Genomic DNA, 72,089 nt, shown 5'->3' with positions numbered 1-72,089 from the left:
TCTGCAAACTTTCTCATAAATGGTAAAGCTAGTCGTATAAAGTTACTGTGTTTGTAAATATACAGGGAAATGGATGGTTTTGCGGATTGAAAACGAGGATTTAGAGTTAGATGGTAAAAAGGAGGGACAGGAGGGAACTGAAAAGAGGGAGAGAGAGAGAGGCTGTCCACGTCATGGAGAGACAGCCACCTGTACTTATTTGTAACCATACTCTGTAGTTAACTTAACCACATAAGTTGGTTACTTGTTAACCCCAGAGGCTAAAGGCCGAAACCCTGGCTTCACCGTTCAAACTCTCCCAATCCCCTAATGGTCCCCTACCCCTTCTTTCATTTCAACACAACAACAATGTCAATCACCCACCTTGACCTTCCCTCCCCTCCGCTGCTACTCTCTCCTTTGAAGGCTCCCTTATATAATTCTCTTTCTCTTCCCCTCTCTCTCTCTCTCTCTCTCTGTCTCTCTGTCTCTCNTCTTCTTCTTCCCTCCTCTCTCTCTCTCTCTCTCTGTCTCTCTGTCTCTCTCCCCCTAGGCCCTATATATATATATTCCTCTAAAGTTACATCTCTTGTAAATTATACTCTTTTTTTCTCTGTGCTCTCATTTTCTCTCTCTCTCTTTCCCAATATCCTCACTTTCATCAGCCATACATATTTATCAAAAAATTGCAGTATATCAACTAGTATATCAGCAGCAGCAGCAGCAGCAGCAGCACTTGTCATAGAAACACAGAGATTTTATCCTCTTTTAAGTTAGTTAAATAACGGTTATTTACTCTCCCCATTTTGCCCTCTCTAAAACATCTCCCTTTCAATGCTCTTTCTTCTGCTTCCGACACAAGCTTAAACTCCAGAACTAGATCTTCCCACCCTTAACACTCTTTCCAGCTTTACATAAAACTAAGATCTCTTTCCAGAAAAAGAAAAAGATGATCACCTGGAAGGATCTTTACAGCGTTTTAACAGCGGTGATCCCACTGTACGTGGCTATGATCTTAGCTTACGGCTCTGTCCGTTGGTGGAAAATTTTCTCCCCTGACCAGTGCTCTGGTATCAACCGCTTTGTCGCCATATTTGCCGTTCCCCTCTTGTCTTTCCATTTCATTTCCACCAACGACCCTTACGCCATGAACTTCAGGTTCATCGCGGCCGACACCCTTCAGAAAATCATCATGCTATTTGTTCTTGGGTTGTGGACTAATTTCACTAGAAACGGAAGCCTGGAATGGATGATCACCATTTTCTCTCTATCCACTCTACCCAACACTCTAGTCATGGGCATTCCTCTATTAATCGCTATGTACGGTCCTTACTCAGGAATGCTAATGGTTCAGGTCGTGGTTCTCCAGTGTATTATTTGGTACACTCTTCTTCTTTTCCTTTTCGAGTACCGCGGTGCCAAAATACTCATCATGGAGCAGTTCCCGGAAACTGCAGCTTCCATAGTTTCCTTCAAAGTTGATTCCGATGTGGTGTCACTTGATGGCCGTGATTTTCTTGAAACCGACGCTGAAATTGGCGAAGACGGAAAGCTTCACGTTACTGTGAGGAAATCCAATGCTTCCAGGAGGTCCTTGGGGCCTTGCTCGCTTCCTGCATTGACTCCGAGGCCTTCGAACCTTACTGGAGCTGAGATATACAGCTTGAGCTCTTCTCGGAATCCGACTCCAAGAGGTTCGAATTTTAACAACTCAGACTTTTATTCCATGATGGGAATTCAAGGTTTTCCTGGAAGGCAGTCTAATTTCGGTCCATCCGATTTGTACTCTGTTCAATCCTCCAGAGGACCAACTCCAAGACCATCAAATTTTGAGGAAAATTGTACGGTCATGTCTCCAAGATTTGGATTTTATCCAGCACAGACAGTTCCGACATCTTACCCTGCTCCAAATCCTGAATTCTCATCCGTAACAAAGAACACTAAAACTAACCAGCCGCAGCAGCAGCAACAACAACAAGTTCAACCACAGCAACAGCAGCAGCAGCAGCAGAAGGAGAATAATAAAGTGAATCACGATGCAAAGGAATTGCACATGTTTGTGTGGAGTTCCAGTGCTTCGCCGGTATCAGAAGGCGGTGGACTTCACGTCTTTGGTGGGACAGATTTTGGGGCATCCGAGCAATCTGGACGATCTGATCAGGGAGCTAAAGAGATCAGGATGTTGGTTGCTGATCACCCTCAAAACGGGGAAAACAAAGGTATAATAATCTAATTAATAAATTCATCTAATCAGTTAACAATTACTTAAGTTGATACTTAGTAAAATGTTTTGAATTTCTCAAAATTGTTTAATACTACGGAGTATATAATAGAATTGTTGCTTTTGGTGTGAAGCTGCGCCGGCCAGTGGTGACTTTAATGGAGAGAACTTTAGCTTTGCTGGGAGAGATGGGGAGGAGGAAAGAGAGAAAGAAGGGCCCGCTGGACTCAATAAGTTGGGGTCAAGTTCGACGGCTGAGCTGCACCCTAAAGCTGCCGAAGCAACGGAGTCCGGCGTTGGCAAACAAATGCCTCCGGCTAGTGTGATGACCCGCCTGATCTTGATAATGGTCTGGCGCAAGCTTATTCGAAACCCCAACACATACTCCAGCCTCATTGGACTTGTTTGGTCTCTAATTGCTTTCAGGTCAGCAGTAATTAATTAATCAAGGCTCAAACTTGGTTGGACAAACCCCCCCTTTTTTGGCATTTAGATGTCGTAAGTAAATTTACTGGTTTGGGGTTTTCATTGCAGGTGGCATGTGCGTATGCCGAAAATAATAGAGAAGTCTATCTCCATCCTGTCGGATGCTGGACTAGGAATGGCCATGTTTAGCTTAGGTGAGCATTTCGGGCTATTTGCTTTATCTTCAAGTAATATTATTAGTATTACTTTCTCTTTTCTTCTCTTTCCTTTTTTTACAAAAAAAAAAACAGTAATGTGAATAAGTCCAAGGGCTTGAAGTGCACTTGACCTAAATAAATCTAGTAATCATTCGAAACCAATTCTATAAGGTAACAGGCATACACCCTTACTGACCTAGTTGAACTATTTCTGATATTTTGGCCGGATTCAGGCAATTATGTACTAATTAAGGTGACTGGAATTATTAGAAGATGAAAAAAAAAACATCATGTATTACAGGAACTGTGACAATTGCTAGACCACACCAAGGTGTGGTAGGGCATATAGTTTGGTAGTGATGTATACGCTGTCTAAGCAATGGCATGGTTGCACAGCTCACAGCCATGCACCTTTTTGTTTTATTATTTTTTAATTTTTTTGTTATCGCAAGAAATTGGAGGTTAATCTTTGGACTGAAAATGGGATTGACCTCCCGACATGTGGGGTCGACTTGCGACGTTGGCTAGCGGTCCAGGGTCGGTGGGCATTGGTTGTAATAGATGCCATTTTGGCCCCATGTTAGTGAAGGTAGTTGAATTGAAAGATTAGGGTTTAAATGCCACTTACCGTTTTCTAGGTGGAGTCCTAATTTTGGTTGTTATATGGTGAAAGGTCTGTTTATGGCTCTGCAACCCAAGATCATCGCTTGTGGGAATTCTGTGGCCGCCTTTGCCATGGCCGTTAGGTTCTTGACCGGTCCGGCTGTCATGGCTGCAGCTTCAATTGCAGTAGGGTTGCGTGGCACGCTACTCCGTGTTGCCATTGTTCAGGTAAAATTTAATTATCTTCCTCAATAACTATATATGCAGGTTGGTGTATGTATTCTTTGAATGTTACAAGTATTTGCTAATCAAGTGTTGTCTAATTTTGCTGTCTACATAGGCTGCTCTGCCACAGGGAATTGTACCATTTGTGTTTGCCAAAGAATACAATGTTCACCCAGCAATTCTTAGCACAGCGTAAGTGAAACCTGAATTAATCGCTAGAATTCAATTCAATTCCATTTTGTAATCAAAACTGTAGCTGATGCCTGAATTTGTAAATATTTGCAGGGTCATCTTTGGGATGTTGATAGCATTACCGATAACGCTTGTGTACTACGTCCTTCTAGGATTATGAAGATCATTTGGTTTTTTTTCCCATAGCAAGGCAGAATACGAGGGGAGTTTTCGTGTGGTGATTGCGTGTCATACGTTTTGGGAGTACCGATCACAGCCTGATTATGTTGTTAATTATAACATGAGGATTTTCCGGTAAAGAAGAAGTTAGTACAAAAGAATTTGCCAAAGGTTCCAAAATTTTTGGAGCTAGCTTAGCTAAGATATTTGACTTAGTGAAGGTACCCTGATATAAGGATCATGCCCCCATTAAAAGCCATGTTTATCCAATTTCCTAGAGTTTTGAGAAGAAAAAAGAAAAGAAGGCCACTGCAGCACAAGGGAGACATTGAAGAGGAAAACGAGGGGGAAAAAAACAGGCGGTAACTTGATAATCTTATTAATTCTCTTCATCTCCCTTATGCTTTGTAAAGTTTAATTTCAAAGTTAATGTCTATAATATTGCAAAGCGACAAGGGATATGATTAATGAAATGAAGAAGAAAGGGTTTTCCTTTTTCTTTTTATTTTTGTATTTTTCTATTAGTATTTCTTTTGTTCCTCGTGTTGGGTTTCGGATTGTCCGTAGAACCGGCAATTATTTGCGTTTGTCGTCTTTCATTTTGGTTTGCCAAGGACTTCATTGATCATTGCTCACTCACCTTTAATTGCTAATTACAAAGACTGATGATGGATTTTTGACTTAGACAAAGACGTTCCTCTAATGAACTTTCACGCAAAGAAAAAGGAAAAAGGCGAAATTATGGAAGAAAGATAATGAGAGTGAGGGGTCCTTTAGGTGGAGGGTTTTTAACCTTTTTGCTTAGAGACCTTTTGTGTTTTTTGTTCAAGGTGAAAGGAGAGAAGAAAAGGAGGGAAAGCTCAAGTCAAAAGCAGCTAGCTAGGCTTAGCTTTTGCTTTTAGCTTTCGATGCGCCATCAACCCCTCAACCCTCAAGCTATGCTTTTAGCTAAGTCGTCATTCTAGTTAGGGTGTGGTGGCTTTGGTCAAACATTTCAACTTCTTTCTTTGGGGGGTGTTGGGGGAATACTGGCTGCTGCCACGTTGATTTATGCAAAAATTAACATCGAAATTGATTCAATTTCAACTAGAAATCATTTTCATGATCCAATTGGGATTGAGATGATATGAAAGATGCTTGTGTTTAAGGTGACTGGGACCTCCACACTCTCTTTGGGTGTCCATCTCAACTTTTTTATTAATCTGATGGAAATGCCAACTCTAGGTATTGGTAATTTAAACCTTTTTAAGTTTCCTAATGGAATTTAGAGATTAGAAAAAACAAATTGAAAATAATTAATGATGAGAATATATTATTTTTATATATTTCAATGAAGTCAAAAAAAAATGTTTCAGTGATTGGTGAAAATGTTGACTTCTCCCTTAAATGCATACAAAAGAGACTGCTCTCACATTTTAATAGTTCGTAGTTATATTTCATTAATATAGTTTCTGTTTATGTCAAAAATACTTAGATAATTATACTTGAAAAAAATAAAGACTCCTCGACGTTAAGAAGGGTGCTTTAAATATTTAAATCTTAGTAAGTTAAATTCAAATATATGTTAAGTTTGTTGATTCTTTGTATATATGATTGTAATTTCTATTTATACATGTAATTCAAAATCTAACTAATCAAAATCATGAAATTAATATATTAGAATTAGAAATTTGAATTATATATCAAAATATTTTAAATTTTTAATTTCGCTTCAATCAAGTATTTAATTAAACAGTAACAGATACATGTACTCTCTTTTTTTTTAAATAAAAAAGAAGAGTGAGATTCACGTTATCTCCTTTCCTCAAATAAAACAAAAACTTTGAGTTTCCCTCTTGCAAGTGAAGAAAAGAAATGTGAAAATCATAAAGAAATTGATCCAACCAACAAGAGATGGCACCTTTCACAACATTCTCTTCAATCAAACGACACGCCATTTAGTGAGTAGAAAGCAAGTGAGAGGCCCAAGGTTTCAATTTGGCTGCAGCCTGTAGTACTGGAAGGGAACATACGCACCTCCAGTCCACACCCCTTAATTTGCTTCGAAACCTCAACCTCTCCACCGTAATCACTCCTCAAACGATTCACTTGATCAGCAATCCCATAAAGTCCATCTTATTGAAGTAAGCTTCCTTCCTTCTTTCTTTCTCAATCAAATCTATCTATCTTTGGCATTTAATGCTAGGCTTTGCAGAGCAATTTATCAGGGAAATGAGAAGTCTATTGGCAGTATTAATTTCATCGAGACCAACATGCCCCGCCAGATAACGATGGGTCTGTGTGCGTGGAGACACTGAATCACCGTGGTTAGTACGGACTCACATGGTTTTGTTAGCAGATTGCAACAAAAAAAGGCTCAGACTCCCACGTGTGCGCTTCCTCCTTCAACCTCATTTTCTGCTCTATTTAACTGCGCCCAAAATCCATCCCTATCCTCACCTTTGGACCACACCTTAAGGAGAAAAAAGAATGTGGTGAATTAAGATCTATACATTGGATTAGAACAAGTAGACAAGGATATTGGCAATTTGATCACCCAAGCATCTCGCTATTTGGTGAGTTGTTTTTTATTAAATTATATTTGTATAATAAGATAATTTGATATAATTTTCAAGCTAACTCATATATCTTTATTAGTACCATGAATTTGGTATAATAATTGCATGGCAAATGTCACCTTATGTGTATTAAATAAATATAGTTTGAGTGGAAAATGATGTTTTAACCTTGAGCATTTGTTAGATGAATACAGTGACCTGAAAAGATTGTTGCTATCACACTAATTTCAGGAATGATATTCTCAAAAATGAAAAGATGCATGATCATGAGAATATACAATTAATGGTACAATTAGAAACGTTAACAATGGAGAATAGACCATTAGTTATCAGCAAGTGGTCACCCTCCTAATTCCAAATGGTTGGGTTTTGGAATTAGGCCTGTGGTCCAATCTGGTCAACTAGCAGTAGAGAGATATAGGCTCTTAGCCCATCAATAATCAAACTGATCTTCAAGGATGCCAGGCCCGCATCATATGAATGGCGTTTTCTTTGATCTTGGTGGTGATTTGATCAGTTCTACCGCCTTGTTTTTGTGGCCATGAGAGAAAGCAAAAGAAAGAAAAAAAATGGAGAGAGAAGAATTGAAGTTGGAAATTGCCAATCTATTTCAATTGATTATTAGGCTTTTTCTTTCGTTTTCCCTTCATTTATGAATAGCATATTCTTTCAACCCCAAAAGTAAAACAACCCTTTCTCCATCGTTTTCTTTAATATCTTGCATGCATTTTGTCTCTATTCAAACAGAATGTTAATGTCTCGTTCCAATTTTGATATATCATCATACATAACAACAATTATTATTCTCCATCAAATTTCTTTTATATATATATATATATAGTTACTATATATATATATATAATTTTTTTAAGAATATAATTGGTACTTAGTTTATCATAATAGAAAAATTATGATATATATAATAATCAGCTTGTCCAAACGTTGCAGCACAGCAACAAAAGCTAGCTAGGACCAAAAACTGACCAAATTGTATGTATTTATTAATCAAACCCCAAATCGTTGGTAAAGTAATAGTATGAATTGATATAGTATTAACATTGAGAGGATCATCTATTTTCAAAAACAAACAAGGCTAACACAAACAAGTCGATCAGAATAATGGGGCAACTTGTACAACTATCCATGTCTCTCAGACAAAGATTTGGAGAAGCACATTAGGTTTCCGAGCCATTTTCTTTTGTACGTAAAAAGAGGGTATAACTTTTCCATTTTCTTTCATATCATTCAAAGTATTGATGTCTCCATCTCCCTGTTTGCTTCCAATAGCCAAACTCCTTGATGTTGTTCCAACCTTAGGCATATGATCTCTAGATATGCCTGTTTTGGACTGTATAATTTGTTGCGTCCCTCTCACAGTCCCCATCACTGTTGTCATTCTCATTTATTTGTTGGTATTCCCATTTCTCAACTTGGTAAAATTCAATAAAAACAGAGGACCCTCATATTTTGACACACTAAATTTGGTATTTCCCCTGTGTTTTCGTTCCGAATCTGTTAAATGCCAAATGGGAAAAGCATAGAATAAGAATACAAAAACTATGGCTATTGGCTAGGGGTTCTATACTTTCATAAATACAGCAATGGCTGAAATGTCAAAAGAGCATCCAAACAGAAAAGGACAAGGACCACACGATAATGATCGGACGGACCATGTGACGCGAGGGTCAACCAATACAGTACGGACAAACAGAGGCGCATGGACCGAAATCCACCATGACATGGACAGCTAGGCACATGCATGGTTAAAAACCATCATCCATCATCGATCATAGTACTCTGCATGAACACGTGGCTAAAAAGTCGTCGGTGGGTCCAATTTCCATGTGTATGCCCATGCTGCAATCATGTGGTGTTAGGGGTGCAACAGTGATTGAAGCCAAATAAAAAATGGGAAAGAAAGAACCAAAAGAGTGAATTATTGCAAGTGGAAGAGGTGCGGGAGGAATTGAATGAAAGGAAGGTTGCAGAGGATAGGAATTCCAACTAAGGTAGGGACAGGTGGTTTGAGGATGAAGTTTGGCAACAAACTCTAAGTCTCTGCACTTCTTTTCTGCTTTGAAAATACAAAGATATGGACCCATCTTCTTTCTTGGGCTTGTGCCTTTCCCCAGAGTCTCTTACCTAGCAAGAATTTTGCGTGGATGATAGAGTTTGAAGGGGTGGGAGATCAGTTTGTCCCCATATTGCTTGGAAATTGAATGGCAAAATTTTGTTATGCATGTTAAAATAGGTTACTACTTAATGAAATTTTAATAATTAACATTACTATATGTTAAAAGCACAAATTCCTGTACTTGATAGCCAATAAAAAGGGGTAGAAGGGAAAGAGAAGATAGGATTTCTACACCTGTACTTGATGAAAGATGGCAAGGCTTTTCCTTCTTTTTTCGCTTTCTTGTAAAGTTGGCAAGTTGCCTTCGCTTTCCCATGTGATCTTTGAGCAAAAACTACAAGCATCTCACGCTCCATTACCCTCCTCTCAAAAAAACAGAACAAAGTGACTGAGAGTGACTCAATTTAGGGGTATGTTACAGCTAAAAGGCTATCACAATCTTACTTTATTAATGCATTGACCAATGAAAAGATAAGTGTATCCTGATACTTGATTCTATGATTAGAATTGCAGGAAAATCTTTTACCAAATAATATGCATGTTTAAGGAGAATTAATTTGTTATGTTGGGATCAAGTTTTTCCATCTTATTTAAATGCTGTATGTCTATATTTTATGAAGAAATATTGTCATGTCTTTGCCTAATTAGATCGTATGGGTATTTCCCTTAACTTGCTGACTTTGGTTATAGACAATGTTATCTTAAAAATACAAATAAAAGAAACAAAGAACGAAACAGTGTTAATTTAGCCCTGAAATTAAGTAAAATTAAGTTGTCATAACCGACAACAAAGAAAAGATTTCTAATCTTTTTTTTTTTTTTTTGCTTTTCTCTTGATATAAAATGATTTGGTGAGCTTACTTTAATCTCTTTTGTGGTATAACTAAACTTGCTTTAAAGAAATTCAACAATTCAACAATCTTTAACTTGGAATTAGCAATCTGATCTTGACCCTTGTCTCCAACTGTTGCTCAATATTTAAGAGTTATATACATAGAGGAAAATGACATCATTTAATCATCAATGCAATGAGCAAATTACAACTTGCATTTTTTTTTTTTTTAAATTTAGGTAATTGAGTATCTATTGTTTGTATATCTTACTTAAAGAATCTATAAAAACAATAGGCAGCAGTATCAAGTTTTAGATCTTCCCAGGCATTCCTTTTCACATGCATCCCTTACTCTTTTAAAAAAAGAAGAGGAAAAGGAAAAATCATACTCGTGGCCTAAATTTTAATCCAGCTTTAGTTTGTCTAGCTAGCTGCATAATCTGCTACATCATGAGATCAAAAGTCTTAATCTCTTCATTTTAGGATAGATCATGCAAATATTTCCATGTGAAGATAAAAATCTCCAAAGCTGATCAGACATGTGATTAAATTTATAATGATGATGTTATGGATTATTAGGTTATTAGATTAGATTAGACTAGTCTAAGCAAACTTTGACAAACTAAAACTATTATCATTATAGTTTAGACTTTTTTTAAGCTTCAAGTCATCAAATATTGTACTAGAATTTTTTTTTTCATATGTTTACACAGCACATGCACGTGAATACAATGAAATGGACAGCCCCCAAGCCAAGTAAACATTATCATATAATTATAAAATTAAATAGGTATATAACTAAAAAATCAAAATAATTGCATTATTAGGTGGGCATGAAACTTATGGTGCTGTCCTCGTGTGCGTGGCTTCATTCTCCAGCATACATTGGGGCCATCGGCCACGTAACGATTCTAGTGGCTCAAAATTTAATTTCAAGCAAGCAAAAAAGAAAAAAAAAACCCCAAAAAAGACAGCCCCTCCCTTTAATAATTCCCCTAAAATTTATTCAGGTGAAATATTTGGTATGATTATGGAAATACCCAGATCAGGTATGGGATAAGAATATAAGATAAGATATACTACTATATAGCAACTTCTTGCTGTAGTAGTAGTTGGTGTTGTGAACTTTTAACTTTGTGTGTTTGTCATTGATGAATTAAATTTGTTGAGCAAGTGGGGGCTTGGACCAGCAGGGGGCAATTAATTAATCCGTGGCTCGAAGGGGAATAAATGCATGCCAGCAAAAACTAATCAAGACATTTGAGAGGGAGAGATAGGGCGGGTCATCGTCGATGTCGGGTGAACCACGGACATGAGTCGGGAGAGATGGACCAGAGACAAAGCGCAGGGGACCATTTGGGTGATGGGGGGATTAGACTTTTGAGAGAGACCGTGCCAAAGGTGAAGATTGCTTTTACAACCCAAGCCATGACATTTCACATTTTCAATATCAAATTCAAAACTTTAGGATGCGTCTTCTCAATTAACCCACGTCCCTTTTTTTCCTTTCTTTCTTTCTGTTTGAGCCACCCTTTTTCTTTCTCTCCCTGTTGCATTTTAAAATTCATTTCACCCCTTTTTCCTGAAAAGAGCCTTTCTCTCAAAGAATTTTGCTCAACTTGGTCCCAACACAAAGGTATCGGTGAGTTGTGATGAACTGATGATGCCGAATATGGGTCTTTTTTGGGCTTGTAACTGATAGCTGGACCATTTCTTGGTTCTTAAAACGTTGACCCTTTACCCTTTTTAGAATGGATTAGAGATGTACGCCAGCAATTGTCAGTGTATCCATGTGCTTGGGCCTTGGTAAGTTCTTTTGCATAATTAGCCCAACACAAAATCATGTGGAAAGTGGGGAGGAACACGAGAAAAGATTGTGCTATTTGCTTGCCACTCTTTTGCTCCCACCCATTGACACCATTCATTCAAAACTGTATGGTCATATGTTAAAAATAATAGGAAAGTTTGCATAAAGTAGTTTATGAACTACTGACCATCAAAAACAATATATTAGCCTCTAATATGACAAAAGCCCAAAATCCCAACTATGAGGCTGCAAAAATAGGTACACTATTGGTCCCTGGATTGGTCTAAGGGGCTATTGCAATCCCTTCTCCCCATTCCCACAAAAATTCCTTCTTACAAGCCTCAAAAATACTCATCCGTTATTCCTCAAGTTCTTGTTTGATCCCTTTATCCATAACTACAACAATTTTTTCAAATATAAAGTTTTATGAAACTAAATTAAAATATAAGGCGTCCATATCAAATCATCATCGATATTGAAATTAATGTTAGATTTTTTTTTTGTCAATTCAAAGTGTGAATTTACACTATTATTTATTTTTATATTTTATCAAAATCAGACTAAGTTAATTTAGTTTATAATCCATAATATGATTTAAAAAAGTAATAGACTCAAATATTATATGTGGACTTAAGAGGGTAAGGCTATGTAAGAAACCTTAACGCTTATAATAGATAAGATTAAAGATTCACTATTTAAAAGTAAGGCTAGATCTTTTTTATTGTTTTGCACAAAAACATTAAGATTCTTATCCAATTTAATAGATTAAGGATGAGAAAAATCTTACTGCACTAAATCTCAATAGTTAATCTGTTTAGTATTATTTTTTCTATTAAATTATATATCGAGAATCAAGTAAGTTTTTATATTCTAAATTTCTATTCTGATAGATTTTAAATTAATATAAATTAATTATACATAAAATTTAACAAACAAAACTACTTACCATGTACTTTATTAATAATTTGAAACTGTAAAGACTTGGAGAAAAAATGATTGTGAGTATTATTTGGAAGTTGACATAATATTATAATCTGAAAATTAAAAAAAAAATGTATTCACCACAAAAATAAAATTAATTGTGCATGGGTTGGAACACAATTTAAGGCTTGAACGGGAAAAATAAGGCCAGTCCAAGTGCATACCAACGTTTGGCAGGTTCCAGTAGAATAGAGAGAATTCAAAAAGGCCCAATGAAAAATTGTCAAAAAATGAGGCCCAATTTAAAGTTAAGGTATCCATGAAAAAACAAATGGTCAATACCAGAGTTGTGGTGGGGCAAATAATGGATGAGACCGAAGCAAAACTTGGACTAAGAAAGCGTGGCTATGCTCTTTTTTCATTAACGAAATAAATACTAATTCCACATATGCATATAAATATTAAGAGGTATAAACCCAAGGACCAAGTCAGGAATTTTTTCTTTCAAAGGGAACCAATGTTCTTCAGTTCAAATTGAATTTTATATTATTTAATTATGTTCAATATTTTTTCAAAATAAATTATCCGATAGTTTTACTAATCCGTTTTTATTAAATGCTTTGATATAAATGTTAATACATATAAATACGAATCTGTGTTATCTTCTACTAGGCTGTGTTTATGTGTTTGTGTTCTTTTTCTTTCTTTTCACTGAGATTGTTTTGTTTGAGGGATATTGAATTATAGTTGTGAGCCGCTTAAAGGTGCTATTGTTACATTGCATTGAGTAGGATGTGTATTTTGGAATCTAATCTTTTAGGTATTTGTTTTTATTTTTTTATTTTTGAATTGAGGGAAAGAAATTCGAATGTTACTCTTTAAATGAAGAGATTATATACCAATCATACCCTTGAAAAAAATAAAAATCGACAATTCAATATTCAAATCCCTTTTGTTTTTTTTCTTTTTTGTCTTATAGAGTCCATAGGATTGGGATTAAAGCTTTTTTTACACCATTTTTATTTTAATGAATACCAATGCCTTTCAAAAAAAAAATCCCCTTCGTCCAACTTTATTGTATAAAAGTCAAAATATGAATTTAATTCGTATACTTTATTAAAATGCTAAATTTAGTCTATTTATTGTAATTCGTAAAAATCGAGTTATTGTGCTTTCAAAATTTATTAATGTCAATCTAATGGTTAACATTATCAAGCTTCCTTTGTTAAAGTCATCGACATGACGTTGATTAGTGCTAACATTGATTGATCAGTGTTGAAGTGAAATTTTTGAGGATTTTAAATGATCAAATGATAAATTTAGTCATTGTACTTTATAAAAATATTAGATTCAATTCTTATACTCTACTAAAATATTTGAATTTAGTCTTTTTATTATAATTCATAATCGAGTTCTTATATTTCAAAATTTCTTAATGCTAATTCAATTGTTAACACTGTAAAACTTCCTCCGTTAAAGTGACATGGTATTGATCGATACTAATGTAAAATTACCAAGACTACAAACAACAATAAGACCACAAAACAACAACAACCAAATAAAAATCCAAAACAGTTAAAGACCAATTTATCGGATTAATGTGTGCCAGTCTCTTGAAATTTTACTTTGGATTACACTTTACATAAGCGTCTTTCAATTCTCTCTTAAATCACATAACTTTTAATTCTTTTCCATCTCTTTCAGATTCCCTCTCAAACATAATCAGAATTTTTTTTTAACCTTTCTTTAGATTATTTCTCTCAATTCTTTTTCTAGATCACACAACCTTGATTGTTTCATATCTCTATCGCAATCGAGATTATGAAAGGTTTAGTGCAAATAACCAAAATCACCCATTTGATATTTCAAGTTATATTTTTTAAGTTGCAATTTTTTAGATTAAAAACTGCATTTATAGTTGATGGAGTTAAATATAACTGTAAATATTTGTACTATTTTATTTTGTGTTTACAAATTTTATGTAGATCCAAATTAATAATTTAAATTTAAATTTAGCAAAAATTGATTGTGATATTTGAACTTAAATAAAATCGTTTTATAAGAAACTTTGAATAAATTTAAATAAAAAGTAAATTGGGTAAAGATTGAATAATTCCAACAAGCTGTAACTAAATCAACCTATTTTATTGATTTAAGTTCAACTCAAGTTAAAAATTAACTCAAATAAATTTCAAAATTTTATACTATTATAAATAGAAGAAAAAAATTTATTTAATCTTTTTATATTATTTTATTTCAACATAATGCAAGTTATTCATCTAAATTTGACTTTAGGTATAAAATTTTTTTATAAAAGGAGAATTTAAACTTAATTTTTACAAAAAAAGATAAATTAATTTACAAATTTTAAAATCATATAATCAAGCAGAAAATATTTATATATTTTTTAACACATAAATCTTTTACACTTAAATATTTGACTTATTACTAAGTATATCTAACATCTAATTAAAGATTTGTATTTTCAAATATTGTTTTCAATTTAGTTTCTCAACATCTCAATTTTGCTCAATTTAGTCCTTATACTATATATTTTTGTTCAATTTTGTCCCTATGACGTGACACACATTTTTTTAAAATTTTTTTGAATGCCACGTGGCATTGACACGTCAACGTGTCAGTGCCATGTTATCATATTAGTGCCACACGACACTATCATATCATCACATTGATGCCATATGGCATGCCATGTCAGTGCTGACATTATCTCTTTTAACTGTAAAATTAAATGTTGTTAGAGAGAGGAACTAAATTGAATCAATTTTCAAAATCAAGAAACTAAATTATTTCGATTTTGAGTATATGGACTACATTGAACAAAATGCATGAATACGAGACTTTGTGGGTATTTTGACTATAGTTGCCATGTAACATTCTTATACCTATTACTACTACATTTTGTTTGCAAAGCATGGTTTATGCAAAGCGTAAATCATATTGTTTCCATTCATCTATCCATACATCAAGATATGTCAGTCAAAGATTATATATATATTAAATTTTTTTTAATGGGAACAAAACTCAAGATTTTTATTTTGAATTATTTAATCAAAGTATGAAAGATGAGGTTTCTTAGGTGAAGTTCATCAAATTCCCTAGTAAAATCTAACAACCAATAAATAATATTAAATACTAACAATAACAAAAGAAAGTGTCTAATAATAACTATTAATCATTTTCATGTCCGTTTAACTCCAAGATTGCTAATTACTAAATTTTTATGATCAAAATGTCCTTCAATTGCTTTAAGTCATCACACTTTGGCTGAGGAATGTATTATAGTTGAAATAATTTTGGTTTTTTTTTAATTTTTTTGAGAAGAGAAAAAATTACAAAAATAAGATTTAAAAAAAATCAAGAAACTGCAAATAAGTTAACACAATTAAGTGGTGAATCAAAGACAACAAAATTTGGTTGTTATTTTAGAATTGTCGTATACCATATAGGCAATCAATTCGATACAAATATACACTATTATTATGTTTTACATTGCAATTAATTTTTTTTTGAAAGGCAACATTACAATTTTTTTTAATAAAGGAAAGGAGGATTCAACCCTTACTCTTTAGACAAGAGAATCTTGTATTAACTAATGAACCACATACTCGAATGCAAAAAACATTATAATTAATTAATGATCTCTTTATCTATAAGTTTATACGTAATTGTTGTTATTTACTTATAAACATAAAGCCTAAGATATAAACATGCATGCTTTGCAAAAAGAATTATAAAATGTTATAATTATAAGATTCTTATTGCAATGCGTTATTTTAAATTGTTCCTAATCGATACTTTATTGAGATGGAACATAGATAAAGTTAAGAGAACATGTAGGTGCTTGTTGATGGACAAGTTCACTAAATATGACTTATTATGGATTTTATTTGATATCTCATTCAAGTGTCTGTGAAACACAAATTTTCAAGTGACAATTGTGTAATTAATCTTTAGACTTGAGGTCATTAAGTTATCATGTGTTTGGAGTGTTATACTTTAATATTGTCTTATGTAGTCCTAGTCAATGATGTACAATGAGATAAATATTGAGTATAGCATAAATAGATGAATGATCAACAAAAGAATTCATTGTCTTAAGTGATTCTAAGGGAATATCACATTGCTTTTTAACATGTTTTAACTCAAGAAATTCTTGGTTAAGCTAGAACTAGGATTCCAAAAGGTGTTTTCAAATTTCATTAAAAGACTTAATGATAGCTAGAGCTAACATGGTTAAGACATATATAGATGAATGATCAACATGGTTCAATAATTAACTCATTATTTTAACATTTGGGATATTAGTTCTATCGGTGTATTAGTTGCTGAAATGATTGAATTACATGGTAAGAAAGTGCGCTAAAAGGTAAGTCAAACTACATTGATTTTTTTTTTTTTTAACATTTGAATGGTTATGAAACATTGTTACATGCCAATCTTGATTTGTAAATATGATAAAATTAATTTAAAATAAATGATAAATGGAAAGGAATTTGATTTATCTAATTCTATTCGACTTACGATTATCATTTATATTTATTGTCAATATATTAAGAATCTAAAAAGTCACACATTAAGAGTGACAATGTGATCATAAATTAAGTTGGACTTGATTTCAAAAAAGTTTAGAATATAAAAAATTTAATTCAAAGGATTTAATAAAAATGGGATGATTTTATAAGTAGTTTAAAAGTTATGCACATCCTACTATAGTAAAGATAAATGAAATTGCCTATATTTATGAGAGCTTAGGCCACACAAAATACAACATAACCTATATGGCAATCTTAAGAGCACTAGATATAGTGCTAGACTTCACCCTCTCCTTAGAGATTTTTTCACCTATTATTCGTGTCAATCGTCAATTAAGACTAAACACTTGGATAACTTGTACTTTGCGAAAATTTTACTATTAGTGCTTCATGGCTTTAGCAATAAAGCTCTAAACCTTGTGAATTTCAATACCCAAGGTTTGAAGGTGTATCATGTTCTTACTTGTAGTTAGAGTTATCTAATAAGCGAAACAAAGAATGATTTTGCATTAGGGAAAATTTTCAATTGCGTTTATGTCAATTTGATTACATGATTTCCTAACACTGGTATTATAAAACCTCCTTGAGGTTGTTTGATGAAAACTTTATGTTTAATTGATATTGATTTCAAGTATGCTTGATTATATGTTAATTTGGTGCAAAGTTTATTTGAGAATTTTTTAAAAAAACTTTTTTGAATAGTTTTGTTAGTGCAATAAACTCAATGTGAACAATTCCAAGAAGAGTGAATTCAAATCTTCTGAAAAAACCCTTTTAATATAAATTCCAAGAGATTTGAAAAAACCCTTTCAATATAAAGATTTTAAAATTTTCTTGACTAAGATCTTCTTTGAATTAAATTAAGACAATAAAATTTTGCAAAGAGAGATGAATTAACACAAAATCAATTTGAAAGAAATTAAAAAGATTGAAGAGATTGAACAACACAAAAATTTTATACAAGTATGACCTCATTGCCTATGTCCTCTCCCTTTTAACTTCACCACTAAAGACAGCTCTAGGCTTGGCTGGGCTGGCAATATACCAAGTCTGTTAAATAGAAACAAGCCCAACTTTGATTTGGCTGAAAATAGATCAAACAAATTAAACCAGATTAAATAGTAATCAAAGATTAAGTATCTAATGAAATACGGAGTGTTCCAGAAACAGGAAGAACAAATAAATAAATAAATAGAAAAGTTAGCTAGCAAAATTGAATTCGTACACAGAAAAAACAAACTCAGCCAGGGAAGGATTGATCACACCAGATGCGATTTTTTCGCATCAGGCGTTGGCCGCCTAGGTGGCTGCATCCCCAGCATTCGGGGGCAGATAAGAAAACCCTCCTGCAAAAAAAAAAAAAGCAAGAAAAATACCTTAAAAAATATCTAGGAGCCAGAAAACACAATACATATAGATATATAAAAACAAAGAGAGGGGAAAGGTCTCGACTTTTGGAGAGATTTAGAGGTTTTTGGGGGGGCCATTTGCAGATCACCGACGAAAGGGTAAGGTAAAGTTGTAGCAGTTTGGGAAGATTTAGAGTTTGTTTAGGATGCGATCTTCAGTGGGTCGGCAAAGAGGAAGGACTTACAGTTCGCTGGGGAGAGGGTGAGAAAAAAGTTGCGGCTTTTGGGGAGATTTAGAGGTGGTTTGGGGGGCAATCTTTGGTGGTTCGGCAAAAGGACATGATTTGCCGATCGTTTGCGAGGGGGGAGTGAAAGAAAAGAGAGGAAAAGTTTAGAGAGAAGTAAGGGAATCGGCAGTTAGAGAGAGAAATAGAAGAGGGAAAATGCGAAGAGAAGAGAGAAAAGAATGATTTTATATGTAGGATTAGAGTGAAACGGCGTCGTTTTGGAGAAAAAGGGGCTGTAATCGAAACGGCGTAGTTTTATGAAGTGGAAAGGCTGTGGCTTGTGCACCAAAACGGTGCACTTTGGGTAAAAGATTTACCGGCTGTGGAGTAGCCGATTGGTTGAAGTGGGCCATTTGTTTAGGTCAGCCTAGCCCAGAAAGGTAAACCATGTATCATTTTCCTTGGATCTTTTGTGGTTTGGGCTGATTCATCTTTATTGTCCTTAGGATTATTGTTTAATCATGTAGGATTAGTTTTAGATTATTTTAGCATAATGATCTAAAAATTCTTAGATATTATTTTTAGGTATAAGAAAATAATACAAATAGAGGAATACAAATATATATATAAATATATAAATATACAAATAAAAATATATATTTAAGTAAGAAAAGAATTTAAATGTAGGAGAATATTTATTAAAGGTATTTAAACTTAGGTAAGTGAAGCATATATGCAAAACAGAAAATAAATTGCTAAATGAAATATGTTTATAGTGATGGAGCTAGAGAGATAAATAAAATATAAAAATATGAATGAATGAAATAGATGATAGGTTAAAATATATATAGATTAAATTAAGTAAAAATTAGAAATTATTGGGCTATTGATGGGGTATTCTTGAGTAAAAATATATAAAAGAGCATGTAAAATATGTATATACATTAGATTATAAAATATTTTTAGTGAATGAACATACCAAGAAAAATTTTATGTTAAGTATTAAAAAATAGTAGAGTTAGACAAATAACTATAATAAGATAGGTATGAGAATCAACCTTAGAAAATTGAATTTTAAAATACTGTAATATTAACTATAGGAATGATATAGAAATAATACAGATGATGGGATGTTCATTCGGAATGCGAGGAGTTGCAATTTCGGATGAATTTTCTCTAGACTCGGGATCCAAATTAAGACTCTACTAGTACGATGGGAGGGTCTCAATTTTAAGATTCTGAGATTTTTAATTTTAAATAAACAAAAAATTATTATATGATAAATTAATCAAAATATAAATACAAATATAATAAACATAAAAGAATAAATGGCATATGCTTATTTAAGTTGTCAAAAGATAAATACAAAATTGTAAAATAATACTCATAACAATAATTAAATAAATATATAAGTGAAATATTCAAAGGTGGAAATTCATAATAATGAATATATTAGGTTATATAAAATATACACAATAAATTTATAGGTGTTATAAAAAGGGAGTAGGATAAATAATAAAAAGAGGAAACATTGGATAACAGGTATACACCTAAATAATATAGAAGCATATATAATTCATAATATACACATTTATAAAGAAAACAATAAAGAGGAAAACCTTAAAGAAATAACAAAAAATATAGAAAGATTTGGATATAAAATAATGAACTTCATAAGCATAGCATGCATCATTATTGCATCGTACATGTCATGGCATATAAATATTTATGCATACGAGTATAAGTCTCGATGATGGGATTTTTTGAAAAATCTTGCGAATGCGAGCTTTCTTCGAAAAGTTTCCTATGTGAAAGAATATCCCTGAGTCTCACCAGTACGATGGGAGGGCTCGAGGAATATCTTTAATAAAAAAGCTTTTGCTCGTAATAAGTTTACATTCACGAAAATATAATTTTTTCTAAAACGTGTACGATAACCCCGAAGATGAGATTTATTCATCAAATTTGTGAAGGTAAGTTTCCCAGATAATTCTCTAGGTGAAAAAATATCCCCGGATCCCACCAGTATGATAGGGGCAGATCCGGAAAACATCCTCAATAAAAGGTTATTTTTTCGACATTATTTGAATTTTATACCATGCATTTCACGAATGCATCATGTTCACATCATACCCGTAAAGTCAAATAAAATATTTTAATAAAATAGAGGATAAAATAAATGAATAATAACTAAGAAAACATAATAAATTTAAGAATTAAGGCTCCAATAAGATAATCTAAAATCAAATGGTACTGTTCACAGAACGGACGTCACGAGGGTGTTAATCCTTCTCCGGGCATAACTGTACTCTCGAACCCAATCTTCAGAATCGTAGATTAGTTTAAAATTCTCTCGACAGACTTAAAATCAATTTAAGACCTCGTCCATTAGAATCAAGTCAATAGGTGGCCAATCACACCTAGAAAAAAAGATTGGTGGAGACTCCTAAGTGTTTCCCTATGTCTAGCGATCGAGTTGTCGGACCCGCACGTTACAACAAATACTACATTTTTCAATCGGTTAAGGTATAACCACTCAAGGGAATACAAAAAAAAAAAAGATAAGTGCAATTGGGATGCCTCTTAAAGGCTGAGTAGTAAATTAAGTACAATGTTTGGTGAGAAAGAAAATAAGTAATAAAAACTCAATAAATGGTACAATAGAAGATTTAAATGCCAAAAAAGGAGAACAAAGAGTATTGAATAATTTGAGTTGAATTCTTCTCTCGAAATTGTGTTTCAAAGTCTTCCAACCTTGATAAATGTGGTGGGAGCTTGTATTTATAGTTGTTGAAGCTTCAGAGGTAGTTAGAGATGCATTAAATGTGAAAATAGTTATATTTCTTTTTATTCTAGACTTCAACGGTCATATTATATCGATACATGTGTGGATGTATTGATATATTATTGCTTTTATTTTTAAATTCCCACGAAAATCTATCGATACGTTTTATATATTATTGAAGTCTTAATTAATCAAATCGGATTACAACCCCACAAGAGGAGCTAACAAATAGCAAACTCCATATATAATTAGTAGGTCTTGAATCATGATCAATGATCATGAAAATATAAATATTGATGCAATTGTCGGCTTGCGAAATAAACTCGACCGAAAAAACAAATGAACTTACAAACGATGGTAATCATACAGTAGTACTAGTATCATACATCTGAAAGCACACAAAGGTTACTTTTCCACGTGCAAAGCCCTATTTGACTACAAAAGGAATAGCCACAAAATTAACACCCCAACTTCAGTTACGATTACATGCATCTACATTTCCGACATACCCTCTCTCTCTCTATCGTTCTCATGTGTTTGATTAAGTTTGAGAAGGTATGCATAGATAGACCAAAACACATGGAGTCACATGAATTATGCATTGTCAGAGTTATCCACATGCATGCCTGCCTAGCCTGCTTCCCCCAATTTCATGCTTCCTAAATCAATGCATGAAATGCATGGCCGCTGTTCAAATGTGACACTCTTTAACATGTTTATATATCTCTCATCCAATTAAGCCTATCAAGAATAAATCTAGTCCTCTTCGATCCAATTTTCTACAAAAAAAATCAATGATATAAAGTATAAATCAACCAGCTAGCTAGCCACGGACTTCCCTATTTGATGTGGATCTCTCACCCAATGTTCTTGCAAGTTAGATGGTTAGATGCATGGGTCCATTGACCATGGTTCTGATTTCACATGGGTGTGGGGTCTATTTCAGATTTATTTGCCTTTTTTCATTTTCGTTCTAAATGCTTTCTTTAGTTTTGGAGTAATCACATGTATGCACGAAGAAAAAGATACAAATATATATACTACTAGTCTAGTTGATATTAATTTGGTAGCATTTTGAGTTTGACTGTTTTTTTTTTTTAACAAATGAATTTAAGCTACACAACAAAAGATAATTTTTTCTCTTGTCTGCAATAGCAGAGTTTTAAAGGCATTTGTTTTCACTTATCAAAAAACAAAAAAAAAAGAGGCATTATTTTGACCAATATCTGCTCCCTCCATGGCCATAATCATGTGGATCCGGTGTGTGACGTGTAGGGTGTAGAATCGTCAAACATGAAGGAGATGATGACATCTGTACCGGAACTCAGGCGACCCGGTACCATCGATGTAGGTCGGCATTGCAAATGACATGGACGGCCCCTACACGTGCAAGGCCTGATTTCGCGTTTGTACCTATTAATGGCTTATTGAGCCCCACTTGAGTCTAATCATGATCCTCCCTCCCTAATCTAACGGCCCCAATCATTGCAGCAATACAAAAACCTTTACCATCAGCTCTGCAAAAGTTTTAGGGCCCCACCTTGAAGATCAGATCCACATCATATGCATTCTTTGGCTCTTGTTAATTATCCAATCATGAATTTAAAAAGTGCTCAACAGTTTCCATTCTCGTTTTATTTATTTATTTCTTTCTAAAACATGAGAAAGCAAAAGCCTTGAGCTATTATGAAAAAGCTAAAATTTAAATAAGATACTTAAACAAAGATTTGAGCTTTGTTCCACACTATAGTGATGCTGTAACAGTGAGATCGAAAATAGTGTTGGTAATGAAATTAGTGTTAACTAATAATTGTATATTAAATAAATTAATGAAAAAAATAATAAAATAAAAATTCAATGAAATGATTACTGTTTTCCTATATATTGAAATAAAATGATATATTAGTCAATAATATATTTCACATATTTATAAGTAACAAATTATCTTATTTAAAAAAAATTAAAATGTTATTTATATACTTGATTATGAATGTATTAATTTTTTTTCTTTAATTAATTATGAATATATTATTTTTATTTATTTCCTAATTTATTTGATCATCTAGTTACATATTTATTTATATTTACTTACTATTTTATTTGATTATGTAATTACATGGTTGTTTATTCATTGAACCATATAGTTATTTATTTTTATGTTTTCATTTAAATTTTTTTATTAATTAATTAATTTATTTATTAATTATGTATATTGTTTGTACTTTTTTCTTCAAATATTAATTTGTACATTTTTTTAAAAAATTTCGGATGCAAATATGTAATAAACTGGAATTAATATTGTTAGGTACATATCATATTCATATATAGTAAGTTAAAATTTAGCAATTCTTTTTAGCATGGTTAAAACAATTTTTTATTTGCGACAATAGAAGAATCGGACCTATTTTTTTAAAACAAGAAATATATGTACATAATATTGAGTGAAATATTATGTATAATATTAAAATTATAATAAATAAATAAAATAATATATAGGGACAAGAAATAGGACTGCATATTAATGTAGTCAAGCCCTTGGCCCTACAAAAGATAGTAAATATTTGCTTGCAACGACTATTAATACTAATGTCACATTCAATATCAAGAGCCTCCAATTTCTTTCATTAATTAATAGTTAATTAAGATTACATTATAGTTTGGGTGCTGCTATTTAGGCAGAAATAGTTTATATTTATTTGGTAGCTGTTTGGTAAAACGTCAAAACAGATTCTTTTTGTCTTTAAATACATCTTTTTAACATTTCTCATTTGGGAAGTTTTCAAACGGGTCCTACAATTAGATCCACTTACAGAAAATTGTATAGTGGAAACAATGCTGGGAAAGTCAACAGATTAATGAAGTGACACGTGGGACATCCCTACTAGTTCAATCCCTGTTACGCTGCCGTTTTAAACTGACCACGATTCATATCAGAATCCTCTCCCTCTGATCTGAAATCAGAGCCGTTTGATTCTTAATGAGGTGATCTGATGAGTACAAGACAAAAAAGACAACCAACCCCGCATGATAATATATAATTTTTTTTTAAAATGTTTTATTATAATGAATATGTTTTGATCGTCTAAACTTTTTAAGTTCCTCGCAAACTTTTTACACTTAACACTGAACACAACAAACTCACAAAAGCAATTAAAAAAGAAAAAAAAGGGATAGGGCAGAAAGATCAGAAAGAAAAGCAAAAGAAAAGAAGAGAAAAGAAAATCTTGGAGCTCTGGTTTTGGTATTTCATTCTTAGTGTGTTACTCGCAAAGCACGTTTAGTTAAGATTCGTTTATTACTGTTGACGTTTTCAAGAAATGTGTTTTGCATTTGGTTGATTTGATCCGTTGATGAGTTAAGGATGTCGGCTGCTGAGTGTTGATTTTTGAGGTAACTGATGCTTGGAGCTTGATTTTGGTTGCAAATGGCGGGAGAGATTGAAGAGCCTTTCAGCATTAGTTTTCAGGCAAATCTTTTTTTTTTCTTCTTTTAAAGTGTTTGGATTTATAAGCTGGAATTATTTTTTTGTCAATTGTGTAGTTATTGTAGTGCTTACTGAATATGTGAGATCGTTTGACGTTAAGAAATGATAAATTGTCTCATTCATTCTTGAATCTTGGCTTTAACTAATGAAATGATAAGCTGATGGATGAAGTTTTTTTTTTAATTTGTTTTATTTTGGACTAAAACAAAGAGCCAAAAAAGAAAATACTGGTTGGTTCACTTGATTTGCAAAGTGAACGTGCATCTTTTCTATATTTTGGTCTTAATTTTTGACAATGATCTCTCTCTCTCTCTCATTTTTTAAACTCTTTATCTGTTTTCCCCCTTGGATGATTGAAGTTTAAGCTTCGTCAATCTGTTTACTTATTATCGATATTTCAGTTTCTGATAATCAACCGGTTGATTTGTTATCGGTCGATAATGATCATTGTTCCTTATGTCATCATATAGAGAAGGCCAAAAGATTTACTTAACCTCTTCCTATGTTCTCTGGATCCTTTCATTATCTGCTTCCGTTAATAATTTTCTAGTTTTTTTTTCCTTGTGGGGGAGGTTGGGGTGGGGGGGCGGAAAGACTAAATTTATGGTAACAGTGATACAATTAGAAAGTTATCATGTACACTGGTAAGTTGCTGTCAATGCTTTCTATATAGCATAATTATCTGCTTTTGCACCAGAGGTATTATCCTTATGGGGGATTACAACTCATAATCAAGGTTCACAATTGTGGGTCCCAGAAATTAATTTGGACGCCACACACATAAACCTAATGATGGTGTCTTGGAAAAGTAATCTAGAGGAGCTGAACCGAAAAATTAGGGCCAGGATGTGCAGAAGATGAATGCCTGCTTTAGACAAAGAACTGCATCTTATCCTTATGTTGACACTAATAGATAAAATTGTAGTATTATATATGTTCTTGTTCTTTTTTAGATTTCAAATTGGCTATGGCAACAGATTTGTTAATTAGAAAGTTCTACTATATTATTCTGAAACATTGAAAGTCTATGGAAGATTGTCACTAACTATAATGGCTCGCAGTATCCCAAGTGCCTCCAGAAGCATTTTTGCTGATGAAATTGGACCAAAAAGAAAAACCTTATAATTGCCAACTTCTTTTATGTGTTTCTGATAGTAAATTGTCTCAGAAAATACAATTTACTTCATTGTAGCAAATAATTTGTCCACCTATTTCATTTATTTTAACTTCTAATTTTTTTGAACTGGGCAGGCAGAATCTTTGCATTCTGGTTCTGTATCATTTGGAAGATTTGAAAACGAACCCCTAGCTTGGGAAAGAAGGTCCTCCTTCTCACACAATAGATATCTTGAAGAGGTTGAGAAATGCTCAAAACCAGGTTCAGTTATTGAGAAGAAAGCTTATTTTGAAGCTCACTTCAGAAAGAAGGCACTTCTTCTTCAGGGTTCATCTGAGGGCCAAAATGGGGGAGAAGATCAAACCTGTGAAAGTGATTTTGTGGAGAACGAGGGTTACAGAGAATATCAAACTGGCAAGGATGATGCTGCAGGGAATAAGGGTTGTGGAGATGAATATCAAACTGGCAAGGATGATGCTGCAGAGAAAAAGGGTTGTGGAGATGAATATCATACTGGCAAGGATGATGCTGCAGAGAACAAGGGTTATGGAGATGAATCTGATCATATAAGTAAAGGTAACCACTGCCATCATTTTGATGAGAATGGCTTAAATGATGCAGATTATGAGGAAGATTTTTGTTGCAAAAATGAAGGGAGCCCATTTGATCATGAAAACAAAGGGAACTGGTTTGATCATGCATATGAAGGTAGCCATTCTGCTCACTTTGACAAGAGTCCTGAAGGTTCAAAATACCTTGGTGAGGGTGCGTTGATGGAATGTGGAAGAGAATATTCTGGTGTTTTATCTGCTCATGAAACTCATGTTTTGGTGGACACTGTCCCTGGAGATGTTAAGGCTGAGGAAACCCATCAAAGTGAAGTTGGATGTGATAAGCCACTTATAAGCAATGATAAACCAGAGGAAGAAGTAAAAGAAAACCATGATGATGATGCAGGTAATATTGATAAATCATTTAAGCCCAGGGATGCATCCCCTAACACTGGAACCACTTGGGAAGTTGATACTACTAATTTAGAAAATGGGCAGAATCATCCTCCAAAGGTATGGGTTTATATTTATATTGGTTCTTGAAATTCTGAAAAACAACTGTCATGTTGATTCAGGTTTATGTTTATATGGGAAGAGTCTTTCACATGGTTTTCTAATTTGATGTGTATATTTCTCTTTATCTCTTATGCATGCTCTCGTAAGTAGACTCAATTTTGTCTTGTTTACCTCCTTGTGGCTTCTACTCATTAATTTTTTCATTCTAGTCGAAGACTGCTATTGAAAGTAAAGCTTCCAAAACAAGGTTGAGGTCTCCAGTGAGTCCTGATCATTCCCAGAAAAACATTTCTCGTGATTCAAAAGTAGCTGCAAAGATTCAGGTGAGAAGGGAAAAAGAAATTTCAGGGAGAATGAAAGCAGAAAAGCTGCCATTACAAACTGCCACTCCAACTCGGCGTTCAATGCACAGATCTCCCAAAAAAGAGGTGAGAATTTTGACTTTGACCTGAAGTTAGAAAAAAAAAATCTTGAAAAAGGCAACATCTGTATTTTACCCTAGTATCCATTCTCTATTAAGCATTTTTATTTTGACTTGTTGCAATTTGAATTTCCTTTTCATTGGTCTTTCTTGCCCAGGATTCTGAAAGATCCAATGCAAAATTAAGCGCTGAGAGTAAAAGGTATGTATTATCTCTTGCATTTCAAGAATATGTATGTTTCATTTGAGGGGATATTTCAAACGCTTATTTCATTCTTGTGGCAGTATAAATGGACCAATGACAAAGAAAGTAATTGAAGCTCAACCTTCTTCATCAAAGAAGATTGAACCTATTGCTTGGCAGACACCAAATAGGTGTGTAGCAACATTATGGGGATTGCTTTATGGCATCAAAATGTTGACTTTTAAACCTTAATGTAGTGTAACTTTAACATAGGCTGAAGCAGACTGTCAATTCATCTAAGGCAGATGTAAAGTCTAGTGCTGGAGTATTCCAATTCAAAAGTGATGAACGGGCAGAAAGGAGAAAAGAGGCAAGCAAGCTTGCTGTCATTCTGAAATTTTTTTTCATTCTTTAGATTAAGGTATACAGTAATGTTTTCCTCTGTTCTTTTTGTCATACAATGGTTTCAGTTCTACATGAAATTAGAAGAGAAAATGCATGCCAAAGAGGCTGAGATGAATCAGATTCAAGCAAGAACACAGGTATGGGAAGCATATGATGTTTAGAATTTACTATTTTAAGTGAAGATGAATTGGTTTTTCTCTATGTGCTTCCTTATTAGTATTTGAAAAGATGGGCCGCTCTAACATTTCTGGACTAATGGGTTGCTAAAATTTGCAAATAAATTGAATGCTTCATTTGCTGTTATTGCAGGAAAAGACAGAGGCTGAGATTAAGCAATTGCGGAAAAGCCTTAATTTCAAAGCAAAACCCATGCCTTCTTTCTATCATGTTGCCGCAACACCCGGATCTACTGGAAACAAGGTACATTAGAAGCTCAATGCACCTGTCATATGTCTTCAGATGTGGTTATTTACACAGAAAAGCACATACGCATGAGTGCATGTGTAACTTGGAACACTTATGTTGACTCCTATGTAATCATACTCTAGCATAATAGCTTTAGGTTACTCTTGTTCATTTCTTATGTAATATCTTGAGAACCTTGATATTTTTGACATTGCATGTGGGATAATCTAATTAGTTATCTGAAGCAATAGCTTTAGGAGATAGGGCAATATTTAAAGCTTGTTCTTTTCACAATTATTAGAGGTTTTTGCATCTTCTTTGCAAACCTATTCTTCACGTTTCTACTGAATGTTTCATACTGGTTTAAGGAAACTTCCTTGTCCTTAGACCTTTCTTTTATGGTATGTGAGAATCTGAAATGAAGTAGATTATCTACAGTAAACAATCAAAGAAGGGAAAAAGAGATACACTTTGGTAGTTGACTGGAGAAGCACAAGGTTGAGTGGGCACTTGTACCTTAATCCTTGTCCTTAATCTCTCACAAGAACAGAGGGTGCGTCAATTTGATCTTCCCAAGTTTCCTTCTTGCCATGGAAATTGGAGTGTTATTTAATGCTATGAGAGCTTTGGATTGCTCTGAGAGTAACAGAACATAGGTGATACATATTTTGAGTATCATAATTTAAATGATTTTAATCTCTAACTTTCTTATCAAGATGGAAACACTGAAATACATTCTATATGGTTTAACATTTATTTGGGTTGTCCTTTCAAGCTGATCATTTATTTTGACTGTCACCTTCAGTATATGATATAAGATTGATAATTTGCTTTTTCTTCTTTCATAGGAAGTTGCACTTATATATCTTTAGATTGGACCTGTATATATTGCTACCTTTTCTTGTGATTAATTGTCCTATGGTAATCCGACTCCTACATTTTGTATTTTTATTCCATTTGTTACTAGATTTAACACTGGCTTTCTTCTATTTCTATCTCAGCCTGCATCATCTACCATGAAATCAGCTAAAGTACGACAGAAGTCAGCAAGTTCAGGGATAGGAGTAACTCCAAGACCGTCATCACTCTCCAAGGAAGCAAATAAACAAGTCCTTTCTGCTAGTGGACCTGTAGTAGAGTTGAATTCTCCTACAGTTGAATCATCACAAGCTGGCACCATATCTTCAACTCCACCAACTGATGGCCACAGCTCTTCTGAATCCGTGACACGACAAAATGTGGTTCTTTTGAAGAAAGAGCGAGAGAAAGAGGGCAGCAATTTGCCAAAGCATCGAATATCAGAGAGTAGTAGTAAGGTTGTAAAAGATCATAAGATTGGTGGCAGGCCAAAAGCGGGAGCCCAGAGAAATAGTGGTGAGATGGTGAGGAAGAACATGAAAAGTGCTGGAATTGGCAGTGGTTCTGGGATGGGCCGTTTGGCAGTTGTGGCTTCCTGAAATGATCTGTCATGGTGTTCCGTCTTCACCCATTCTCCTTTCTCATTAAGCCTAGGCAGCCAGTACAGGTATCCTCGATTCTAATCAATGCACATTGAATTTAAAATGTACCAGGCAGCAGAGAAATGGCAAGACCAAAAGTAGGTTGTTGATATTAGAGTATCCCTACATTGTAGTTATTTTGGTTACTCCAAACAACTTAAATTATGCTGCGTGTAATGCAACATTTAGCTGGATTAGTGAATTAATAATGATGGGTTCGGTTTGAAACTTGAAAGTCTTTTGCACCCCCCACCAACCTCAGTGACAACTATACACATGCATAAAAAATCAATTTGTCAAGGGCTTTCTCGCCATTGGAAAAGTTTAACGATAGATGCACTCTTCTCGAAAAATAAAAGGATCTAAACTTGAGCCCCACGACAGACAGACTTGTTTTATGGGATCTACAGTAAAGAGACCCTGGATGTATAATTTACATGTACTAGAATCACAAATCTTTTTCCTTCTCGTTTTATCCGAATAGTAATTGGTTGGTGACATCATAAAGGGAGGGTATCTACTTTTTGAATAGTCTAAAACTCGGAAACTTCCGATATGACTTACTTGAAGGAAAATTATTAAAAAAAAAGGGCAATATTGCAGCAATTTGATTTTGAACCCGTCCTTCCCTCCCCCCCCCCCCCCAACCCTTTCCTTTGGGCAAGAATGGCTATCAAATATCAACGACCCTCAACCTAATCAAACCAAATCATCAATGATATTGACAGATACCTATCAATTTGTTTCTTTGTCAGGACATCTTCTCTGAAATAGAGAATGGTTCCTTAGGCAAACAATGTTGGCAAGGATAATATTTCTGTTATTAAAGGACATCATTCTCGTTGGAAGGGGTTGTACCCAGAACCAATATAGACCTCTGCAAATTGCTTATATAAAGAGAAATCTAGTTATAGTGCCAACAGGGAAAAATAAGAGTAAAATTAGGCCAGGATAAAATGGACCTTTTTTTTCTTTTTTTGTTTTTTGTTTTGAGTTCTAGCAAAGAATTCTTTCAGTCAGGAAAGTTCCCCTTGACGTATTGTTTAAAACTCCCAGTACCGTCCATTTTGAACTCATCCAAATTAGGTGATGCAGTCGAATGGTTGGCAGAAATTCTAATCAGAACAATTAACACAAAACAGGGAAATTAGAAGATGAAACAAAAATAAACATACTGGTCATCTCTTCATTAGCAAACAAAAGAGTAATGGCCTGGGGCCACCACCTCTTCGATTCCCCTTGTCTTTCACCACATCACCAATTCTACACCTTTTTTCAGCAACTAAGAACGCATCCCAACCTCTTTTTCTTCTCTCATTAAACACTAAAAAGTCCCTACATTCAAACCCTCATCTCATTGAAAACATGGCTTAAAGACAAATACTTTACACAAAAAATTTTCAGCTAGTACCCTAAACTAGAAACAACTAGGAAAACAAATACAATAAAATTTGTGGTTGCAATCGTGAGCAATGATTTTCCAGGATTACTTGTTGCTGATGACTCATCATCTGTTTTGTGAGGAGGTTTTCTGTAGTAGTAAGGGAAATAAGGCAAGATGGGGTCAGGAGGGGGCTGACCGTATAAAGAATTACCATAAGGTGGTGGAGGGTAGTATGGTAAAGTCCCTGTTGGTGTAGGGTAGGACGTCCCTTGTGGAGGAGGTGGTGAATAACTAGCCGGAGGTGTTTGAGGGACAGTGCCGCCGATTTGGGTGCCACCGCCGGTGCCTGTTGGTGGAGGGTAACATGGATATGGACAAGGGTTGTCTTGCTTGGCTTGAACAAAGAAGCTGAGAATTATGGAGGAGAAGAAGAAGAGGGTAGTGATAGCTTGGTTAAGTGAATTGGCCATGATATAGAAAGGAAAAGAGAGGAAAAACAGAGGATAGAGTTTAGTGAAGAAGAGAAAAGTGGATAGGAGAGAGATATGTATGGAATGACCCTTGTTGAAGGACTTTTCTGAAGGTTTATTGTCAAGTCTCAAAGTTGGAAATAAAGAGCCCAAAGGGAATTAAAGGATTGAAAACCAAGTCCTAGCCACCTACTGTCTCTTATGTAAAGTTGATGAAAGGGGGTCTCATTTTAATTGCTCAAAAATCCATTTAGCTGTTGAAAAGGAAAATAAAAATGAAAAAAAAAAAGAAAGAAAAAGAGTCACATTTGGGACCCCATGCATTTTGAAACTTGGCAATGAAGGCTTTACTATGAGTTATTGTTAGAAAGAGTTGTTGAAAGTTGCACATGGGGAACCCTATTGATTTTTGTTTTCTTATTTGACTTTTTTTGAGGGAGGGAAGTTTCTAGTCTTAGAGCCAGAGAATAGTTCATCATAAGTAAAACAGAGGCCTGGTTTTGACAACAATAACGACAGCATGGCGTTCAGGATTCAATTTGGAAAAGATTTTCCTCTTCTTTTGTTTCAGTTTCCATTTGAAGTATGTCTACTTAATTTTCTGCTTAACCTGAATTCGGGTTGTTTCAGCAAATATCAAGGGAAATGAGGTCAAAGAGTCAGCAGAGAGGTTGGGTTCTTAGAAAGGGTTTGAAGAATTAAATTGATTTTAGAACTGAGAAAAAGCTGAATATTCCAATTCCCGGGAAATCAAAATTTCCAAAGCTATTGAAGTGGAATGTCTTCTTAAAGCAGAGTAGGGTTTTATAAAAATTCTATTTATTTTTTTATTCTTTTAATTTGGGTTTTAAGGCAGCCTCCTTGCATGCATTTCTTGGAATTCGTGTCATCTGTCTGAATATCCGAAAGCATACTGAATTTTTTGAAGAGCTCAAAAAACAGTTTCAGCTTTTGATGGCGATTGTGGCTGGCCTACACATCACCAAGATGCCCAGAAACAGAGAGTTAGCTGATAACATGGGAAATCATGCTCTGTTTTTACGAGTCATATTCCCAAATAATGCTTTCAAGTTTCAAGCTCTAATCAAACCCCCTCACATAACATGTATCCCCATGCATTTCTTCAATCAAGAAATTTTATTGCAAACAATCATCGTCTCTAAATTATTTTAAGACCCATAATATTAGTTTGTGTCAAAAATTTGCAGGACGTGGTCTCCAATAAATATTCTTTCATATAATTTATAATCGAGTCCAAAGTTCATGACTTAGATATAATTTACTCTATAAATCATTTATGCATGGGCAAAAGAAATTGTATAATATATTTCTTTCCCCTTGGAGTAAATTAATGAAGGGTACTACTCGGTTCTATATCCACGACAGCTAGTGATGCGTGAAAATTATCTCATACCTACCCAAGTTGAACTTTTCCCCATAATGAGGCCCTGGCTATTGGTGATTTCGGTAGTTAGAAGAAGGAAGATAATTGCAGGAAAAAATTATACAGATGATGACAATAATAAAAAAATTACAATTAATAATGATTTTCAGCCTTGGGAATCTTACAAATTTTGACTTAATTAATCGCAGCTATCCTGGGGTTTTAATCAATTAATAAAATTTCAGTTTAAGAGATGGGTTTAGTAGACATGGAGTCCAATGAACCTAACGAATCTGCTGCTTTTGAAAATTCAAGATTGTGAAGGGAACAAATCATTGAAAGAGACAAACGGGCAAGGAAAAGGTTGGAAATTTAAGCATCCATCCAACTCGATGACCTATTGTGCTTGACTTTGGAAGTCTGGATTCAGTCCTCTGTTTAACTGAACCCTCACGCAAGAGAGAAATCCCAGTACTACAAAAAGCACAGCTGGAAAGCGTGGAGTTAGAGTGAAATTGACGTCTAAACTCATTGCATTTCTTCTTCTCATTGGCTATAAATTTTGATACTCTTTTTTAGACTTGGAAGTTAAGTTCACGAAATTATTTATTGAAAACCTTTAAATAAAAATAAAAATCGAAAATTCAAACAAATAAATTTTCAAGTCTTGCCATATAGATCAAGTGTACAAAATTGAAAAGTTTTGAATAAGTTTTAATAATTTTTTTAAGATAAGTATTTTCATTAAAAATTTGGAATCAAGTTTCCATTATTCAATAAGTATTGATCAAATTTTGCATATAGTTAATGTTTTAATAATTTTTTTACACAATATTAATTTTTTTTCATTGAACTCTATTGATTGTCAAATTTACTTTTTATTTAAATTGTTTTTAACGGAAAGCTTCCTGAATTCGACTAAAAAACTTAAATAAAATTCTATTTTTTAGACTTAAATATATTTGCACCAATTAATTCTCTGGGTCACAAAAGAACCCAAAACTTGGTGTTGTAATATAAAAGCAAAGGAAGAGACGTGAATTTAAAATCGTTTTTTAGGATTAAAAAAATAAAAATTGCATTGAATCCAAATGGCACCCACATCAAACTTTCACAAAATATGAAGTAGCATTTTTATTTAACATATAACTTACGAAAATTGTGTAAGTTTCTTCATTAGATATCAATTAACACACGTTAATATAACTTGAACACAAAATGTGTAATTAATTGATTTTTATCCTAAATTTCGTTGTGTCGGTGGACTAATTAAGGGACTTGAGCTATTTGATTTCTACTGCTCTTTAAGCACTTGTTTTGACGTGTGCTAGTTGTTGTACCTAACAAAGATTCCACACCCATAATAAAACATTACACATATAGATACTTAAATTTCTTTCCTCCAAATTCTTTATATATATTACAAAAAATTATCACATTCATCATATAAAATTTAAAAACTTCAGAATTACAGAATTATCCCATACTATATTAAATATATTTTTTAAAAAAATAATATATTAATACAATAAATGAAAAAAATATGTGATAATTTTCTAAATCAGTATATGAAGTTTAAAAATATGTATAGAATAGTAACACATAAAATCAAGGAAAATTTAAGCAAACTTTTTTGTACTGGTCAAACTTAAACAACTGGGAACATTTAGATGAAAATATACATATATATTAATGATTTCAACACTAAAGATTCTTAGTTTGATAAATTATTTGACCATTTATTTCCCTTCATTTTTTTTAAATAGATGAAAAATATGTTGAGGATTGACTGTGGAAGACCTTAATTATAAATAATATACTAACTTTTTTAAAACAGTTTTTATTGAATACATAAAGGAGGTTGCATTTGCTCAAAGTTTAAATACTTTTTTAGGTCACATAACATTTTAATATATGTACTTTTTACATATAAATTATTCTATAAAGTGACCTTAAAAAATGAATAAAAAATAATTGAGAAAAGCTAAATGCATGATTGAAAATTTTGCAAGTGCTATATCAAAGATTAGAGTGATAAGGGCCAAATTTATCACTTTATTTAAAGTGGTGGATCAAATTTATTAGTCACACTTTTTAACTTTGAGCTTTTAATTTAGTTTAAAAATAGTCAAAATTTAATAGTAAAAATTAACAAATAATTTTATTTTTAGGTACCAAATTTTTTTGGGTGCATCACAGACCACCCTTTCCCTACTGTAAATAATTTCTACCACATTTTATGTCTCATCTGTATTTGATGATTTTTTTTAAAAAAATCATGTTTAGCATCTTAAAATATTACCCAACCCAACGTCCCACTCCAAGGTGGCCTGCGGCGAGTAATTGGGCAGTGGAATTCTTTAGCCACTTTTTCAATGAATAGGAAAGCTTACCTTTCATAGGGATAATAATGATAGTTGTACGCAAAAGTTAGGCGTGACAACTCCCTTTACTTTCCTAACTAAATACATAGTTTAAGTCTCAAGCTCTTTTATTTCATTTTGAATTTCCAAAAGCATTAATCAATTCAATCTGATGTAATGGAAATGTCACTTGATTCTATCAAATACAAGAGGGTATTTATCCCAAACTTGGCCATATCTGTCACCAAAACAAATATTATTGACCCAAATAGCACCTTGGTTTCTTACCATATCCCTTTCAATGCTTACACAGCAGCTGATTATTTCATATGTTTTATGACCTAGTTGACATTGACAAAGAAATCTATGCCGGCCACTATAAACAATTGCATACTTTGATTCAACAAGGTTGCCACATGCATGGTTTGATTGGTTGATTAAACAAATAAAGCTTTCTTACTGTCTTCCTACATTTTAACTATAAAGAACAGAAAAGGAAAAAGAAAAAATTAACAAAACAAAAGATAAGATAAGATGATGCTATGATGTCAGTCTATTATTAGAAGCTTTTTTTTTATAAGAGTTAATTACATTCACAAGTCGAAACTACATTGCCATCAAATAATTTTCAACATATTGAATATTTATTACATTCAATACAAAAAAAATTAATAAAATAAATAAATGATAAACCGATATAAAATTGGATCAAACTCACACATGATGGAATTCGAAATTGACAAACAAAAATTGCAATTTATTAGTGAATTTTTTTTATTTTGAGACTTTTGCAAAATATGTACATAATTAAGATAGGTGTGAACTATTTTTTTTTTTGAATGCTTGCATTCCTTCACAACGTCGGCATTGTGCGAACCTCAACTTGTCGATAGAGAGACGAGGAGGCCCGAGACGGGTCATGAGCGTTGTGTGTGGATTCATTAGCTTTATAAATTACAAGATTAACTATTAAATACATAGCTTTTTTATTTTTTTTTTCCATATTGTAGAAGTTGAATTTTATCAATCTATGAATATCTACTTACAACTTTAATTTTTATGCATTGAAATGTTTTAATTAAAAATTTCATAAATTTAACTTAAAGAACTTCATATAACGTTTTTCACTGTGAAAAATTTCATTAAAGTTTTTCATTATTGAAATTAGGAAGTAGGTATAATTTTTTTCGAATTATTGCTATCATTAATGGTATGCCACATTTTCTGAAAGGGTTACAATGAAACTGGAACCCTACCTTCTTAGATATTAAAATGTGTGAGATTTCCCCCTTAAAAGGGTCATGTAACTGTCCATACCCATAGTTAAACATGTTTTATTTTATTTTTCTTTTTTAAATTATCATCTTAAGAATCTTTAGTTTGGTTTGGTACCAAATTTCACTCCTTACTATTCTTTGAATTTAAGCAATCAAGTTGATGATTACATTCTTATCAAAATAACTTTGCCTCCAGAAATGAAGATTGACTTTTATATTATATATGTGAAAGTTCATTGGCCCTAACAGTTAAATGCTGCTCCAATTAAAAAATTGTACGTTAACATGCCACGTAGAGTGGCGTCCAATCTGGATAATTGAAAAGTCTGCCTGATTTCTAACTCCTCCTGTCCTCATCGGGCAGCCCCCTTGGCCTTACCATGAGCATGGTGATGTGTCCAGGAACCAAACGTTATGGTACTGATGTGGGACCCAGCATTTGGTGAAACCGAAGTTGATCTCATCCACTCACAACGACTCTAACTCTGACACATTATGATCGCACATCAAATCAAGATCAGAAGGTTAGAATCTTCTCTTTTGTTTCACATCCACTTGGCTTTACATTTTGCAACATGTGTCTTGGTCCTGGTAAGCAATCATTTTTAACTTTTACGAAACCCTAAAGAACATGTTATATTTTTGGAGAAAGGCATACTAGTTTTTTGTTTTTTAAGGACATTTTCTCTAGCTTTTTACAGATACTGTTGAAAAGTTGTTACTTTGGTTATTGTTTTATGCATAAAATCAAGTAAACACATCAATTACTTTCTATTACATAGACTGAATAAATTAAATATCTTAAAATGCTCTTTTCATCATAAAAAGATATGCCTATTGGTAATTGATAAATCCCTCCTCTAATTGTGTCTCATTTTTATCCAATTTTCTCAAAATATGATTGGGGTCATCGATTTTGTCTGGTTGTCACAAGTGCGCTCACTTATTTCTCATTCACAAGTTATTCCATTAAATTGACTTTGCCTTCCCAACGTCAACCAAGTTTCAACTGATATACTCTCTATTTTATTTTATTCCAATCGAAAATTTCATTATCATTAAGAATAACACAGACCTCTAATAAAAGAAACTACAACTATTATCCTCTTAAGAAGAATTATAGCCACAAAAGTTAGGTAACAAGAGTGCCTATTGATGGGGTGAGTTGCAACATGAAAGGTCAAGCAGGAGTAGGAATCCACGAAACATGTTACATGAGTAAGCCACGTGTTTAATTAAAGTCGAACATGAGAGCGTCACCAATTAATGAATAACGGCGGTGGAGACGCTAGCTGTGGCGTTGCTTCTGCTCTGCTTGGACCCTTCATCCACGATTCCCACATAAAGTAACTCGTCGTTTTCAATGTTAAAGCTCTGCTCATTCTGGAATCAGGGATCCATTACCAGAACTACAACAGACCTTATTCTTTCGAGCTTAATTTGATCCATTTTGTTTCAAGAAGAAAATGATATAACAATCGAAAATCATAAGGGAAAATCATTAAAATTGCTATTATTGATGAACAATATGGAGATACAGCAAGTACAAAAACTAGTAGGTCCTAACAAGTTTTTCTTTGGACAAAAACAAATTTTCTTGTCCTAAAATTAAAAGAAGAAAAAGTAACTTTGTACTTACTATATCCAATTATCGCACAAGATCCTAGGACCCTCCATTTCCAAATCCGTATCCCATTCAAAAAGCAACAAGGATCAAGAATCCACAAACCAAACCCAATAACCCCACTTCCAAATTCCGGCTTGCACCACCAAAATCTTGGTCAACAGGGTATAGGCTCCCTGGTGGACCAGTTATGTATATAAAGGATGGCGGACTAGGTGGCGGTGGACAGTACTTGGTTGGCGGCTTTTTTGGTGTAGGTGGCGGCAGCTCCGGTGGTGGTGGACATGGCGGCGGAGGCGATGGCGGAGGAGGCGACGGTGGTGGAGGACTTGGTATACATGATGGGTTACACTTGACGCCTGGATCTCCTGGCGCAATGCTCTCGTCAAGCTTCCTTGATTCCAAGCTGCTGATGGGATATGCAACAGTGGCGACTACAAAGAATATGGTTAGTGCTGTAATTTGAGGATTGAAACGGTTCGTTTTTATCGACATGGCCGTGAATCCGATTGCTGGAAGTCTTTTGTCCGCTGAGATGAGGAATACTGATTTCGTAGACAGAGGAGAGGAGAGATTTTGGGAGGAAATCTGTGAGAGATGGAAGAGAGGAGTTTGTACCTTGGTAAGGAGCGGTGTTTTTACGTTATTCGGTGCATGAAGACTTAGAAAGGCTGAAAAGTGAAATGGTTTTTGGTGAAATTGGGACACTAAGCTAGAAATTAGAGGGCAAAATGGAGTGAATGAGAAGTCTTCTTATGGGCTCTTCTACGGTTTTTTTTTTCTACTAGGAAAGTCTGGCTGCCTTGTGCAACAAGGAAATCCCATCGCATGTGGGAATGATGGGATGGTCCAAAACTTCGGGGCCCCACCATACACACTTTTCCAACTATTTTTAATTTGTTAGAAATGGGTTTCTTCCAAGTTCTAAATTCTGATAACTCTTATGCATTTCATAAATTTATTGTTCTTTTTCCAAGGACATAAATGATTGATTTGAGTTGATGAAAAGGATTTTTGCTCACAAGAGAATTTCACTTGCATAAGTTTGTTCTCTCAATTCTAGGCGCTTGAATCTAAAAAGTAGAGTTATCAGGGTGATTGAGAACTTGAAATCAATATTAACATTTCTTATATTTTGCATACTTCTCAGTTTTTCTTTTCTTCTTTAAAATTCAGTGTAAATTCTGTTTTTCACCATGTATAGCACAAAGATGATGGAACGGTATACCCAAAAGATGTAAAGAGAGAATTGTGTGTACCGCCTAAACAGTTGGAGACAATTAAACTTTGCAGATCAGACCCTCAACATTTATTATTCAAGATCAATAAGTCTATTTCGGAATGCTCCACCATGTTTGTGCACATGATTGGTGCATAATTAGAAAGAACTATCTAATAATTGAAGTTTGATAAATATATATATATATTTTTGTCACTATCTGATCAATAAATATTTAGAGATAGTGTACATATATATATATATATATATTCATGTTCAAGTCCAAGCTAGCGTGCAAAATAATATTAATAAATTTGCATGAAAGTCATGGCAAGGGTGATTTGAGGTTGAGGGTTTCTTTGAAGAAAAGAAATGCTAATTGAGGAAGAAATGTTTCATTTTCTCCTAAGGGAAAACGGAAAATGGAGTTGAAGCTGGCGTTGAAAGAGGTCAAGAGCCCTCTGATTTGGAGATTGGATTACATATGAATTTTGTGGGATTTGAGTTTTATGTATGATTTGATCTTTAATTATATCAAATACAGAAAATCAAGTGTTTGATTCTTTGCCAAGAGGAATATATGCATGGATGTCACAATCAATGGACAACGGGTATGGTGGGTGAGAGATGGCTATGGATGGAATATAATCGTAATAAAATTGCAATAGCTTTGCCCCACAAACGTATTGTACTTATATTATTTGCTTTATAAGTTGTAAATATACTACTCGTTTAAGAGAAATTGGCTATAAAATATATATAAAAACAAAAACAAACAGTTGTCACTATCCCCAGAAAACAAGTCAATTTATCAGGAAAAAAATGCAGGTGATCATGGGGACGGTGGCCGCTCACAGCACAGACCAGCCATTTTCGGAACCCCAAGTCAAGCTGGGAGGCGAAGTCACTTCCTGGTCATCAACTCATGCTCCATTGCCTTTTATCATGTTATCTTAACAGGATTCCTGTTTTCCTCTTTACCACTTTCTTCCAGCTACTTCTTTGTGACAAATCAAACTCCATTTCTTCTTCTAAATTTTACAATTTATCTTTCCCACTTTATAATTTTATTTGAAGGGTTTTCTATTTTTATTTTTGTTTTTGTTGTTTTCCTACGGAAAAATAAAAGACGTACGTTTGGGACATTTTTAGTGTAGTAATGGCCTAATGGGACAATTTACCGATCAAACAAACAAAAACAGAGGCCAAACGGGACAAAAGGATAGGTGATTTGACATATATACTGCAACAACTAACCAGCAGTTAATAGAAACAAACTCAATTGTTACTATACAAGTTTTTTGGCGTTCAGATAGGTACAGCTTTTAAAAAGATTTATCAGTTGGTAAATGGAGATGGAAATTTTTGTGGATGATTGTAATTTTCTACATGAACGTCATAATTAATTGGCAGCCTAACCAACGTAGAATTTGTAGATTAATCTAGTGAGAAGACTTAACCTTGAAGAAAGGGAAGCAAAAGGAGGGGCCAAAAGTTGGAAAAAACAATGGAAGATGAGTGAATGAGAAGAGATTGGTAGAGAGAAAGGCCACCTTCCCATTTTCTTAAAGCATCTTCCATCCTTTTTCAAGGCACATCTTTTGGTCAACTTCCCTAATCACATAAATTAATTTTAACTCCAAAGCTTTGCTTTTGGTTTGGAACCTTCCTATGTACATAATATAGCATTTAAAATCCTCTGCTCCTCATGGTTTCAATGATTCAGTAGTGTTAATTAAGTGCCTTCAAAACTGCCATCACTAATCTGAGAAAAAGATTTGGATTCTATCGTCTACAAATCAGACAAAATTGCAGTGATAAGCCCAATTTGATTAGATAAATGGGCTGCTTGCATTCAGGCGAGTTTGCAGATGTGGTCAGTGATGTTTACCTCTTCAGTGGGCTTGCGGGGTCCTACTCTAGTTTTCCCTTTTTCATGATAGAACTCCTTTCCTTCGTTTTCTTATGAAAGAACATATACAGCTATATTATTGGTTTAAATGATCAAAGTGGAGCAGATTCCCCATTTTAGTGGACATGTGTTTCCCACTTCCGAGAATGAAACAAAAACCTTAGTAATGCTCTCCACCACATATTTCATTCTCAATTTTTTCATTCCTCCGAAAGATTGATCATTGAGTGGCCCCCTCTTCTAATGCCCTGTGCTTAAGAAAACAGAAGAAGCAGGATGCCTCAATAATACAATAGGATGTTTTGGCAATCAAACAATTAGATAGTAACTATTTGCACATAGCACCAAGACCTTGTTGCCGCCTTTGCTCAGCTAGCTATTTCTAGATTTCCTGCTTATATCAGCATTCCAAATGTTATCAATGATTGTCAAATTATTCCTAGGCTTATATAACTGCCTTAATCAGTCGAGAGAAGCATATTTTTCACTACAATAACACAGTCAGAAACTAGCAATCCTGATCAAACAGATACAAGAAGTCAATTTTGGAGAAAACGGTCCATTCACGATAGCTCAACTACATTATACATACAGTGAACACCAAGGAAGTGTGTGTACATTACCATCCGGGAGTGTAGATATTCCGGAAGCACTCTGACCAGCCGCTCACAAAGCACCATGCCATGACAAAAGTTAAAGTCCAAACCCCAACTACAAAATCCAACAAGTGTAACCATACCCAATCATTCTAGGCTTGTTCCCAAAGATTTGAGAAGCTCATGGGATTCAGGTATCGTCTGCTTTGAGATGAGGATCAATGAAGTACTAGAATGAGTATCATTCCCTTGTCCAAATGATTTCTGTCGTTAATTAAAGCAGAAACTTCAATAACTTCTGGTTTCATACATCTTGAGCCCTGATACACCTACATGTGAATGTCTATCACCCATCCGAGTTGAATCCCATTTTGTCCTCTTCGGGCTCCCAGAATTTTGAACTGATCCACAAAACCATGAAGGTGACTGAAATTCTTGTGCCATTTCCCAGAACATCTTTTGTAGCTCCTCAAGGCTGCAGTCTTCATCCTGATCAGCACAAGTAATAGTAGAAACGAATGTTAACAATTTCAACACAAAAAATACATTTATATATGGACAATCCCCTCCATGCATTAATAGCCAGTTTAGCAAACCAAGAAATCTTATTAAAAAGTACTTGGGACTCAATTAAAAGCTCCACACTCGATAGAGCTACCAATTTTCCTTTCAGATATTAAGGAGCTATCTTTGGAAGGCGCACTCTTTTAGCACCACCAGCTGCCCTCATGGTTACACTTACATGTTGAAACAGGCGCATTCTAGGCGCTTGATACATCATATCAAGCCTAAAAGATGAGTTATCATTCATATAAGAGGCCAACAAGAATTTGATGATGAGGGGGACAATCATCATACAACTGATCATCATTTTAATGACTCTCTATCATGCAAAAGTGTAGTTGAAATTTTAAATCTACAGAAGATTCATATTTATCTATCCTAATCTTTAATGCTTTTTCATCTTTTCGATCAAATTAATACAGATAAAGTTTTTGTAAAGTTCTACAGCTAAATTTTCTGCTCTTTCCCTCACCACCACTGAGAGAACAAATTTTAATTTTGTAGGCAATGAGAAAATGCACTATAACAACATGATAGCAACATTTTCTTTTGTCTTTTCGAATGAAATAGAGTATCTAGCTTTAATTTTAAATGTTGCTCAGAAGAGTACTATTATGCCAATATTTTATTCAACTCAAGCTGAAAGTTAGGACAAATTCATTACCTCTTTCCTCGTCTGCGCCATTAGAGAGATCATTTCCGCTGCAAAATCAGAAAAGCCCTGCACACAAAACATTGTTCATTCAATTGTTAGCAAAATATTGAAAGGCAAAAGCCTTTAATCAAGAAATACCAAATTTTTTTTGAAAAAAGAAAAAAAAAAGCCACCTCGTCCTCTTCATCTTCAGGATCATATAACCCAGCATCGTACAGAGTTCTCTTCCTCTGGTCTGATAAAACTGCCAGAAGAAAGAAAAAAAACATTTGAAGTTATAACAAACTGCAATTAACCTAGCTAAAACTGCGTGATAAAATTAAAGTTCTCGGTCAACTTAGTTACCTGAATAGGCTTCTTGAATCTGCTGGAATTTACGCTTAGCTTCACCCAATAGAGAAGGTGTTCTTGTCCACCTATCTGGATGCCATTGCTGCACCACCATATACACAACAAAAATTAAAAAACATAACTTAGTACTCTTCAAACTGCTTCTAACATTAAAAGTTGCTGTCAATTCAACACCAAAAGCCAAAAATTGCCCCAAAACCAAAACCTATATTAGGTTCCTGGCAGAAAAAGAAGTTACCATTGCAAGCTTTCGATAAGCACGCTTGATATCTAGGGTAGAAGCATCCAGCTTGACCCCTAGAACGTTATAATAAGATGGTAAGCCATGTTCAGCCTCCATCGTCGACCCAGTTTTTATTTCCAAACAGACATAAAAAAGACCCGATATCTGAGAAGCAGTTGTGAAAACCCAAGCTCTGTCAATGTCGCAATATTGTTGTTGCTGTTAAGCAAGCACATAGGGGGGTTGAAAAACAAAGGGCAGAGGCAGGGGTTTATATAAAGAAATGGAACGTAGATTAGAAGAAGAAGAAGAAAATATCTGAGTTAAAGGGTGTTGTTTCATTGATTAGGATGAGTGTTTGATGCATGATGGGCGTCGGGAACGTTCGCGAACAATCTAAGCTCTTTCTCTACGCTAACAAAGGAGTGGAACGTGTATATGCGAAGAAAGGAGATATTTTTTGCTCAGGATGACGTGGCATGAAGGCGGTGGTGATACGGCAGTTAGAGATCTTTCAGGGAAGATTTGTGATGTGACACGTGGAAAGCCTTTTTGCCGGCCCTTCTCTTCTTTTGCTAGCCAAAGCTGACTTAAAACTCCAACTCGCCTAACAAGCCGAACCCATTTAACTCGAACCCAAATGAATCTAAACCCAAATCAACCCGAACCCAAATAATTCAAAATTTATAATAATGTCTTAACATTATCATCCTTCCTATCAAACGTCCAAGAGGTAAAAGGCTGGTTTTATGCGATATTGTCTTCTTTAGTTTGTTGTAAACCTATTCGTGATTCGTGATTGAATTTTCATGTTGACTGTTTCCAATCCTCCACCCCGCTATCAATTCTGTTGATAAGCTGCATGGGTTTGAGTATTTTGTGTCATTGATTCTGGGGATTAATGTTATGCATGATGATTCAGTCGGATCAGGTCTTGTGATTTTGAGATGATCCTCTTGGATGGATGGCTTTTCCTTTTTGGGGAAGCAACAGATGGAAAGATGGTGAATGAATAGAAAGAAGACAGGGTCAAGGCTCTGAACGCATATGTTAGGCAAGCATAGTGCTTCGTGAATTTAACTTGTGCTTTTAGTGTTTTGTCTTTGAGTGCTTTCTTTGTTGAATTCCTTTGGGCTAGAATTATATGGTAGAAAGTGACTGTCTTCAGACCACACAAGTCACGGGCCTGGTTTGTATACCGTTTCTATTCATATGAATTTTCCACCTGCTTAGTATTTCTTTCTCATAATTTATAGTATATTAATAAATTCATTGCCTAATTTTCGTAATGGTGTTCCTGTCACATGCCAAACTTTAGTTCAACCTCGTGCTATTGAGCTATCTGGACTGCCTAAGCAGTCTGTGCTGCTGGCTTGCTCACTGTCTGGACTGACTAAGTTGCTGGCCTGAGCTGTCTGCTGGTTGCCAAGGCTGCCTGAGCTGTCTACTGGCTTGCCAAGACTGTATGAGATGTTTGTTTGTGTACCAAGATGTGCAACTGGTCCGGCAACCCGGCACCTGACAGCTTTCGAAGTTGATTCGGCAACTCGTATAACTTGAACCCCCATGTCGTGACACTCCTTCTAACACAAAAGAAGAGATATTCAGCCAACTTGAGAAATGTGCTTGAACCATCTTTGGAGTTTTAAAAGCTAGTTTTCCTATGTTGAAGAGGATGGTACCATATCAATTTTCATTTCAAAGGAACATTGTTATTGCTTCTGTAGTTATGTATAACTACATCCGAAAATTAGTCATCATGGATTCTTTTTTTGTCACAAATGATTATGAAAGATGAGATTTATTGAATGAACATGAATTCTCCTTCTTGATGTAATTCAAAATTATATATACACAGAATCATATTTTACACTTCTGATGAGAAAAGAATAGAAACTCATGTCATGAGAAATTGAGGACTGAAATTATAGCAATGACAACTCATAGAAAGAACCTCGACTCTGTTGGAGTTTACTGAGAAAACTAATACAATGGTGCAACATTGACTGTTTCCTTTTCTTGTTGAATTAAATGGAATACGAGTACAACTGAAATAATTCTTCACTAAACCACAACTATAGTTAAAGCCAAGGCTTCATAGTGTTCCTTTGAAAAGAAATTCATTGGGAAATTAATCGGAATTAAAGAAAATCAAGTTGTATTTCTAAAATCTATTTGCTTTAGCCTTTACCCAGAAATTCGTCGTGAAAAGTGAAAAAGCCTGAAACATCTTTTGTTGAAATCAATAGTAACATTAAAAAACAGAAAACCCTTTTGACAAGAAAATCCGAATTATGAGACCCTTTTGACAAGAAATCAATAAAACAATAAAAAAAAGCCCACTAAAAAAGGTTAAATTGATCGATTCACTTAGAAATTCAAATTCCTTTATCTAACTAAAAACACTCTCTCCCCTGTTAGCTCCACTCAAAAATCCACCCATCATGGCTCCAATCAAACCCAGCTTTGTTTTTCTAATCATCATCCTTTTAATAGCCCCAGCCCTAGCCACAAAGCCCCACGTCATCAATTTCCGATGGCGCAACCTCTACCCAGAAGGCATGGCCTGGGACCCATCAGCCCAGCACTTCATCGTGGGCTCCCTAAGCCACCGCTCCATCCATTCCGTTTCCGATGCAGGCGTTATTGAAACCGTAATCTCCGATCCAACCCTCCCAGAAAACGTCACTGTCTTAGGCCTCACCGTAGATTCCACCAAAAAACGCCTCCTCGCTTGCCTCCACTCCGCTCCTCCTCTCCCTCCTTTTAACGCCCTCGTCGCCTACGACCTCCGCACCCGCCAACGTCTCTTCCTCTCCCTCCTCCCCTCCGACCCCGATTCCAACATCGCCTCCATCGGTCGCGGGAGGGACGTCGCCAACGACGTCGCTGTGGACTTCAAAGGCAACGCTTACGTCACCAATTCGGTCGGAAACTTCATCTGGAAAGTCAACGAAAGCGGAGAGGCGTCGATTTTTTCAAGATCTCCGGTTTTTAGCCGTTACGCATCTGTCATGGATCAAAACGAACCGTTTAACGATTGCGGGCTGAATGGAATCGCTTACGTCAGCAAGGGTTATTTATTGGTGGTGCAATCCAATACGGGCAAGATGTTTAAGGTTGATGCTGACGATGGGACGGCGAGGGTAGTCCTGCTGAACGAGGATTTGGTAATGCCAGATGGGATAGCGATAAGGAGGGACGGCGTCGTATTAGTTGTTTCTACGCAAAAGTTGTGGTTTCTGAAGAGTGCTGATAGTTGGGCAGAAGGCGTGGTGTATGACAAAACTGCCCTTGATGCGGAAGGCTCTGCTACCTCGGTGGTGATGGGAGAGGAGGATAGGGTGTACGTGTTATATGGGCATGTGATGGAGGGCATAATGGGGAACGGGGAAGGCAGGGAAAGGTTTGAAATAGTGGAGGTGAGGTCCGAGAAGGAGAGCGGCGAGGAACATGTTTGGGTTTTTGTTTTGGTAGGGTTGGGTTTGGCTTATTTCTTGTTCTGGAGGTTTCAAATGAGGCAGCTTGTCAAAAACATGGACAAAAAGATCAATTGATTTGCTTGCCCTTTGTCTCATTTTTTGTAATTTATATGTAAGACGATTTCCACATGCTACTCTCTTTGCACTAATTCCTTTCATGATCTCAATGCATTCTCCTACATTTTTATTTTAAGTGGGAATAGATAAGAAATGTAACACTCTATATAGCTTTACCACGTTTGCCGTTAAAGAAAACATACTAACCCAATAGCTCACACTCACACCCAAGAACTAACAAACTCGATGAACCCTATTCCACTTACCCAATTCCGCAATTCTTGCAATCAATTAGACATTTCAATTTGTCTAGTGTCAGTAATAGTACTTAGTTGACCGTAATTAAAAGTGTGAGGTTTAGATGTGTCATGTAATAGAAATAAGCTAATTACAAGAGGAATTAGTACCCGAAAGGTATGCATGTCTTGACACTTGATTCGAATGCAATTTGTTTTTATTTAGTTGATATATTTGTACTAATAATGAAGTCGCCATTGGTTTTATTAGTTAAGTACCACCGACTCCGTTAGGTGAGTTGACAAAAAAGAAATCATATATATACAAATACCATTCTAAAGTTTTTATGTTCGTAGAGTTAATGCACAATTGCAGCTACACGTATGATTTGGGTTCAAATAGGACTGAAATCCGAGCTTTAAGATTACTCTGGCACTAATTTTTCATCAGAAACGAAATTCTGGCGTAGTACTGCCGGACTTTTGACAGATACATACATTTATTTTCCAGGAAATTGTAGTCTTTTCTTTTTTTGACACAGAAAATTCAAGTCTTTATTTAATCAGGCTTTCGCGGAAACCAGGGCTACTCTTCATGATGACCCATACTTTCACTGTATTAACTGACATTTTGACATTCAGAGCAACTGAAGGTAAATTGACACCATGATCGAACCTGTTACTGAGAATATCACAAAGCATTATTTGAAGGAGGGATGTTGCTGAGGGTTACTTCCACCAACAGTTGAACTGCGCTTTCTGGAGGTGGCAGTGGCAAAGTTGGAGACTTCTTATCCTTTGGTGACGGTTTTGTTGGAGACTTCATCTCATTCTCAGTTTTTGGCTTAGATAGCCCAGCCTTCTCCCTAAGCTCCTCAAGCTTCTCCATTATCTTTTTCCTCATCTCGAGTCTACTAACACGAGCTATGGCAGGTTTTGGAAGAAGGGCAAGACCAAGAACTTCAGCAGTTAGACATTGCATCATATCTCTACGTGAAACAGCAAAGCATTTTGTTGTCAATGATTTATGTCTTTTCTCGCACTTCACCTGCAAAAGAGACAAAGGAATGTGTTCAGAGGTATGCCAAAGTAGTGTCTAGAAGTAGGTCCTTTCTTTTTCCTCTTATGCTAAATGCAACGCTCTAAGTCATCTTTTAGTGATTGTATCCAAATAAGGTAGAAGACAATGATTTCACAAGATTCATTCTTGTTCTCCAAAATCCAAACAGAATTCTCAAGTCAGCAATCTGCACCAACTTTAATAGTTCTAAAACATGCCTTCATCTGCTGAAACTTATCAATAAACTCAGTTCTTTTGTCCAAATAAAGCAATGTAAGGTTTTGTATCTGTATTCTCTTCTGCAGTTCTCAATAGTTATAAAAACCTAACAAATTTTCAAATTAAATATTTTTCATCATATATTTATAATTGGCTAATTCAGGGATACTACCATCAATTATCGAAATGACCAACAGGCCATATTATGTTTATGCATTGTGAGACAAACACCTGGAATCAAAACCAAAAAGTCTATGTACTGCACTCTGTAAACTGAATGAATTCTAAAGTTTTTTATTTATGTATATGAGATCCCTTTGTCCTCTCTCTTCTCAAAAAAGAGAGTTTATATGTTCCTGAAAAGAAAAATTATAGAAGAAAAGAAGCAAGAGTGCAATTAACAGCCAGATTTTGCAGCAAAAATCTTAACATGGGAAAATACACATTCCTTATGACCCACCAGTTATCAAGATGACCATTTGATTTAGAGAAAGCATATTGATATCTCTCCCTTGTCATGTTCACAGGCATAAACCCAACCAATTTCTTCAGCAGAAAAATTAAAAGAAATGTACAAAAAAAGGAATAATAAAGAATAAGGAGATCAAACGAACTGGAAGTCAGTGAATACAGATTCAAACAAGAAATCAGAACACTGAAAATGCCAATCTATACAGGAGTTTCTCACATCTTATAGGTTGACCTTCAATGTGATATATGCGGGTCAGACCATCTTTTGTGCATCAAAAACTTAAACAAAGCAGCTATCAACTTTAAAATGTAATTGACACATATTAATTACTGATAATCATTCTATTTGAAGAAATTTGGCTAATTTCATTAATCCACAATATGGTATGCCATATAATGCATCTTTAACGCTAGCCATCTTGGTTACTAGAGACAACAATCTTTAAGCTACATATAACATACAATGTGCCATGACAGTAGGATTTGTAGCTTAACTAACAATATCAAGATTCCAGGAAATTATGGAAATGAGCGAGTAAAGAATAACTAATATTTAAAAAACACTAAAATGATTTTCTCACAAATGCAGATATAGTTTCAGATATATGGGCAAATGTACAAAGAATAATAACTATAATAATCCATCAAGATATTATTCTACCACCCAATAAGATGTTCAAAACCACTTATAATTGCCATAAACTTAAGTGCTTCTTAATAATAATGGAATCTATCCTTATATAAATTAGTCCACTTAACTAGCAAAGAGAAAAGTAAGGCACCCTTGCACACATAGGGGAATTGGGGGCAAAAAGCGAAGACAACACCTGATGGTTTTTTATTAAGTCCCTCACAACTTTTAACCCCATTTTCAGACAACCATAAGAAAATTAGCACGCACAATGAGAAGTACACGACTTGAGAATCACTTAGCCACAAGTGAAACAAATGATCCAAATGATAATGAATAAAATTTTATGTCTTTGTCAAGCAGATCAAAGTCGTAGAGAGGTAGATCTCAAGTTTAGAACAGCAAAGCAGATGATTGCACATCTAGGTATAATTAGCTATTGCTTTTGCTATTTGTTTTTTACTGCTGTAAGGAGAAAGCAAAAGAAAAAAATATGGATGCAAAAGCAAATTATATTTTTTAAAAATTAAATCAAATTAGTAATTAGCTTTTGAAGAACAAAATGCATGAATTTTGCTTCAATATAGAATAATTATGCTAGAATTGGTGTTGCATTTTGGTCATTTGATTATTTTTAATCAATTATGATATCTCTTTCCACCATTTTTTTTTTGTTTCTGGTAAAATTTGAAAAAGATAAAGCAAATAGTAAAAGCTATAAGCAAACGGAGCCCTAGTTAAGATATGTTAGTTAAGATAAAGCAGTAAAATCACAAACTAAAACTACCAAATCAAAAGAAACGCAAAGGAATTGATGGGTATCCAATGCACCAAATAACCCATAAAAAAGAAAAAAATGGCTATACTACTGATTCACAAACTTGGGTTCATAACAAAATTGAAAAACAGACAAATGCAACTATGCATATGTGAATTCTAGCCCAAACAAATCAATGATCACATCACATCTTTGTCCTTCTTATAACTTGATTAAATAATAAGTTTAAAAAAGGGAAAATAAGTGTGTGTGAGAGTTGTTAGTAGGGGAGGTGCATAGACCATCTGCCTAGAAGCTGGACATTGATTCAGAAAGATCTTCAGTTTAAACTAAAGCTTTTCAAAATTTTTTTTAATTTAACTCTGTTCCTCTACATTTAGCTAGACGCTGAAAAGTAGAGGAATTCCAAAGCAAACTTTTTTTAGCAACATACCTGAAGAGGAACAAAAGCTGTCTTTATCTTGGTAGCAACCATGACTGATCTTTTGCTGGGTAAAAAGTCTTCTTTCTCCACAGCCGGAGTAACCAGACTTCCCACAGTGTTCCAGTTAGAGAACGCCATCTGTCTCCCGTAATGTCTCTTTCGGCGGATGAGCACCGTCACTTCAGATTCGATTTAGAGTTCACTGTTGACTGTTGAGAGTTGAGCATTTAAGTCAAAGTGAACTGAGTCGGTGAGAGTTGAAGTTGTAGCATTTTCTTTGGTGGAGGGCCACGATGGGCTGGGGCAGGTTGGGCGGTGGACATAAGCTTGACTGAGTGGCAAGCCCAATTTACTTAAAGTTAAAATGGGCGGTGGCATTTGTTTGTTTGAGGATCCTCTGTTTTAATTGAAAATCTCTTCTTCCTCACCTCTTTTCTTTTTTAGGTAACATTTCGTGTCCTTTTCAAGGTATGATAATGCAATCACCATATATTATATGACATAGAATTCAAATATCATTTTGTATTAAATACCAAACCTAGGCACTAGCTCATCTAACCCATTTAAGTTTTATTTTATTCTTTAAATATTTAAAAATATTTTCATATTAATGTTTTAATTTTTTATATATATTCTAGGGTTAAAATTAAATAAAAATAATTGTTTATTAATATTATACTATCACTGGCTGGCCTGAGAAAGTCTTGTCCAATTGTGAACAAGTTTAAAAAAATAACGATGTTTTAAAATTTACTAAATTACTAATTTTAATATTCTCATAACATAAGAATTTGTGAAATAATATTAATATTTTATATCTAAATAAGTTATAATTAATAAAATTAATAAATAAATATAAAAACTATATTTATCTTTAATAAACTAACTTTCAACTTTTAAATTTGATGAAAAACCTTTGAATGAGAATGAATTTAATTTATCAAAATAATAATGAATTTGCTGTCAAAATAGAGATTATATACCTAACTAAAGAAAAAAGTGCGGATAAAAATATATAGTATTGTAAAGAATTTTTGAAAGAGTAAAAATTATTTTTATTTTGGAAAGAAAGCAAGTTTTTTTTTTTATTCACATGTTAAAACTTAAAAAATTACCTATAATTGATTTACAAATTACTATACTTCGATGAAAGAAAAAGTTTCTCATCTTTTTGAATGAAAATCAGATCACCTCTCATAATAATAATCTAATCATTTTTTATGGTTTAAGATCATTATTTTTGTAAAATCACTAAATTTTTATGTGACACAACGATCTAATCAATGAGTGCAATTCAACATAAATTTTGAGATGATTTTCTGGGACTAAACACCACCACCATATTGTTTCTTTCAAGACATAAGGATTTGAGATATATATTCACCTTTTCTCTTAGTTTTTAAATCCAAACCTTTAATCACGAATGTCCAAATATATAGTCATTGGGAGGAATAAAGGAGAAGCCAACAACATTAGGTTGAGAAAGGAGGAGAAAAGAGGTGAGAGTGTTGAAAGATTGATCCTGATCTGGTTGAAAATACTTGTTGCAAATAAGTAAGGCAGGAACTAATAGAAATTTGAGAACAAAGAAGAAGACTTATGATGATAAAACGAGGATGTTTCAACTTTACTAATTTCTGTTTAATGATGTACAGGTTTTTGTGTCGTTTCAAGTTTTTTCATTTGTTGTTACGAAACACTTTGGTGTTGTATCATTTTAGAGTCTTTGTAAAGCTAAACACAACAACTTGTGTCTTTTAGCTATGTCTTTAATCTACTTTTTCTGTATGTAAGAATGTACATCGTTTTGTTTATCTTGTTAAGCTAGAAAGCCACGTATCTATGTCTTCTAAATTAGCTGTTGCTGGGCATGAAAACTTATGCCTTGTTCTTAATGCATCAAGTGCTCAACTAACTATTTTATTATCTTTTCACCTAGATTTTGTTTTCCAAGACTGTATTTGAAGCTTTGTTAGTTTTACACTTTTTAATGGAAAATATATATATCAAAGAGTAATGAAAAATTATTGAGTTTTTTCTTTCCCAGAATTTAGTTGCTCTGTTGCAACTCTTTCACGATTATTCATTTTCTCTAAAAAACCTCCATTATTCTTCTTTCTAGGTTTATTGTTGAAACTCCAACACGGTATCAGAGCTATATGCATCTTAAGGGACCTTGAGCTCTTCAACCTTGAGTATTTCAGTTTGATTTCTTCAATAGGTGTGCATCTATGGCTTTTGCTGGATATAGTGCCTTAGCTCCTCTAATGTCCACTAGTTCAAGCTACCCCATCTGGGCCATGAAGATGAGAGCTTGCTTAAAGGCTTTTAACTTGTGGGAGGTGGTCAACGTAGAAAGAGATCCACTAGTTTAGAGGTATACTAACCCCAAACCGGCTCAAACTAAACAGCACAGTGAAAAGTTAGCATAGAGGTACAAGGTTATCTCATGTTTGCATTTTGTTGTGTTTGACACTATATTAGGTAGAATTATAAATTTTGATGATCCTAAGCAAGTTTAGGATACTTTGAGAAACGAATTTCAATGCAATGATTGCTCTAAACAAATTCAAATTCTCAATTTGTCAAAACAGTTTGAACTACTGAAGATTAAGGATTATGAAGAGATTCAAGCATATTCATAGCGTTTTGAGGGTTGTTAATTAACTAAGGTTATTGGGAAAAGAAGTAATAGAAAGAAAGGTTGTAAACAAGTTCTTGATAAGTCTACCAAAGAGGTTTAAATAAAAAATCTCCATTTTAGAAGACTCTAAAGACTAAACCAGAATTTCTGTGATGGAGTTGATCAATGCCTTGTTGGTTCAAAAGCAAAAGAGAGCTATTAAAAGTGAAGATTCTGTAGAAAATGCTTTAACTGCTAAGACTAAAGGTTTAAGAATCAAAAGAAATGACTCTAAGAAACTTGACAATAAAGGCAACAAAGCTGGTGATGGGAAGTAGGGAAAACAATATAATAAATGCACTTCTTGCCCACATTGTAAAAAGAAAAATACATTTCTAAGTACTATTGGAATATGCCAAATTTGAAATGCAGGGCTTACAACTAGTTAAGACATGGGGAAAAGATATGTAAGGCAAAGAAGAATGAAGCTGAAAGCATGGCTGTAGTGGCTGAGGAAGCTAGTGGATTAAAAGAGTTGCTATTCATGGCTAAAATGGGTGATAGTGCTACAGAAAAGAATACTTGGTTGATTGGTGGTTGGTGCTCTAATCACCTCACTGGTAATGAAAGTCTATTTCCTGACCTTGATAGAAGTTTCAAAGCTAGGGTGAAAATTGGGAATGGTGTGTTTTTAAAAATCTTTGGAATTGGAGCAGTAACTGTGAATACCACTTTAGGTATGAAATTCATTACTAATGTTCATTATGTTATTGAGGCTAATAAAAACTTGCGTAATGTAGGTCAATTAGAAGACAAGCACTATGCTTAATTATATTAAAGATAAGTAGTGCACCATTTATGATCCAATTGGTTTAGAGTTGATGACAGTCAAGATGAAAAATGTAACGCCCCACTCATAAAAAAGAAGAAGAAGAAGAAGAAGAAGAAGAAGAAGAAGAAGAAGTAAGTGGGGGTCGGCGTGTGAATAGAAAAAAAAAGGGAAGGAAAAAGACAAAAGAGAAGAGAAAAGAAAGAAAAAAAAAAGAAGAAGGAAAGGGGGGGCCGGCCAAAAAAAGAAGGAAGAAAAGAGAGAGAAGAAGAAAAGTCAAGCTGCCAAAAAGGGAGAAAAGACAAGAGAGAAAGACAAGAGGAAAGAGAAGGAATAGAGTGAGGGACCCGGGGGAGAGAAAGGAAAGAGGGGGAGCTGCGTCTCTAGGAGAAGAAAAAGAAATAGAAAGAGAATAAGAAATGGAGAGGGAGCACGACGACGAGGAAAAGAAGGAGAGGGAAAGAAGAAGAAAAAAAAGAAGAAGAAAAAAAAGAAGAAGAAAGAGAGAAGGAGCAGCGACGGTGCCAGAGGAAGAAAAAAAGAAAAAAAAAAAGAAAAAGAGAAAGAGAATTAAAAAAAAAGAAGAAGCAGGAAAGAGAAAGAAATAAATGGGAAAGGAAGAAAGAATAGTTAGATACACGTATGAACCAATAGCGAAGTAGTGTCCCGCTATTGTGAGGTGAGTGAGTGTTAAATTTCAAAAACTATATCCCGATAAATATGTTATATATGTTATATTTGATGGTTGACGAAATTGTGGAAAGGATAAGTTGGTAGAAAGTCCTAGGTTGTTTGTGATTGCAATCAAGGGTTTTAAATTCGTTTTTTGTATATTATACATAAGTTTATATCTATAAGGTTTTAATTATGGGAAAACAAACCTTTCAATGGCTTTCGCTTCAAAATCATACCTTGCAAGCTTGTGTAATGTTTGGGCCAATGGTCATTATTTGATTCATGGGATTTGATAAAAAAAATTTATTATTGATTTCACTTATCATGCTGATTTGATGGGTATGCCATGCTTTGAAATAAATTATGCATAACATTCAATTTATGATTATATTGCTTTTGATCTATCTTGTTTTGCAAATGCATTAAATTGCAATGATTTTCATTTTAACGTGATTGAGATATTTGGGTAAGGCATGTTACCACACCAGGTTAAGTGTGGTCTTTGTGCATAAAGTGGTAATTGTTGATTATTGATATTTGATTGTAATAAAGGGGGACCTGAAGCCCCGATTTATATTGGGTGGCGTGGGTAGTTTCCACGAGTAGGTATAGGGGGACTTAAAGCCCCCACTTATATTTGGTGACGTGGATAATTCCCACGAGTAAATAAAAAGGGGGAGTTGAAGCCCCGATTTATATATGGTGAAGTGGAAAATTTCCACGAGTAGGTGATGATGTCTGAGAGAGTAAGCCTAAGGGCTATACTAAACCTACTCGATGATGATGCTCACTTATGAATTTTTTTTATTACACAATGCATGGCATTATTACTTGAAATTTACTATTAAATGGCAAGTGAAATTTACATATTCATTGTTGATAAGTTATTTCGCATTTTGTTTGAGACTCTTCATTCGACACTTGCTATTGGATTTACAGTTGACCAGATATCGAAGTTGAAAGAATTTTTTAGTACCTAAAATACAACCGTTTTCATATATGTTTACTTGTGATTTATTATTTTTAAGACTTGAAAGGTATAAAAAAACAAAATCTCTCAGTTTTATGGAATGTGTTTTCCACGTTTACTCCTGAGTTTATAAACATTCCACCTTTATATTTGTTTCCCCTCTTCGCCTGCTCACGGGGTCGATGATGATCACTGAGTCTATGAGACTCACACCCCTCTTATTTTTTCTTTTTGCATATAGAAATCAGTCTAACATGTAACCATCGGTGCATACGGACCACCGCAGAGTAGGTAAAGGCATCTCCTAACCCCACTCCGAGTCACTCCGCTGTTTAGGGTTGTGTTGGAATAAAATTTGTGAGATGTTGAAAATTGTTGTTAACTTATAAACGTGAATTGTTATTATTTTGAATGGAGTAGATAGTAATTTAATTATTAATATTCGCTTACGCTCGTGATTATATGTATTTAATGAATCTAGTGGAGGTCTTAAATGAGGCTTGTTTGAGACTTAGCGAAAATTTCCTCAAAAGTCTTAGACGTTGGTAGCGACTAGGGAAGGGTCATTACAAAAAATAAATGTTGCCTTTTGAATTTGATGGAAATAGAACATAGGGCTTTGCAAGTGAAGAAGATGTGTCAGATGTTTGGCATAGGAGACTGGGGCATGTGAACTATGGTTCATTGATGAAAATGGCCTTTGTTGACTTGGTTGAAGGCCTCTTCGCTATAGTGAAACTAGACAAGCTTTGTGAAACATGTCAGTATGGAAAGTAATGTAGGAAACCATTTCTTAAAGTGAGAACTTGGAAGGCTAAGCAGAAATTGGAGTTGGTGCACACTGACATACATAATCCAATGAAAACTCCTTCATTGAGCAATAGTTTGTTCTACATTTTGTTCATCGATAACTTTACTAAATTCTACCAGATATATTTCTTAAAACAGAAATATGAAGTGTTAAACTCATATGTTAAGCTTAAAGCATTAGTAGAAAATCAATCTAATCTTAGAATTAGGTTTTTAAGAAATGACAATAGCACAAAGTTTTCTTCTACTGAGTTTGAAAATTACTTAATGAAGCTTGGTGTTACACATCAACTCACAATGACCTACAATCCTCAACAAAATGGAGTTTCAGAAATAAAAAAAACACCTTGTTTGAGATAACCATGTGCTTAATGTTCCAAAAAGAGATACTAAGGGTATTTGGGGTAGAGATTATTAATACAGCAAATTACCTATTAAACATGGTATATAATAAAACCTTAAGTCTCAAAACACTTTATGAAATGTGGTTTGGTTACAAACCTTCTGTAACTCATTTGAAGACCTTTGGTTGTGTCTGCTATATTAAAATACTAGACGAAAAAAAAAATTAAACTTGACTTTAAGTCAATTTTAGCTATTCATTTAGGTTATGGTAAGTCATCTAAAGGTTGTAGATTATATGACATCAATGCTAAGAAGCTGTTCATTAATAGATATGTTACTTTTGATGAAGAGCAAAAATGGAATTGGAAAAAAAAACTATTAATTGTTCAGAAATATGATTTTTGCTAATGATGGCCAATTTCAGCTTGAAGACAATGATTCAGTTGATATTGAATATGATAGCTTGGTAGCAAAAGGGACAAGAACACTTGAAGACATTTACAATAGGTGCAATGTTGTTGTGACTAATCCTTCAAGCTTCACTAAAGCCAACATTGATGCAAATTGGAGAGCTACAATAGATGCTAAGATGAACATGATAAAAAAGAATGGAACTTGGATTCTAGTTGATAGACCACATGAACAAAATATCGTTGGAGTCAAATGGATTTATAGAACAAAGTTGAATCTAGATAGCTCAGTCAACAAGCACAAAGCCAAATTAGTTGTGAAAGGCTATGCTCAAACATATGGAATTGATTATTTTGAAACTTTCGCATCATTTGCAAGGCATGATACCATCAAATTACTTGCTACACTATTTGCAAGAAAAGGCTAGATGATACATCACCTTGATATCAAGTCAGCTTTTTTTAATGGCTACTTGACAAAAGACATTTACATTAAGCAACTTGAAGGATATACGGAGAAAGACTTAGAAGGAAAGGTATGCAAACTGATTAAAGCTATGTATGGACTTAAACAGGACTTTAGAGCCTAATATGAGAGAATGGATGAACATCTAAGAAAACAAAGCTTTAATAGAAGCATTACTAAGCCTACACTGTATGTGAGGGAGTCAAATGGATATGCTATTCTTATAGTTGCACTATATATAGATGATTTGCTGATAATAGGTCCAAAGAATGAATTTTTGGGAGAATTCAATAACCAAATGAAGAAAGACTTTGAAATGACTGATTTAAGACAAATGACTTATTTCTTGGGTATGGAGTACATACAAAATTCTAATAAGATCTTTGTGCATCAGTATAAATATGCCAAAGATATTTTGAGGAGATTCAAAATGGAATTATTTAAGCTTGTGTACACTTTATTATCAATTGGTGACAACCTGAGCAAGAATGATGGGGCTATTGAGGCAAATAGTCTAGTTTACAAAAGCATGATAGGGTCTCTTTTATATGTATCAACTACTAGACCCGATATAATGTTTGCAACTAGCTTACTGTCCAGATTTATGCAATAACCTTCTGAAATGCATTTCAAAATTGCTAAGAGAGTCCTAAGTTATATCAAAGGCACCCTAAAACTGTGGCCTTAGGTACTGTAAGTCAAAAAGTGGTGAGCTTCAAGGGTATAATGATAATGACTAGGCAGAGTATTTGGACAGTTCAAAAAGCATTGGAGGATTCTGTTTTTCATTTGGAAGTGGAATATTCTCCTGAAATTCAAAAAAGTAGGATGTTGTTGCCTAATCATCAGTAGAAACTGAATACATAGCTACTACTTTTGTTGCAAACCATATTCTGTTGTTAAAAAAGATTTTATTTAACTTAGGATTTATATAAGATAAAGGTACTATTCTAAATGTTGATAACCAGGCTCAATAGCAATGGCAAGAAACCTTGTGCATCATGGTCAAACCAAACATATCAGGGTTAAGTACTGTGTATTAAAAGAGGTAGTGAAGGAGAATGAAATTCAGCTACAGTACTATCACACAGATGAGCAATTAGTTGATATTCTCACTAAAAGATTAAGCAAAGATAGGTTCGAGTTTCTAATATCTAGTTTGGGTATCCACTAGATTCCAAATCAAGGGGGAGTGTTGAAAGGTTGATCCTAATCTGGTTGAAGATACTTGCCGCAAATAAGTAAGGTGGGAACTGACAGAAATTTTACAACAAAGAAGAAGACTTATGATGATAAAATGAAGACGTTTCAACTTTACTAATTTCTGTTTAGTGATGTACAAGTTTTTGTGTCGTTTGAAGTTTTTTCATTTGTTGTTACAAAACATTTTATTGTAGTGTTGTTTTAAAGGCCTTGTAAAGCTAAACGCAACAGCTTGTGTCGTAAGCTATGTCTTTACTCTTTCTATATGCAAATGTGGGTCGTTTTGTTTGTCGTGTTAAGCTAGAAAGCCACGTATCTATGTCTTCCAAATTAGTTGTTGGTGGGCACATAAGTTTATGCCTTGTTCTCAATGCATCAGGTGCTTAGTGAATTATTTTATTCTCTTCACACCTCGATTTCATTTTCTAATACCGTATTTGAAGCTTTATTAGTTTTACAGTTTGTAATGGAAAGTATATATACTAAAGAGTAATGAATATTTATTGAGTTTTTCCTTTTCTTGAATTTTGGTGCTCTATTACAGCTCCTTCACGATTATTCATCTTCTCTGAAAAACCTCTATTATTCATTTTTCTTAGTTTTATTGTTGAAACTCCAACAAAGATGAATGACTAGAAAAGGTAAAGACGGAGAAAGGGGCTGAAATTTTTATTTTTATTTTGCAAAACAGATTTTATTATGAACCCACAGCTATTATGTCATCCCAAGTCTTGAACATTTAGTTGTAAAAAACTTCTAGTGACGCCACTTCCAACCTAGGGTAACCGAAAAATGTACAGTTACAAAAGATGCTAGCCGCTCAAAAAGCAATTGGCAGCGTTATTTGCATCAAATCTATCCTCTATACTACTGGCAGCAACAGTTTGCCCACTACAAAAATTCCTGAACTTACAACTCACAATATTCACAAAGCCTACTACAAAACGTAAAGCCCGAGACTTTAGCCAAAAACAATGAAGCCTCCATCGCAGCTTACTGATGTTTTAAAGCTATTAAATGACGTTATTACTTTTACTAATTAAATGCAAGCTATACTTGAGGCTACCATGGAAAAGTGCAAGTGAAGTCAAAAGAGTTGACTGTGTTTAAAGCACAGAATACCTGGGAATAATGGTTCAATCTTTTGCACTTGTGGAGATGTTTTAAAATTACCGCTCCTTGTCTTGGGATGTTAAATTCCATACCAATGCCCTGTCAAATGCACAGTCTCCTGCTTGTACCTCACATTCGTTGCGAGTTTCGACCTCAACATTTATCTTACTAGCGCTTAATTTACTACTTTAATTTCAATAGCCCTACAAATAGCATATCCTTTTATTTTATTTTTCTATTGAATTCTCCAAGATGACCCTCATAAGTTTCCATCCAATAACACCTAATTACACTGAAATCGTCCTCTAACAATACAAGATCAAGGGTCAAATAACATGAATTCAACAATTTTTCAGCTCTTAATAAATTCAGTTACATTAACTTCAATGATGTCATATATCTTGTTTTATAGTAAATTAATTAATTGTCCATACATAAATCCTCTCGTCTCATTTTTTGTCCTTATTTTAATTTTTATTATGTTCAAAAATTATATCCTATTTTTAAATAACAAAGGTTTTTCTATATTTTTTAATTATTTTTCAGTTTTAATATCAAAATTTATGAAATATCAATTTCATACATTTAAATTAAATTTTAATTTTTTTAAAAAATATTTCGTAAAAATGAAAAAGTAACATACAAAATGAAGCCATGGAGCATTGACTATAAGGTGGACTTGTACATGCCAATGACGTAAAAAGTCACTAAACTTCTTTTATAGTATTATACTATTCTATCATATAAAGACACTTGCAACTTAATGCAACCCCCTGTAATTGCGTGTAAACGAAGCTGGGTGACAGTCCCCCATTTCAGTTGTTTAGCATAAGACAAAATGGTGGCCATGAAAAGACCTTTCCTGGCTATTACATTAACTCCATGTGATGTAGCTGCTCAACTATAAACATAGGTTATAGTATAATCGAAACTTATTTGGGGATGTCGACCAAATAAACATTATGTTTTCGAATATGCATTGAATTAATTTAATTAGAAGAGATGGAATCTATCAGAAGAGCCCAGGAATCCTGGAAATGTGGGGTATATGCATCATGGCATGATGGTCAGTCTAGTTTGCTATGATTTAAATATACATGTGGTTGATTGTGGTTTCAAGTTTTCAGGAAACGTGGACTTTGGAATATTTTTTAGTCTTTAACCTTGACATGAGTGAATGTTACTTTTGCTTTCTAGGGCTAGCCATGTTCTACAACACTGCACCATTGACAAATAACCTGGGCAGCGTCCATAAATTGTACTATCACCGTCACAAAGTCAATATTCGTGGAACGTGTTGCTTAAAATTTTGAAAAACGACAAAAAAATAGAAGTGAAACCAGTAGGTGAAGAAGACGAGTCAATTCTCAATTGTCCAAACAGATTCATACACCTTGCAACCGACGATCCAACAGAGAAGAAATTATTAAGCAAGTTTTTTCTTCTTTGTTTTCTCTAAAATAAAAAACAAAAATCAAATTGAAGTAACGACAGTACGCACTTTCTCAATCTAATAGACGTCTATATCTTCTATAATCTAGTCTAGAAATTAATTACCTCCTCTGTGGGTTTAGATGCCAAAGTTTGTTTAGGTGTAATTTGACACTTAACAAATTTAATCACCTAATTGGTTTACATGTGTCTCAATTAATTGGGTTTAAGCATGGTTAAATTTTGCACTTGGCTTTATTAATTAATTGACATGTGGCATTTATATCATGTAATTGGGTTTAATGTGTATTGGTATGGATTATAGTTGTGAGTTCTGGGTTTTATGAATGATTTTAAAATTTACACTCGTTCTCTATAATATGTTATAAATAATGATATATTTTATATATAATCATTTAAATAATATGAACAAAGTATGATATAAAGTTTGATTTTGTTATTAATAATTGAATCAAAGGTTTTTAATGAAATAATTTTATTTTTAATATTATATTTGAAATATTGATTTTATTGTTACCAGTACGTTGTTATCATAGACTCGATATAATAACATGAATATTAACATACTTTTTGATAATATGAATATTAGTATATTGCAAAAATGAAACACATCATACACTTATAATACATGTTGATGATATAAATTATGTAGTTTTTAAGTAATTACTTTCAATATATTTAACTTTCTCAAGTTTAATTTTACTTCATTATTAGAATTATCATTATTAACAAAAAAAAGAAAATATTTTTATTAACATATATTAAGATATCTAAAAAAATAAATATATTTTCAAAAATTAAAAATCATTGAAATAAAAAAAAAATTACCCCCACAAAAACCTATGCGTGAACAAAGTAGTACGTTGTAAAAGAAACTCTAGACTACCATCTATATAAATATATAAATGTATATATTGTGCATCTACCTCAGAATATATAACCTATATGTTACTTTCTATCCTTAATAATGTAGCTTTTCTTTAAGTTTTTGACCTAAGGATTTTCTCAAGGTAAAGCCTGTAATTTCATAGAAGACTAATTAATGACGTATGATATATATGCAATCAATTTTTATGTTAGCAATAAATCTCAATTTCTGGCTCGATATGTGCCACGTTTATAAGTTCAATCCTTACATGTCAGCGATGTTATTACTACTATTGCTATATATATATTCTGATTCCTACAAACGAAAGCAAACACACAATTTCCATCAGTTCAAAATAAATCTGAGAAATTCCTATTTTAGACCAAAATAAATCGCCTGTAGCTGCTACTTAATTTCCATGGAAACTACCAAGTTAGTGGAAAAGGCTGGCAGTAATGAAAAGTTACAGAAGAAATCAACATATAGCCCTTTAACGTTGCAGCTAATTGAAGCAGATACGAAAATCACCATGATTTTATGCCTAAATAAATCATGATATCAAGAATCGAAGCAAAAACAGCCAGCTAACGGCCTTTTATCTAGATTAAGATAGTTATTGAAGAAGTTATGAGAATTTTAGTGATATTCCACTTCACTTCAATATTATGGTATATGCCTATTAATTTCAATTAGGGTTTTATCGATATGTCCTAACTATATATATGTTCAGGTCGAACAGACAACGAAACAAAGGCTAATCCGCAAAAGACTGATCAGTTGACAAGCATAGCATGGAATTCACTCACCCGATCCATCCACAACCATCAACTTATCCGATCCTTATCTTCTGGGATTTAAGTTTGATCTGCCATCATAGAACCAATACGTTGAAAGCAATCAAAGTTAGTTTTTAGTAAATAAGATAAAGAAGGAGAATAAGTTAACAATACTTGTTGGTAAATAGTATATACCTATGTGATAGAAGAAGAGTAAGTGCCTTTACCCTCAGCCCCAGAGAACAAATTAAGAGACCAAGTTCTAAACTTTCAAACTCAAGTTTTGCTTTGTTATGGGGAAAGGGTTGGAACCATATTATATAGAAAAATGAAGGGTAAAAGATTTGACTGATATTTCCTTTTTTAATGTAATTGGCGGGGCGGGGCTGTACTGTCAGTGTAAAAGAATTGATATTTGTAAAATTATGTGTTGGAGAGAAATTAAGGAAGGAAAAAAGAAAAGATTAAACTACCATAAATTGTATCTGCTACAAAATTGACACGTGATTCAGGTTTGACTAACGGGTGCAGCTGCAACCTTCCCCCTTGAGGCTTTAACCACCACCAACGCAAATAAATGTAGCAGCTTAGACACAGAAAATCCAAGTTTACCAATACCAAGTGGAACAATAAAAAACCAAAGCACAAATGAAGAGCTGAATTACTTTCTTGCTTCCTTGTCTGCTTCTTCTTCTTTTCATGGCTGCTTCTTTTCTTAATGGAGAAATCATACTGCAACGCCTCGTTGGATAAATTTTTGTCCTACACCAAACCTCTTATATTTGTGGACTGAAGTGAGAATTGCAACAGTTTGTTTTCCCCTTTTGGAACATCTATATAGCTAGAGTTTGATTTTTTACATTTTTTTTAAAGCATGTGAGGGGGAGCTTTTTAATTTTATATAAATTGTTGGTGTGTTATGATATTTGAGTAACTTATTTTCAATTTTATATTGGCTTAAATCTTAAAAAATCCATGTATTATACCCGTTTATTCAACCAAACCTATCACTTATTATTTCATTTAAATAAACCTTTAAATTTTTATTTTTGACCAAATTAACCCTTTACTCTAACAGAAAATTCACCATTGTTAGATCCAGTACCACTTGGTGTTTTGTGTCATGTGGTAGAACCAGAACCCAAAAGCGACGATCATTAGAAACCAGAATCACCAAAAAAAATCATTTTCTAATTCCTCTCCTCTTTCTTTTAATCAAAGTAATTTTTCAAAACTTCTCCTTTTTCCTGTAAATCTAAAAAAAATAAAGAATTAAGATTATAGATTTTCGTTTTTTTTTTCAATTTGGAAAAAAAGAAAGAGATTTTTAAAAAAGTACTCTGAATAAAGGAAAGAGCAGAAGGTGAGGAATACAAAAATGGGTTTTTTTTTTTTATGATTTCGATATCAATCGACAACTGGTGTTTTTGGTTTGAGCCATACCAACTAGTCAAGTCATATGCCACCTGAGCAAAAAAGATAATTAGTTTTGGATATGACAACATGCAGTTACATTTTCATTATATAAAATGACTTGTTTGATTTAAAAAATATAAATTTAAAGAGTTGTTTGATTGCAATAAAAGATGAAGAGCTTAGTTGAATAAATGAATATAGTACAAGAGATTTTTTAAGCTTTACGTCTTTTATATTTACTAGTTTAAGCACAACATTTAATATATATATATATATATAAAAGAAAAAGAGAGGTAAATTTGATTTTTTTTGTTAAAATTTGACTTCAATCCTTGTATTATTTTAATTTGGTACTTTAAATCTTTTAACCCCAATTTTAATTAATTTAATTTTTATAATTTTATTAAAAATCAATTTAAAATTAATCCATAACAATATTAAAATTCTGTCATTGATTTTGATCACATGACATTTTGATGATTATATGGTATACCAACCTAAATTTCTTTTACTAAAAAAGAAACCTGAATTTTTTGTCACATGACACACATTCGTAGAAAAAAAGTCTCATCATGCCGTGTCATCACCAAAATCATGAAACCCAAATTAATTTTAAAATTTTAATATTGTTATCAATTGACTTGTAATAAAAGTGTAAATTTAAATTCATTAAAATTAAAATAAACGGACTTAAACTGTCAAATTAAAATAGTAGGGAATCAAATTCAAATTTCAACCTTTTTTTTTTTAAAAAAAAATCCTATATGCGGCTGGAAATATTGATATACATGCATCGATATTTAAGTTAATTAGCTTTAAGATTGGGAAAAATGTATGCCATGCTGCTTAATTCAATTATAGGCTTTCTCAGTTTTGCTAAGAGAATTATACTAGAAAAAAAATGAAATTGCTAAAGGAAAAGTATAAATGTACTACGGACTTTCATCATCATCATTATTTGAATAAATTGACAAACTTCAGTTTGAAAAAAAATTGAGTGATTAATTTACTGATCAATTTTATATTATTTCAGACCTTTCGATTGTCAGAATTTAAGCATAGATATAATGTTTTACTTTTATATTTTTGGCATCAGGAGAGTAACATCTGCTTATGAACTGGCACATATGGGAATTAATTAATCCCTAGCTGCATGCCGTCTTACTCCATCGTTTAATATGTTGAAGACTAATGTACTTCATTTTTATTATGCAATGGCTACAAGTAACAAATACTTCATAAAGTTGCTGCAAAAGGAATTAACAGAGAGTTGGCTCCTGACTTAATTAACTAGCTAATATCTTCTATATATTTTTAAAGCATGTTTGATTTAGTTTTTTTTAGCTTAAAAGTTATTATGAATTTTTTATGAAAAATAATAACTTTTAAAATTAAGTAAAGTTGTTTAGTAAGTAGTTTGGTAAAATAAATTATATAAGCTCTAATTTTAGTTAAAATTACCATAAAGGGTATTGTCATCTTCAATCACCTAATAAATCAAAGGGGAATAAGTTTACTTTGAGCTTATATATAATTTTAAATGTTAAAATAAAAAAAAATCAATAAAGAAACAGAAGAACTCTCAAAGTTTATATAGTAATAATAATATTATATTTTTGTTGATCTAGTAAGTAATCGGATCATAATGCTTTAGTTTCCCAATAAAGAAGAGAAGAAAGAAAATGATTTATTTGACGTTAAAATCTTTTTTGGTAAAGAAAAAAGAAAACCTTTAAATAGTAGCTGAATGCAGTTTTAAATTTTTTATCTTTTTTTCTCTTAATTTTTGTAAGAACAAAAAAATCCCAAAATTTGCTATTTATTGTTGGATCTTCTGTTTTTTTTTTTCTAATAATCTTTATAAAGAGAGAGGTAGAGAAGAAGGATATCATGATTTGTGTTGAAAAATAGTGATTTGCAAAGGAAGAGAGAGGATATTTATTGAAAAGTTGACATGTTTTCAAAAAAATAAAAGATAAATTTTTTTTAAAAAAAGCTACTTATTTTTTTAAGAGTTTTTCAAAATCTTATTTGACCTGACTTCTACTTTTAAGAGATAGATAAATTGAAAAAAAATAAGGTCAAACATAATTTGCTTTCACTACTTAAAGTGGAACTAAAACATATTGATTCACACTTAGTATTTAATTTAGTATAAGTATATGTATCTACAATGAGATTCAATTTCTTGATTTTTTTCTTTAAAAATAACTTATGTAAAGAATAAATATTACAGTACTCCCTAATTACCTAAAATTACATAAAATGTAGCATGATTCCTACGGAATAAAGTTAAATAATAATAAAAACCCTTTTGAACTATATGTTTTTGCGATTGAGTCTTAATATTTTTATCATATCCAATTAAAATTTTATTTTTTTATTACACTCAATTGAGACATTGTTCTTTTATTTTACTCAATTGAGTTTTTATGTAGTAATGAAAATATTACAGATGTTATGCTCAATTCCAATAACAATGACCTGTTGATTTAGACATAACAAAGTTACCAATATGGCACACCATGTCATCAACTCTTGTTACAGTTGCTAACATGATATGTCATATAACAAGAAATTTCAGGTCATCAATTTTTATTGTGTTTAATCAAAATATCACATTAAATTATATATATATATATATAATAAGTAACAATTGTTATTAAGAATAATATTTATTATATTTTTCTTATGAGATAAGAGCTTAATTAAGTAAAATTAAAAAAAAAAATTAATTGGGTACAAATAAAAGAAAAGTAGTTTGAGTACGATAAAATGTAAGGAATTAATTGTAAAAAGAAATATAATTTTGGAATTTTTTTATTACTTTATCAAAAACAAAAACAAAGTTAAAAATCAATGTTGTTAGCACGCTCATATCCAGCTAACTCCAACATATTGGTGAAAAGAAAAAGCAAAGAAAAGAAGAGTTAACTCTTAAAAAGTTATCACAGATCCGTATTATACTTTTCTGTACTTTGAACGCTGCCCCCACCAAATTTACCATATCCAGTGGCACTCTTTCCCATTTTCTCTTTTTCCCTTCTCTGAGGTCGTGACAGCTATTTAATGCAGTTGGGTCAAAATTTTATAAAGAGGAAATAACTATCCATATTAATATATTATCCACTATCCAGGGACAGTTTGTTTAAAAAGAACTTGGTGCTTCTTGGGCTTGGACCACAAAGAGTAAAAAATAGTAGTAAATATTTAAGATTAGAACAATCATATATCGGAGTAGAATTTTTCCAGAAATAGAAGTAATCCACAAGACGAAGTTTGACATGCATTTTCGTTTGTGGTTGTAAACAATTGCAGATCAAATTTGGAGATGAGAGAGAGAGAGAGATCGCACCTGGCCGGGGACATGCATCTGGGTTTTACCATTTGGTTGAAGAATTTAGGCTTATTACAAAGGGGCCACAGTTAGAGAATGTCGTGGCCGCAGGCAAACCTTCTTTGCTGGCTTTTCTCTGTTTGAGGTGTTGGATTCCATGCAAGGCCTTTGTCAAATCAATAGTCTCTTGCTTCATACCTCATATTCGCTATCAGTTCGACCTTGAACTTTACACATTACAAGTACTACATTTTCTTCTATAATGTTTTGCCACCTCTCAATGTTGATAACACATGATGAGATAGAAATAAGGAAACTACAATACACGTCAACAGGTTTAAAGGAAAATTGGAAAAAGGACAACGTTCGGATGGAAGATAAGGACTTTTTGGCAGGAAGAAGCTCAGTGCAGACATTTGCTCAAATAGAAAGTGTTTCAAAGCTGTCTAGTTAGAGTTTCCTCTACAGCCTTGCAAGTTTGTTTAGTACTCTTGGTCTTAGCATCAAAAGCAAGACCCACGTTTTTGGCCTGGATTGATCTGAGAAACAAGTAGCAACCAACAACGTAGTGTCAACCTAAAGGAGTTTTCAGGTTCTTCTGTAGGGTCTGCTTCAATCCTGGCTAAATTTAAGATTTCTATGGTCTCAACTTTTACTAGTAATTATCAAATGTATCTCTGATCGCCATCTCTCCCATCCGTATATTTAAAGCAAAAAGCATGCGAGAAAAATGGCATTCAGCCTCCAAGATCCATGGTATCACCCATAAGATTAGCTTGATAGCTTCAAAAGGTTAATCATGTCGGAGATCCTATACGAGTGGGAAAAAAAAAATCGATCAAACCATTCTGAGATTGCTTAGTTAGGATCCCTTTTGGGTTTCTAGCTCAAGACAAACACTATCTACGAGGAAGCTAGTCGATGCGTGCGTACTCGTAACATCTAATACATGCAGTATACACTAACTATTCTAGACAATTAAGAAAATTGTATAATAATAATAATAAAAAAAACTTCTTTACAGAAGATCCAAGAAATTAGGAGAAAACGAATGGCGTGCTGTTTCTTGTCTAAAGCATCACCTTCTGAATTCTGAAACAAGATATGACAGTGCAACAAGAATAATTTATTTGCTCGTGGACTCACCGAATGGTTTAGATGTCAACCAAGAAAAGATCGGTGCAGGAGTAGCACTCTAGATATATATTAGATTACTTTATTGTGTCTCGATTGTACTTGGCCGGGGCTTTTAGTGGAAGAGATATTTTTTTCACCTTTGTTTGAAAATAAGCTACCCCTCAAACCAGACCCCACATCCACATTTACCAACTGCAAGAAATTTACTACGTAGTCAAACCTGCATCCATCTTGAATTTTCCTGTTTGTTCTTTAATTTCTTTATTCTCCACAACCAAAAAAGAATAAAACCCCCCCAAAAAAATAGTAAAGAATTTTTAGTAGAATCTCTGACTAAATACTTCAAAGATTCATCAAGCATACATTTGAAATTTTGAGAGAGTAAACTAAGGCACGACATACCTCAATCTTTGAATAGAGAGGTTCATCTACGAAAAATATACGAGTTTGGTACAATTTTATTAGATCAGAATCTGCTTAAAGCTTAACCAAATCATGCAACAAATTCACCATTACTCTCTATATCTGAACAACCATCTTCAAGGATTCATAAAACTATTAATTTTTCAAATCTAAAATTCCATTTCGTGCATGCATCATAAGCTTGGCCTGTACTGAATTCGTTGAAATTTAAGGAAATAAATTTTTGTCATGGGCTAGTATGTCTATATGTCAGGCAGATCTTTTAAAGGCACTGGGTACAAGAAAGACACGTATTCATTCGCTTGATGGCGAAAGTCTAAAACATGTTAATTTACAGCATGGAAAACTAAAATTTGAAGAAAAACCTGGTTGAGATGGTAATTACAAGAAACTAGCTAGCTAAGACCTTGAAGGTGCAAGTCCTGCTGTTGAAAGTTGAATAACTTAAACTCATGATCTATATACGTCCCAACCCCGTATCATACATTGTGTTATTTCCTTTTGTCGCTAACGGTCACTGCACCTGTTAGTCATAAGCGAAGCTGCTGTAGTAGCTAATGGAATTTACTAGGTTATCCACACCTACCATGCCAACTCAAAAATAAAATTAACTAGATATTTGTGCACCAATATGGGCATGCGCACAAAGCTTCTTATGATCTATATGGGATCCTCGCTAACTACTAGTATTTCAAGATAAGATCTTGAAAAGAGTAAGTGGGGAGGTAGTTTTCCAAAGGAATGTGATGAAGAAGATCAAAAGGGTAACACGAGGATGGATTTGGATTAAAAACTTTATAGAGAGTTGACGTTGATATATATTACTGTTTTGAAGGAAACATGAATCGGTTTAGTTTGATTATGCTGTTTCAATGAACTTTATGCTTTGTTAAGCCCTAATAATGATGTGCTCAAGGTCGAACAGACAACGAAAGAGAGGTCAACCCGCAAAAGACTGCTCACTTGACAAGCATAGCATGGAAACTACTCACCCGTTGTGATTCAAGAAAAAACCCATTCGCTCCATCTTTTCGGCCACATGGGGCATCTGTGAACTTTCACCTTGATTTAATACTGCTGGAAGCAATATATGGAAACAATTAAAACTGAGCTCTAAATCAAGGGAAGAAAAGCTAGAGGAAAAAAAAAAAGGCTCTGGAGCAATCAGACGGAAGGAAAATGAAAGAAACAAAAGAAATAGAAGCATGAACCTGCAACTCCCTTGTAGAGAGTTGAACACCCATGGAGCCTGATATGATGTGTTTTGAGCAAAATGGCCGGTCCTGATTTATAGAAATAAGATAACAAAAAAAAAACGAGGGTTAATTTCAACTTTCAAGCGTGTTGGTCTTGTCCTTTTCTGGGCAATTTGGTTACCTTTGACACGTGAGGAGCTTTGACTCACGGGTGACACATACATTTTGTGGGGAGAACGGTGCATGTGCATTTTTCTGTTAACAACCTTCCCCATTGCCCCTTGCCTTCTTAGTGAATTTAAGAAGAGAGAGAGAGAGACAGAGAAAGAGAAAGGGGAGAGCAAAGCCAGGGGGTTGATTGCGTAAGCACCATTCAGTTTTCAAGATCTGAGAGAGTAGATGGAAAAGAGTGGTGACTAGGAAGCAAAATGAGAGGTTAGCTGTGCTCGTGTGGTTCTGAACTGCTGATAGAGGGGGAAAAAAAAAGTGAATGGCTTGTTTGTGTCCAATCTCACATGATCCCACTCCCATCTACCATCCCTTCCTCCAAGCATTCCCTCCCTGCAACACTGTCCCTTTTATTTGCTTACCATTTTCAATTCCAATTTCGCATTTTTCAACTATATCTAGTCCATCTGCAAAAGGTTTCCCCTACCACTAGCTAGGCAAGCCAATACGACAATCTTTTTGACAAGTATCCTGGAAAGGTTTTACCCACTTTTGCGATTTGTGGCTTGTTGATACTTGGAACAATTAATGTGGACCTGTATAGTTGCTCGGAGTTAGCCATGTATCCATGTTATACATAACTATATATCATATAGGATTTCATTGGTCCAACTCCGAAGTTGTTTCCTTCACACGATAATACAAAATAGCAACATCTTTGATTCGTTGATTAGGACTATTT

General features: G+C 33.8%; 7 protein-coding genes across 7 annotated transcripts; 3 read left to right on the top strand and 4 right to left on the bottom strand.

Annotated features, from left to right (window-relative positions):
• Positions 521 to 4,515, top strand: LOC18609769 (auxin efflux carrier component 3). Its single transcript, XM_018116037.1, has 6 exons — positions 521 to 2,198; positions 2,335 to 2,626; positions 2,735 to 2,820; positions 3,497 to 3,654; positions 3,767 to 3,843; positions 3,937 to 4,515. Exons 1-6 carry the CDS (start codon positions 929 to 931, stop codon positions 4,001 to 4,003), a joined length of 1,950 nt encoding a protein of 649 aa, XP_017971526.1. The 5' UTR covers positions 521 to 928; the 3' UTR covers positions 4,004 to 4,515.
• Positions 24,265 to 29,985, top strand: LOC18609768 (protein WVD2-like 7). Its single transcript, XM_018116372.1, has 9 exons — positions 24,265 to 24,634; positions 25,904 to 26,833; positions 27,046 to 27,264; positions 27,416 to 27,459; positions 27,543 to 27,632; positions 27,715 to 27,811; positions 27,912 to 27,983; positions 28,156 to 28,266; positions 29,253 to 29,985. Exons 1-9 carry the CDS (start codon positions 24,593 to 24,595, stop codon positions 29,706 to 29,708), a joined length of 2,061 nt encoding a protein of 686 aa, XP_017971861.1. The 5' UTR covers positions 24,265 to 24,592; the 3' UTR covers positions 29,709 to 29,985.
• On the bottom strand, positions 30,906 to 31,807 carry LOC18609767 (formin-like protein 5). The gene has a single exon (XM_007045060.2). The coding sequence runs from the start codon at positions 31,602 to 31,604 to the stop codon at positions 31,155 to 31,157; it is 450 nt and encodes a 149-aa protein (XP_007045122.1). The 5' UTR covers positions 31,605 to 31,807; the 3' UTR covers positions 30,906 to 31,154.
• Positions 38,117 to 38,994, bottom strand: LOC18609766 (leucine-rich repeat extensin-like protein 3). The gene has a single exon (XM_018114533.1). It carries the CDS (start codon positions 38,745 to 38,747, stop codon positions 38,325 to 38,327), a length of 423 nt encoding a protein of 140 aa, XP_017970022.1. The 5' UTR covers positions 38,748 to 38,994; the 3' UTR covers positions 38,117 to 38,324.
• Positions 41,181 to 44,201, bottom strand: LOC18609765 (dnaJ homolog subfamily B member 7). Its single transcript, XM_018114532.1, has 5 exons — positions 43,788 to 44,201; positions 43,544 to 43,631; positions 43,372 to 43,442; positions 43,208 to 43,264; positions 41,181 to 42,468 (listed from the first exon to the last, which is right to left on the bottom strand). The coding sequence occupies exons 1-5, from the start codon at positions 43,887 to 43,889 to the stop codon at positions 42,268 to 42,270; spliced, it is 519 nt and encodes a 172-aa protein (XP_017970021.1). The 5' UTR covers positions 43,890 to 44,201; the 3' UTR covers positions 41,181 to 42,267.
• On the top strand, positions 45,677 to 47,445 carry LOC18609764. Its single transcript, XM_007045057.2, has one exon. It carries the CDS (start codon positions 46,217 to 46,219, stop codon positions 47,327 to 47,329), a length of 1,113 nt encoding a protein of 370 aa, XP_007045119.2. The 5' UTR covers positions 45,677 to 46,216; the 3' UTR covers positions 47,330 to 47,445.
• On the bottom strand, positions 47,988 to 51,459 carry LOC108660955. Its single transcript, XM_018115950.1, has 2 exons — positions 51,140 to 51,459; positions 47,988 to 48,595 (listed from the first exon to the last, which is right to left on the bottom strand). Exons 1-2 carry the CDS (start codon positions 51,266 to 51,268, stop codon positions 48,239 to 48,241), a joined length of 486 nt encoding a protein of 161 aa, XP_017971439.1. The 5' UTR covers positions 51,269 to 51,459; the 3' UTR covers positions 47,988 to 48,238.

Source organism: Theobroma cacao, chromosome 2, assembly GCF_000208745.1.
Source record: "Theobroma cacao cultivar B97-61/B2 chromosome 2, Criollo_cocoa_genome_V2, whole genome shotgun sequence".
Lineage (NCBI taxonomy): Eukaryota > Viridiplantae > Streptophyta > Magnoliopsida > Malvales > Malvaceae > Theobroma > Theobroma cacao.
This window is presented reverse-complemented; position numbering and strand designations above follow the sequence as displayed.

Bases quoted from the DNA above. Each gene is read 5' to 3' on its own strand.
- LOC18609765 (XM_018114532.1), bottom strand. From the start codon at position 43,889: ATGGAGGCTGAACATGGCTTACCATCTTATTATAACGTTCTAGGGGTC. The intron at 43,632-43,787 runs GTAACTTCTTTT...ATGGTGGTGCAG, and splicing joins CTTATCGAAAGCTTGCAATG to CAATGGCATCCAGATAGGTG. The intron at 42,469-43,207 runs GTAATGAATTTG...TGTGCTGATCAG, and splicing joins TGGCGCAGACGAGGAAAGAG to GATGAAGACTGCAGCCTTGA.
- LOC18609769 (XM_018116037.1), top strand. From the start codon at position 929: ATGATCACCTGGAAGGATCTTTACAGCGTTTTAACAGCGGTGATCCCA. The intron at 2,627-2,734 runs GTCAGCAGTAAT...TTTTCATTGCAG, and splicing joins TGGTCTCTAATTGCTTTCAG to GTGGCATGTGCGTATGCCGA. The intron at 3,655-3,766 runs GTAAAATTTAAT...CTGTCTACATAG, and splicing joins TCCGTGTTGCCATTGTTCAG to GCTGCTCTGCCACAGGGAAT.
- LOC18609764 (XM_007045057.2), top strand. From the start codon at position 46,217: ATGGCTCCAATCAAACCCAGCTTTGTTTTTCTAATCATCATCCTTTTA.
- LOC18609768 (XM_018116372.1), top strand. From the start codon at position 24,593: ATGGCGGGAGAGATTGAAGAGCCTTTCAGCATTAGTTTTCAG. The intron at 26,834-27,045 runs GTATGGGTTTAT...TTTTCATTCTAG, and splicing joins GGCAGAATCATCCTCCAAAG to TCGAAGACTGCTATTGAAAG. The intron at 27,460-27,542 runs GTATGTATTATC...TTCTTGTGGCAG, and splicing joins TTAAGCGCTGAGAGTAAAAG to TATAAATGGACCAATGACAA.
- LOC108660955 (XM_018115950.1), bottom strand. From the start codon at position 51,268: ATGGCGTTCTCTAACTGGAACACTGTGGGAAGTCTGGTTACTCCGGCT. The intron at 48,596-51,139 runs GTATGTTGCTAA...TCTCTTTTGCAG, and splicing joins CAGCTTTTGTTCCTCTTCAG to GTGAAGTGCGAGAAAAGACA.
- LOC18609767 (XM_007045060.2), bottom strand. From the start codon at position 31,604: ATGGCCAATTCACTTAACCAAGCTATCACTACCCTCTTCTTCTTCTCC.
- LOC18609766 (XM_018114533.1), bottom strand. From the start codon at position 38,747: ATGTCGATAAAAACGAACCGTTTCAATCCTCAAATTACAGCACTAACC.